The sequence below is a fragment of the Amblyomma maculatum genome, unplaced genomic scaffold (assembly GCF_055883805.1).
Source record: "Amblyomma maculatum isolate TAMU_Amacu unplaced genomic scaffold, ASM5588380v1 scaffold_42, whole genome shotgun sequence".
NCBI classification, from domain to species: Eukaryota; Metazoa; Arthropoda; class Arachnida; order Ixodida; family Ixodidae; genus Amblyomma; species Amblyomma maculatum.
In genome coordinates, this window is record NW_028146767.1 from 206,313 (window position 1) to 278,401 (window position 72,089).

Genomic DNA, 72,089 nt, shown 5'->3' on the forward strand with positions numbered 1-72,089 from the left:
CAGAAAAAGTTCTGCATCGCTGGTCACTGCATTAGACTAACACGCCATCACCTCATCTCAAGCAGCCTCCAACTTGCCTGGTTCGTAACCCTCTTCCTTCAATAATCAACGAAGACGGCAATCGATAACCCTCCCGTTGTATCAGCGTACCCGGGTCTGAAAAAAAGAGCCGGCGGCTGCGTTTCGATGGATGCCATACGTAGAGGCATAGGTGTGTTGAGTGATGCTTGTGAAGTCATATTTACATATTAGGGATCATGCGGCGCTGCAAACTAAAACCCCCGTTCATAAATAAACGTAACTTAGTTTACAGGAAACAAAATGCTCAGTATCTGTCAAACGTCTCGGCGGACATCTGTATCATGCATAAAGGGTATTGGTTGTCGATAATACTCCGCAGCCCTCCTTCATCGCACATCTTTCTCACTTTCCACTTTCACTCTTACCTCCTTCCTTCCCTTAAGCTGTAGGTCAGGTGTCCATCAATAAAATGTGGCAGATACTGTATCTTTCCTTTCCCGTAAGGCAATTTATTTTCGTGTACATAACTCCGAACACCGCAACAATGTGTGTTGTCATTTGCAAATCACTGCAATTGCTCGTGCAGAGCTCTATTCTACTGCTCTGCGTTAATTTTTTGCCGTGCTTTATTTCCCTGTACAATTTTGTTGCGCTCTTCATCACGCAGATATCGGTGCAGACTATGTGGATGCCGAATAATATGCTACTCACCAAGCCTATGCCTTGCGCGTGGTTTCCCACGCACTTCACCCTATGGTTTCTGGTTCGATTCAAGCTGCATCCTCGTTAGAGGCCGAAGAAGCCGCAATTGCCTTGGAAATCCCTCAATCACTGCCACGCTAATCTTTAGGGTTTCAAAAACAGCAATCCGCAATTTCGCACGAGGCAGTATTCACACGCCTGCTTTCAAAATTCTCAATTCTTTCCAAACCCTGACCAGATCAGTTGAACTCCTACGGGTGACTGCTCACGAAGGCAACTCTGGAAAGGAAGCTGCCTGTAAGCGTCAGGTTTTACATGTCTTCAAATTGGAGATTGGTGTCCAGGTGGTCGAGGAGCGGACGTGCCTTTCATGGGCTCCGCCAATTTCGGTTATTTTGGGCAATTCATCGGCTCGGCGTTTTTGAATTTTGTGTCGAATCGACGGAACGCATCAAGAGGACCACAGGAATACCAGTTTGTCCGAGGTGGGACTTTGTTTCCGATTTTTTAGGACTTTGTTCGGTGGACTACGTGCTGAAGCTAGGCCTAACGTGGCCTAGCGTCTCGCGGCGCCCTGGGATCGCGGCGGCCCCGTCGGGGACCCACCCCTAGCCTCGTGAAGCTGACTAAAGCTTAAAAAAATGGAAATTGTCGAAGGAACGCCGGTAGATCCGGAGGAATTTCAAGTGCCTGGCCAATGGTATACCACCAAGAAGAAGAAATATGTGCCGCTCGAGAAGACCGTGCAACAAGTTGAGAAGCAGCGAGCTGCTGAGAAGAATGCTGGAAGAAAAATGGCTGCGAAATCGGTGGAAAAGCAGCATGCTCGCCTACCCGATGGCGCCGAGAAAATCATTTTGAGGCCACGTGGCGGCCTCGTGCGTCTGCTCAAGTTTGGTAACGCAATCTTGGCTGACGCAATAATCGTGGCAGCTGGTATCCACCCAGGCGAGGCCGGGGAGGACGTCATCTCGACGAATATTAAGCAGCACTCGATCCTCGTGGCAACTACAAGCGCCGAAAGGAAGAGACGCTACGCGAGCCTAACCCACCTCGTGTTCGAGGGGGAGAAGATTGAATTGACTGCCTACGTGGCGACGCCGGAAGATTGCGGCAAGGGCGTGGTACATGACGTGCCACTTACTTATACTGACGAGATCATCATGGAGAGGCTGAGAATCCACGGCAACCCGCCAGTTTTGGGTGTGCGGAGACTCGGCAAAAATTCCAGAACTGTACTAATTCTCTTTGAAGAGAGAGAAGTACCACGATGGGTTCGCCTGACTCCGATGGCGCAGCGGTGTGAACTTTACCGCAAAAAATATGAGGTTTGCAATGCCTGCGGAAGACTCGGTCACAGGGAGGACGTCTGTCCGGACCCGAGCAACCTCAAGTGCAGAAGCTGCGGAATGGAGAGGCCACCGCAAGGTCACCAATGCGAGACAAAATGCCAGCTATGCGGCAAGGGCCACCTGCTTGGTGACCGAAAATGTAAGGAAATGTTCAGGACTCCGTACGAGGTGAAGAAGAAGCAATGGGAGCGAAAAGTCAAGGATAAGCCAGCGCACGACGACAACAGAGGGCGACCGAAAGCCAAGCAAGAAGGAGGAGGAGACTTCCGCGTTAGAGAAGACTCCTTCCCAAGGTTGGAATCCACCGCTAACGAGACGCCACCGCAGCAGCGAGGGCGTTCCAGTTCTCGCTCCATGGGACGCTCCAGGTCTGGGTCCAGGAGACGGTCGAGTTCGAGGGACGCGGCCAACCCATGGACCAAGCGGAACGCCAGCGGAGACCAGAAAAATGTAAGCTTCAACAGCGGGGCCTCCCAGGCTAAACCTAGGAAAGATAAGAAAGGCGAGGAAGTCGAAATTCTTAAAAAAGAAATTGAGGAGCTTAAGGGGGTGATTAAAAAGCTAACGCAAAATCAAAATTCGAAACAGCATGCGGAAAAGCAAGGGCCTCCCACTCCCGCGAAGCAGCTGCCACCTGCTCAGCCAGTCGCCCCGCCAAGAGGCGCCACCGGCGAAAGGGGATGAGCAAATGGCGACTGAGGCGTCTCGCCCGCCCCCGGTGAAGCGCAAAATTAATGAAACCGACCCGTTCCAAGCCCTTGTAAATAGGCTTGACGAAAAATTGAATTCATTCATGAGCCAAATGACCCAATTCATGAACCATATTCAGAGCCAGGTACAGGCACTTGCAGGGGAAGTGCAAAGAGTTCGAACTGAACTCGTAGCCGTCAACACGTGGCAGCAGAATGTCGAGCAAACGCTAACCCAGCTGCAAAATGGCCAGGCGCGTAAATGAAAACCAAATTTGGCAGTGGAACTGTCGCGGCTTCCAGCGCAAGAGAGCTCTACTGCAGCAATACCTTCCACTCATAACTGAGACCCCCCTCGCAATCGCCCTTCAGGAAACAGGGAAGGGAGCCAAACTAATGGGATACCAGGTGTTCAACAGCGATAGAGGCGTGAAATCGACGGTGGCGACCTTTGTCAAGCGCAATGTAGCGGTGATAGAACACGATTTGAATTCGAGAGATATCGAGAACGTATTTCTCGAGATATTAACGGGACGAAAGAAGGATCCCAGTCTATTCCTTCTTAACCTTTATAGCTCACCCAAGCAAAAGAAAATTAGATTTAGGGCCCTTATGCGCAAAGCCATCAAGACGGCCGGGAATAATCCCTTGCTGATTGTTGGTGACTTTAACGCCAGACATCAAGAATGGGGCTATGCTTTACAGGACACCAAAGGTAGGCAGCTATGGGAGGACACGCACGAGCTAGGTCTCACCCTCCATACGGATCCCGATCATCCAACGAGGACGGGTAACAGCGTATGTGCGGACACATCCCCAGACCTGACATTTTCAAAAAACTTACAGGGTTTAGACTGGCAAAATTCTGAGCAAAATTTTGGCAGTGACCATTTCATTATTGTTTCGGTCCTCAAAGAGGGTGTCAAGACGCACAGGGCGTGCCAACCGGCCGTTACAGAATGGGTTCAATTTAGAGAAATCAGGGCAACCGCGCAATTAGAACGAATTGAGAACATTGAGGAATGGACGGAGGCACTCAAACGCCACGTTGGTGAGGCGACAAAGACGCTGGTAGGAGACGACGCTCCTGGTATAGCAGATAGCCGACTGCTCCACATGTGGGACGCTAAACAAAGCATGGAACGCAGGCTGAAGAAACAAAAGTGGAACAAGAATCTTAGAAGACGAATCGCGAGGCATAACAAGGAAATTGAAAGCTACGCGATCAAATTGTGCGAACAAAACTGGCTCAGCAGATGCGACGAAATGGAGGGAGGCATGAATCTCTCCAAAACGTGGGGCATGCTCCGGCATCTGCTGGACCCAACAAATTCAAAAACTCAATCGGGAATAAGATTGACAAAAGTCAGGCACACCTTTGAAGGTGACGATGCGGCGTTTATGAATAAGTTAGTAAAAACGTACGTTGCAGACAACCAGCGTTCCCCACTCCCGAGCTACGGTGGCACGCCCAATGAGGCTCTTGACGCCCCCATCACGGAGGCAGAGGTAAGGGCGGAAATTGTAAGACTAAAAACTAAATCAGCCCCGGGCCCCGATGGGATCACCAATAAAATGCTAAGGAATCTAGACGATGACTCTATTAGTCTACTAACGGAATTCATTGGAAAAGTTTGGGAAACGAGCCAGTTGCCAGATCAGTGGAAAACGGCAAACATAATACTAATACCCAAACCGGGAAAACCCCCGCAATTGGAAAATTTGAGACCAATTTCCCTAACCTCATGCGTAGGGAAGTTGCTGGAGCACGTAATACAGACGAGATTAACGTGCTTCATGGAGCAAAACAACCTGTGGCCGCATGAAATGGTCGGTTTCCGACCACACTTGTGCACGCAGGACGTAATGCTCCGACTAAAGCATGATATCATAGACTCGCGATCGAGAGACGCCAAAGTGATCCTGGGCCTAGACCTCACCAAGGCCTTCGACAATGTCACGCACGAGGCTATTCTCGAAGGGCTCGAAGTGCTCGGAGTAGGGGAGAGAACGTACAACTACATAAAAGACTTCTTATCGGGCAGAAAAGCCTGCATGATATTTCAAAATTTAGAATCTCCTACGATAGAGTTAGGAAGCAAAGGCACACCGCAGGGCTCAGTGCTATCGCCTTTTCTATTCAACGTGGCAATGAGAGGCCTCCCGGGTAAACTTAACCAAATCAAGGGGCAAAATTTTAGCATGTATGCGGACGATATTAACCTCTGGATTAACCAGGGGAGCGATGCGAGTACGGAGGAACGCCTGCAAGCAGCGACCGACATCATTGTCGATTACGCGGCTAAAAGTAGACTTTCGTGCTCCCCGCATAAATCTGAGTTGTTCGTTTATAACCCAAAGTACCTCCGCTGCAAGAATAGCGGGGAGTTTCATATTCAGGTGGAGGGCAAACCGGTGCCAAAAGTAGATCAGATCAGGATTTTGGGGATGGTCATTCAATCCCACGGTCACAACGGAGAGGTCCTGAAAAAATTAGAAAGTTACGCGATGCAAACCCTCGGGCTCTTGAGGAGGGTCGCCACTAAAGGAAGAGGCCTCAAGGAGAGAAATTTACTAAAACTAATCCAGGCATACGTAATAAGCAGAATCAGTTACGCCACGCCCTACCTGGACATCAAGGCCGGCGAAAAAGAGAAGTTAGACTGCCTGATTCGAAGATGCGTTAAGAAGGCGCTAGGACTGCCCATGGGTACCTCGAGCGAACGACTGCTCGAACTCGGGGTGCATAACACGTGGGCAGAATTGGCGGAGGCAGTGCGAGTCTCCCAATTAGAGAGACTAAGCACGACCGAGACGGGCAGGGTAATCCTTGCAAAAGTAAGCCTCAACCCAGACAGGGGAGTTCAAAAAAAAGTCACAATTAATAGTGAAATCAGGAATGCCTTGGTAGTCCCGCCCTTCCCTAGGAATATGCATCCAGAATTTAATGTCGAAAGAAGGGCCAAACGAGCTGAAGCTCTAGAGCGACGGTTCAAGAACATGGGAACAAAGGATGTAGTCTATGTTGATGCGGCAAGTGGCAGAACAGGTGCGGCGGTAGCTTCGGTAGTCGATGGCCGAGGGGCACCGGTATCCGCGGCAGCCATCAGAGGCCGCAGCATAGAAACTGCGGAGGAAGTTGCGATAGCGCTAGCTTGCGTAGGAACAGAAGCCAAGTTCATAATTAGCGACAGCAAAACTGCCATTCAAAATTTTGGGAAGGGGAGGATATCGCCGGAGGCGGCCAAAATCCTCACCCAAAGAACAATAAATAGGAAAATTCAGTTAATTTGGACACCCGCTCACGCTGCCGTCCCTGGTAACGAGGCGGCTCACGAGCTAGCCCGAGCTCTCTACTTCCGGGTAGCCGTCGAGCCCCCCGAACACTGGGCATACGACGAGCGTCTGCAAAATTATGGGGAAATCATCGACCATTATAAATTGGGACGTAGACTGGTACCCCCGCCAGATGTTAGGCTAAATAATAGAGAAGCTGTCGCGTGGAGGCGGCTACAAACTAATACGTTCATGAACCCGGTCTGGGCGTTTCACGCGCTACCAGACTTTTGGGACAATGATGTCTGCAAACACTGTGGGGCGAGAGGGACCCTCGACCACATAATTTGGGAGTGCCCACAATCTCCAGGGATAGGGCAAAATATTACAAGTAGAGAAGCCTGGGATACCCTGCTGCGAAGCGCGGACCCTGCGATCCAGCACCGCACCGTCCATCTGGCGGAAGAGGCCGCAAGAAGCCAAGGGCTACCTGCCAGCCTCTAATCCGCGGGCGCACGACTCCCCGTTTCCGATGGAAATAAAAGTTGTACAACCAACCAACCAATCTTCAAATTTTCTGTACCTCTGAAAAGTGCTCGTCGATCCGGCAGGCGACCTGTAGTTCACACAAACACACACTGAGACGTAGGACCACGAACTTGACAACGACAAAACACAACTTTATATAACAATAATAATACAAGTACAGAAATCTTGTTTACAAAAGAGGCAGAGATACGACACACTTTAAAAACAGAGACTGGGGGAACGACTAACTGCAAAATGAGCGCGCAGCTCTTTTTATGACTTCTCAGTAGGGGCCTGCCTGTAACGCTTTCTTCGTCGGCGCGGCGCGCATCTAAATAGCCACCGCAGAAAATTCTAGGCGCTGAGGAGTAGCGGAAAACAGCTTAGCGCTGCCAAAGCTATGCCTCCCTTCAAGAGGGGTATGGAATTTACTCGAACATCGTCAGCACGCGCGGCCTTCCCGCGCGAAGTGAAGAGCAGGGCCGGGTCCGTGCGGGGAATGCATGTGTGACTCAGCCCATAAGGACGAGGGCGAGGAGAATGCGTTCCATCCCAATCTTCTTCTCCTTGTTATTTCTCTTTCTTGGTACGGATGTGCTGTTACTACCTCTCCTAAGTAGACATATTCGCCTACTACTTCCAGTGCTTCGGTACCTAACGCAAACTGCTGTTCCTTCCCGAGTCTGTTGAACATTATTTTAGTCTTGTGCATATTAAATTCAAGCCTACCTTTCTACGTTTCCTTTCAAGGTCATCAATCATTCTTTGCAGTGCATTCCCTGAGTTAGTCAGCAAGGCAATATCATCAGCAAATGGCAGATTACTCAAGTATTCTTCATCTATCCTTATCCCTAACGTGTCCCATTCCAAGTGTATGAATACTATCTCTAAGCAGGTTTTAACAGTATTGGGGAAGTCGTGGATCAATTTTAAGGCGAAAGCCTTTAATGGCTCATCGTTGTCGTCAGCAAAAGTGTCACGCTTTTGCGGCACTCTGATTGGCTTACATCGGGATCACGTTATAGCGTCTCGACCAATCACAGGCCACTGTCCCCGCCGGGGTGGCGCAGTGGTTACGGCTCTCGACTACTGTTCCCAAGGACGCGGGATCGAATCCCGGCCTCGGCGGCCGCTTTTCGATGGAGGCGAAAAGCAAGGCGCCCGTGTGCTGTGCGATGTCCGCGCACGTTAAGGAACCCCAGGCGGTCGAAATTTCCGGAGTCCTCCACTACGGCGTCTCTCATAGCCTGAGTTGCTTTGTGACGTTAAACCCCACAAACCAAACCAAACCAAACAGGCCACTGTCGTTTGGTAGGCGCTTGCAACTCGGACTTCTCCTTTCACATGGGAGGATGATATCTGAATCAGCCTGCCAAGAGCCTTGCATTCACGTTATACTTAGGCCACGCAGACACGCCCATACGGCTTGGTTAGAGCGAGACTTATATTTTGGCTGGTAGATTACGCTATCTAGCCATACCGTATGAGGCGTCCGCGTGGCGCCTTTCATTTGGCTCTTCGTCGAACGCCGCACCACACAGCCTATAGAGGCAGAAGCGGTAAAACCATGAATCGGCGAGGTTTCAAACAAAAAATTTTACCTTATCGCTCTTTAGTGGTCCAAAGTGCCATACAATTTTTTTGTTACTTTCTCCAAGCTGAACTATGGTTGATGGCAGCCACTATATATCTTTCAGTACTTACACGTACGGCTGGTCTACGCCCTGATTTCGCAATGCCTGCATGAGCGCCGAGATTTGTACTGTGTGAAACGTTTTTTCGTAATAAATGATTGGTATGCATAAGGGCTAGTTATATTCCGAGCATTTTCCTTTGACCTGGTGGAGGGTATGGATATGATCGCTAGTAGAGTACCCTTTCCGAAAACCTGCTTGATCTTTTGCTTGATTGCAGTCTAAGGGTGTTCTGATTCTATTAGCGATTACCTTAGTAAATACCTTATACGTAACGGACCGTAAGCTGATTGGCCTGCACTTTTCAAGTCCTTAGCCTCCCGCGTCCCCTTACGTATGAATTAAGATAATATTAGCGTTCCTCCATGGTTCCGGTACCGTCGATGTCACCACCCTACTGCAAAAACCAGCGTCTCCCAGCGTCTTCCATTGCGAAACCAGTAAGAATTTTGCGCTGGGTATTGCATTGGATCTGGTGGGACCGCTGGAGGTCTGGATATTGACTGGAGCAGTAACGGGAAGACACTCGTTGCACTGGTACGATGGGAGAAACACGCTGGGTTTAGCTTTTTGAAACTGGGTGTGTCGCTGGCATCTGCGATGCACTCGGAGAAGCGCTGTATGTTCGCTGCGGCCGCACTGGTCCCAGTAAAGCCGGTGCGGCCCGCGGCGCCAACCGGTTAGCATCCCTTAGAATCCAACATGGTAACAGCCTACTCGCAATCGACTGTCGGGGCGCATATGAAAATATGGTTCAAGTGAGCGGTTTTTGCTGCGAAGTCGTTACGCACCTGTAAGCACACAAAGGCAGTATCTTTTTCTAGAGTTTTCCCTTTTCGATAGGCCGTTTCGGGGGGGGGGGGGGGGAGCATTTTGAGAGAGACCACGATCGCCGTGCCTCTGATATCTCATGACACACTATTTCGTACAACTAAAACTGGAATTGAATAATGTGTGCTACTACGCATGTCAAACTTCGCAGCTGATCTTGAGGGCACTCTAACACAATGATTACTGCCAAAATGTTCAATGCGGGCTCAATCCCAATCTACCAACAGGGCCTACGCATTAGCGAGCGTAGCCTGTACCGCGCCCCAGTATAAACAGCGGAAAAAAAAAGATAAAACTAGGAAGAGAGCAGTTAACCGAGCGATGGGCCCAGGAGAGAAAAAACAACAACATACAGCTCTTGTAACGCATGATATTTTGCGTGTTTCTCAAGCTTTTGAGCTCCTTCTTGATCTGCGTATAAACCAGCCGAGCCCTCGGTCATCGTTTTGCTTCCCGAAATGTTTACATACAAATAATATTTAGTTACCAGCAAAATAGTGTCGTCGCTGCTGCGCTTGCTGGTATTGAAGCTTAGTCGCACTTTTTTCCTTGAATGTTTGTGCTACAGCTCCGTGTTCCCTGAAAATTACGCCCACGATAGCAGAGCACTGCCGAAGAGCCAGGGCTGGCAAATTAGCCAGCATTGCCAAACTCGGCATGTTAAAATGATTCCAGTGGACACAATACTGTACATAGGCATCCAGAAGAATAGTTGCAAGTCGGGAGAGCAGGCAGCAAGCTCCAATAGTCATGAAGTTGTAATTTTTCGAGCGGCAGTAATGGGAGGCCAATTTTACCATTTTTTACCATTTTATTCGTCGTCTCGAACTGAGAAAAAAAAAAACATAAAAAAGGAGAGGGAGCTCGGACAAGCGAAAGCTTTACCAGGCTTAAAACCAATTAAAAATAAATAAACCGGAGCGAAAGCTCGAGATAAAAAAAAAACACGTTTTTAAAAAACAAAAGAAAGTATAACAAAAAATACGGTGTCCACGTCGCAAGGGGGTCCAGGATGGGTAAAGAAGAAAAAAAGAAAAAAAAAACAAAAGGCAGCATCCAGACCTGCAAATCAAACAAAAACAGGAGCAATGGCCTGTACACTTCAAAACATGAAATCCTAACCTTATAAATGCGACCATGACATAACAAGTGAAAATGTTTCAATGGCTCTGTGTTCTCGGCGTGGCCGAGTGGTTAGCGTGGAACGTTACGAGTCAGTTACCAAATTCGAAGTGCGCTAGTGCTGAAGATTTTTTTGTCCTCTAGTTTAGATTTTTTTTACTTTTAGCGTTTTAATGTAGTTAAGGTGCTTTGTTACTTTTTCGCTTTTACTTTTTATCCAAGGCATTTTTTTTCTCCGGGAAACCAGCGCCACCAGTGCGGTGCGTGCTAGTATGCCGCATCTCAGTAAGCCCAATCTCCAGTGTCATACTGAGCCCATAATCAGGTATGTAACTGGGGCGATTAGAACCACCGGCACTGGTTTTTACAATAGGGTACCCAGTCAAAAAATCCTTCAAAGTATTCCGAAGGCACCAACAAGATTCTTGAGGGCGCCAGTAGGTTTTTTGAATGCTCTTGAATGCACCTCTACATGCGCTTGAATGACTCTGAAGGTAAGCCTGATCGCATCGCTGCTGTTCTGAAGGTGCCGTCAGCCTCGCTACGGGCAATCCTGTTTGCATCGGCGCGACTGTGAGAGTTCTGAAGGAATCGGCACGTGCAGCTCTGCTTTTACTGGCGTGAGTCTGAAAGGGCTGAAGGAGTCTGTTGGCAGCCCTGTTCTTATTGGCGTGTCTTTGACGGAATCCTGCAGAAACCTGCTACCAGCTCGGTCTGCCTGTGGGCGCAGCTTTGAGGCTCTAAATGGCTCCGTCAGCCCCACACTTGTGTATCCACTCTGACGCGGAAATAACATGTATACTGCTAGCAAGAAGTCTAATTGCGCGGACTCGTGCATATATCATCTAGTTTGTATAGGAGACATACCCAATGCTGTAGCAGATTAACTGCAGGCTCTCATATTGACTGAATTTGGCCCGAAATCATGTGAAACGCGTCCTGAGTGCGCATATATATGACACGGACGCGCACTAGCATATTTACATATTTACGTGTGAGGTAAACATTGCTGCTCATGTGCGTATAGATTAACAGTGTCTGAAGACATAACTGATTCACGGAAAGGCGCGTACAACGGACGTCAGTATGGGCTTAAATATATATATATCGTAAAGCCGCTTGCTACGCGTGCCGTTTCGGACCGGGAGGAGCAGAAGCTATGCGGCGCCGGACTTCGTGCAAATTGCCAATTTGCACGAAAATAGGAGTAAATTTGCAGTTCAACGCTGCAGCCCAGCGACTTGTGGCAAGAAGTGTATAACCGAAAGGCATGCTGTTTTTCACGCACTCGAACGTCAATCGCCCCTTTCCGGACAGTAAGCGGGAAGATAGCCTCAGCGCAACACACACTTAATTGTACAATGTAAACTTGGGTTTTCCCTATAGTCGTTCCCGATCGAAAGTACCGCGGTTCTGTCCGACATATACCTTCAACCACAGCCGTTATTGTTAATCGTCCATCTCGGAAATGGGCTGCGCTAGTACGCGAATTGAGCGATCGAGCTGTATAGCAGACGTAGACGTCGTTTCCGAAACAGCGCCCTTTGAAGACAATCCGGAAAGGCGAGTGCGCGCATGTACACCTGTACAGCAAGTTAATCACGTACGTGACACTGGGTGACTCCGCGTGCGAAGCCAAACTGTACATATATCATTGAAATTTTACCGCGTGATCGACAACATACACACTGGGATAACTACTGCAGGGCTATAATAATAAAAATGGGGCCCTGGGCGGAATGAACATGCAACACCCTCCCCCATTCCCGTCTGCACTTCTATACTTCAATATAGCCCATTTCATTTTGACTACAGATAACTAAAAAGGAACAAGATGCGATCATAGTGTGAAATTGATGCATTTTGCAGTACACAGAACACAGGGGCAATACCCGGCCTTAACACACTCAGATATAGTCAGACCAGGTGGTTCTTATAAATTGGTAAAAAAAAAGAGTAGCCACTGCAGAGCCGCTATGTGGCTCCAACCTCTTCTTACTCTTGACATGTCCCTCTTCTAAATCTGCAGGATGATGGCCTGTTTGAGAGCTGTAGAGTGATAGTGATGAAGGTTGAAAAGGAAGGTTTTCCTGCTATCTGGTGTTCCAGTTACATATTCGTTTAGGTTGCCCACTGCCACAGGGCAACACATTTTAAAGAAAACCATTAAAAGCCCTTCTCAAGCAAGTGTAGATCACGTCAGAAGAAAGAAACCTCTCATATGGTGGGGAACTAGTTTTTGCAGCTCGACAAGGTATCCCCAAAAGCTAAATAGAATCAGATTATGCCGAGGCCCATCTCCTCACTCTGTTTTTTTCACATATATGAAGGAGGTCAGAATAAATGGGCCCCCTCCTCTTAACCTTGGAGACGAGGCTCTAGGCTGCAGCCTCCTTAGTCTTCATCTCAATCCAGCACTGGACACAACACCAAATCAAAAATAAAAATGACAATCGGCAGACTTTTGTCAAGGGCACTTATTTCAGGCGGAAAAACAGTTTTACAGCTGAATTTCTAGTGTGCTGTTTTCATGCTACAGAGGACAGGAGTCCATCTGGATGTGCAAAATTTCCCAGCTGGAAACAAGAACCAGACACAGCAGCTGGACGTAATTTCTAGTTCAATAATCCAGCTGAAAATAGGGCTGATGTTTACTTGGAATTGTATACATATGATGTTGCTACTTCCTTACTGAATATTCAGAAGAGCAGCGTTTAAGGCACTTTGAATAAAAAAGTAATACATGTCTGTTGAAGGAGGTCCCCAACCACCAATTTTCATGATGCTGGGTTAATCCGTGGTGGATATTTTTGCACTTACTTTCCAGCCTGTGATATGTGCATCACTATATCTAAACAATTCAAAAAAAGTATTAACTATATTGTCACGACAACTAGTCATCACTGACAGGCTGGTAGACCTCCGTTAAGAGGCATTTGCTCCGGCATTTAGTTGTATCACTGTAGGGGTAAAGGCAAGAATTTATTTCACAGCTTTCCTGTAGCATACACAGCATACACTTTATGCTGTGTATGCTACACCCCTGTAGCATACACAGCATAAAGAAATGTCAGTTTGAGGTTGTCACATACAGCAATCTGATTTATTACATATGTTGGACCACAACAACAAAGCAGAAGGTGTAATAAATGGCTGAAATAAACATAAAAAAATAAAAACAAATTATGACAATATGTAATGCATACTATGCATTGCAGGACGCTATCGCATGAATGGAAAACCGCAGACGTGAGCTTCATACCCAAACAGGAGAAGGAAATCATAATCTTTAATCTCCGCCCGATATCCCTCACATCGTGCATGGGCAAACTAATGGAGAAAGCAGTACAGCTCCGCTTCCCTAGCTACTTTGAAGACAACTTACTGCACCACAGTATGTTTGGTTTCCGAAGCCACCTATCAACTCAAGATGTCCCCCCTGCAACTCAAACATGAGGTCGTTGACTCAGCCCGTAAACGAGGCTTTCGCACCATATTGGCACTCGACCTAAAAGGATCATTCCGCAATGTCAGACACTCCAAAATCTTGGACAACCTTCAAAGCATGCACTCTGGAGTCTGCACCTACAACTAAGTGAAGGAATTCCAGGAAAATAGTCAAATATACAAGATCCAAGATACAACCTCATTCATATCCACATGGACACTAAGGACACACCCCAAAAGGCAGTGCTCTCGCCGCTTCTTTTTAACCTGGCCCTTTTGCATGTACCGGACCGACTCAACGCCATAGAAGGCATACACCATGCCCTGCATGCAGATGACATCACCATCTGGCACCAAGAGGTAATGTGGCACAGGTCGAGGATGCCCTCCAGAAAGCCATCAACACTGTGCAAAACTGTGTCACCGACTGCGGAATTACCTGCTGTTCTTTTTCACTTGTTCATTTTTTTTACTTAAGTCAAAACATCTAGTCATGCACCCCCGTGGCAGCAACGAACCGATCCAAATTACGATCCACGATACACCCATTCCTTAAGCAGACACCATTCACATCGTCAGCCTGTACATTAGCAACAAAGGGATCAACGTGACAGTATCGCTAAGCTTCGGACAACATGTGAACAAACCAGCAGAATGATCTCACATATTACAACCAAGAAGAATGGTACACGACATGCTGAACTAATCCAGGCCTTTGTCATCAGCCGCATAACCTACGCGTAACTCCATACCTCAAGCTACGAAAGAACGACCTCAAGTAACTCGACACTATACTTTACATGGCCTACAAGTGGGCGGACTAGGGCTACCTCTCACTGCATCTAGCGACCGGATACTTAAACTTTGCGTGGACAATACCATCAACAAACTCATCTTGTAACGCAAACATTCCGTCTCTCTGGTACCGCCACTGGACTGCAAGTACTTGAACAGCTCAGCACTAGCCTTCTTTGTACCATGCAGTAGAGACAGGACATACCATATGAATGGAGGGAAAAACTCCACACCATGCCCCTACCACACAATATTCATCCCTAATATCACGAGGCACGACGCAAAGCATGAGCTGGGACGATGGATACGAACTACTCTAAGGACAAATGTGAATGCTTGTGAATGCTGCGGATCCCTGCGAAGGCATCACAACACCAGCCGTCATTTGTCTAGGTCATACGGCAGTGGGGCCGACGGCTAGAAATTCAGACGTCACACAAATGGAGCAGATAGTGATTGCATTAGCTGCAAAACATACCAATTCTATATACATCGTCACAGACTCCAAAGCAACCTACAGAAACCACATGTAAGGCCAGGTTGCTCCCATGGCCTGTGAAATTCTATCTCGAGCCAAACACCAGGCCTGAGACAAAGTATTAGTTAATATGGGTGCCTGGTCAACAAGGGGTACAGGGAAACGAGTGTGCACATGCCACAGCCCGAGCACTCGTCTCACGAGATCCCTCATCACTCCACCCACATGACCACATATCAAAATACTGCAACATGTCCACTTAGCGAGCCAAACATGCCCAGCACCTGCTAAAGGACTCGATAAATCAGGAGTGTCACCTAAGGAATTTACAAACGTCCTAAAATAGCCCAGCTAGACTGCACAAAATTAGTCCGGGTACTTTGTCACTTGAATGCACATTTTGCGGCCAGAAAGCAGACCTTTACCATATGGTATGGGCTTGCCAAGAAAACCAAGCCATACCTCGCAAAGAAAACCCAACGTGGGCAGATTAGGAGGTGGCCCTGTATAGCTCTGACCTAGCGACACAAAGAATCTTGCTAGCGAGAGCTTGGGCAGCGGCAGCAGTCAGCGGAGTCCTGGACTGAGGACACGACCAACCTCACACCTCACCACTTAACTTATGTAGCCCAAATAAATGTTTTATACTACTACTACAACTAGTATTATACTAAATGCAGCAAACATTTCAAACACTAAAGAAACAAGAGAAAAGCATAATCATCCTATGAGAATGCAAAAAGGCATGTCATTTAAGTTTCGTCAGAGAATTTCATGTCAGCCTATGGGCACAACAGCATTTTTACATTATTTGAACTCATGAATTGTGCAATGCCAGCACATGTTACAAATTCCCATTTGGTCGAAAATGTCTGCAGCCCACAACTACAATGTCTTTCATATCTTATCCCGGCGTGGTGGTGCAGTAGTTAGGGTGCTCAACTACTGTGCCCAAGGATGCGGGCCCGGCCGAAATGGCCGCTTTTCGATGGAGGTGAAAAAGCAAGGTGCCTGTGTGCTGTGCGATGTCAGGGCATGCTAACGAATCCCAGGTGGTCGAAATTTCCTGAGCCCTCCACTACGTCGTCTCTCATAGCCTGAGTCGCTTTGGGACGTTAAACCCCACAAACCAAACTAAACGTCTCTCATATCTCAAGGTAGAACAAGAGGAAGATGGCTATACAGTACAAAACAGAAATGAACACAGATTGATGGGGAGCTTCAGTTGACAAGCCATGCCATGTTTCGAGTTTCGACAAGGGAACTTGTCAACACCCTGTTGAACCCTTGTTCACTTCTTTCACACCTGATAGCCCAGGTCACTTTGGCACAGCAAACCCCATAAAATAAACAAAATATGCATTACTCCAGTATCAGTCCCTTTCTTTCTGATTAGGCACCTCACACAAGTACGAAACATTATCCACATAAAAAAACACACACTGCACAGCCACATCATCAGAACAATACAGAGAATTATTTTGAGCAGCAGGTGGATGTTGACATTGCACAATATGAGGCACATCAAACACTAGTGGTGTGGCAAGTAATCTTTGAGTGTGTAAATACACAGAGCCTCCGATTACATAAATTCCAAGTATACAACAATAAAACCCATCTATCATTTTGACATAGCATGAGCAGGTCTTCTTTGGTGTCGAATAATCTGAGCTGTGCACAATAATGCTGCCAATTTGAGCACGAAAGTACCTTGACATTTGTGGTATACAGCCAAATTTTAAGTTGAAAATATTTCCAAGGTGTTCAGAAAAAGAAATAGAATGCGGTATACCGAGAGCACATGTCTGCTAGGTCCTTTTACACTGAGCCCCAATATTTTTCTTGGCGCAAGCCAAATTGAGCAGGAAGTTCCAACTGGCTTTCCAAATTTCGATATGCTTGATGTTTGATGCATAATGCATCGTTCAGCCACCTGAATAGGAACAAGCTTGGCTGCTGACACAAGCCGCAGTGCACGGCCAACTCCATCCGCAAAATGAAAAGTTGATGTGCCCCACAGTGGGCCAAACATGCGCATTGCCTTAGGCAGATGTAGCAGCTCGTGAACATTGAACGTCATCGCTGTTTGACTGTACAGCCGAGCCATCTGTTGCACAAACGAGAACAATAATTTTTCAGCTGCACAAATGTCACTTTCACTCACAGTGTCCTTCAGCAACAAAAACACTGCCTTCACAAGGAGTCCAAAATGCACAAGGTAGGCCCGAGGAAGGAGCCCTGATAGGCAAGGGACACTATAAAACAAGAGCCAGTACCGCCACTCAGTTGCCTTCCAATATGCACGCTCCGAGAGGGGTCGTCCGGTTCTAGAATAGGTTATGGGAGGCTTAATGGCATGCAGTCTAGAGTCCAAAAGTCTGACGTGTCGCCCGATGTAGAACTGTGATCCTGTAACTGACAGCCACAGGTCAGCCAGCTGTTTTGTAACGCCCTCCAGTACACAGTGCATATAGTCTGGAGGTAGACCCCATACGAGGTCAAGGCCTTTCAGTTTAAATACTGGGGATGGCCCCTTGAAGCCTTCAAAGATGTCTTCAGACTGTGATGCATTTCGCATTGCTTGAAGCACACCCCTATGCGTGCGTTCACAGGCTAGCTGGCCATTGTAAAGGTACTTGACTGTGCCTGTAAAAATTGAAAACATGCTACATTACCATCTACTACAGTCAGATACAACCCAAGTCTGCACTAACCGCCATGCAGCATTCCTCATGATACAAAGTAGGCCACCATTGAAGATTTTGGGGTTACAAAAGTAAAATTTTAAGCTAAGCATGAGGCCAGATTGCAAGCTAAAATTTTATTGCCTCTGGATGGTTTCGTATGGTCAAATATCAAAAACTGCCGTTCAACAAAGTAACACAAATGCACATTCTATGGCTTCCCCTAAACTAAAAACTTTTAACACAGAACCTGTCACTAAAATTGTTAAAACATCCCAGAGTAGCACAATAAAGATAAAGGTAATAAAAAAAAAACTAGTCAATGACTATGCTTCTCTACAATGTGATATTTGAGTTCAAGTGTTGTGTTCAAACCATAAATGCTATAGACAAATGCTGAGTCATGGCTTTGGCTGCACACAAGGGAACTAGGAGTCGCCACTGCTCTTGCCTACTGATGCAATGCCCCGATTTTTTTCCCATGCTAACATTGTGCCCTACTCCTGTGGTTTCCTCCGCATGCACTGTGACTATTATCCCCTCACCATCAACACAACACAGCAACAGGCCCATGAGAGCTGCACTTTGGAATACTATGCGAGAATTTTGTCCGCTCTGATGGAAGCAGAGTGCCATGCCAGGTACAGCCAGTTGTACTACCAAAACCAAGACATGAAACTGCATGGCTAATGGTCATTTTAAGCAGACTGCTACTTCCTCACAGAAAGGTAGCAATAAATGTTCATCCTTCAGCAGGCACGGCTCCAATCTTTACAAGTGTTCGGAAAATGGCAGCAAAATTAGTGCTGGTTCGTGTGCTTGTCTCTTTCTTGGTCTGTGTCTGTTCTGCGCTGTTAAACCACCATTATGAAGCAACACCAACTAGCCCAGTCTGCAGTTCTTTTACAGCAAAATTACAATTTTCACTCCTGAAATATAGCAGTGCATTTTGACTCTTCAACCGTCGATTTCATCCTCACCATCTGATTATGTTCAAAAAGCATGCAATTAAAATAAACTTCCTTCACTTATATGTACATAACAGTTAGTAGGCAGGCATACATTGGGTTGGTTTATTTGGTATATCAGTGTTTATTGCTGTGTTGCTTTTGCTTACCAATAAGTTTGCAGCTTCATAGTGTCATTATGACACCAAATTGTTGTTATTACTGTGGACCCATTGGAAATGAAACGCCCTTATGAAGTATAATAATGAATGAAACTTACCATCGACACATGTACCTTCCTCAAGGGACCAGCTGCACCCATAATAACAATTAAATTGTTTCATGTTGAGGATGGATGCCCTTGCCGGTGAATCCACACAGCACAGAATCGCATGGACTGAAGACTTTACGATGGTGCCTGTATGGGACCACACAATTGTGCCAATATTTTGCAGTTCCTCAACAAACTTCAGCATAAAAATGTGCATTGGTGGATGTTCCTTTGCGAACCAAAGTCCCGTGAGAGTCACATTTCGCCACCGAAGCTCGAAGGGAAGCTCATTCACCATCACTTGAATGGGCCAGATGGAGCTTTTTGATGACTCAAAAACAGGTGCTCCATCAGTGTTGAAAGTAAGAGTGATGTCACTCCATGTCATGCTGAGTTGACGGCGAATACTCCTGTACAGGTCACCATCAGTAATATCTCTGTATATTCCTGGCTCCCGGATCATCATCATCATCATCATCAGCCTGATTATACCCACTGCAGGGCGAAGGCCTCTCCCATATTTCTCCACTTAACCCGGTTCTGTGCTAGCTGCATCCACTTGACCCCTGCGAACTTCTTAATCTCATCCGCCCACCTAACTTTCTGCCGCCCCCTGCTACGCTTTCCTTCCCTTGGAATCCAGTTTGTTACCCTCAGCGACCATCGGTTATCCTCTCTTCGCCCTACATGTCCTGCCCATGTCCATTTCTTCTTCTTAATTTCCACTAGAATGTCGGTAACTTGAGTTATTTCTCTGACCCACTCTGCACGCTTTCTATCTCTTAATGTTACCCCTACCATTTTTCGTTCCATAGCCCTCTGAATCCATAGCCCTCTTCAGAATTTGTCTACAGTTATCCGGGAGCCCTCCCAGAGGGAGAGAGAGAGAGGGAGGGCTCCCGGATAACTGTAGACAAATTCTGAAGATTTTGAAAAAGAACTGAGCAAGAACGCCTGATCAAATCTGATAACTGTTGCTTGAGGTCGAAAATCACAAAGAAGCTTCCAACTCCTATTAAATTTTTTACAGTAGTTTTGATGTGACAGTTGTCACAAGTGACCTCTCTGCTGCTGGACATTTCATGAGTGCTTCCATGATACTCATGGCAGCGCTGACAGAATAAGTGTAGCCTCAGTGCCTTTTTTTTGTCTTTCCATAACTTTCTCAGCATATACGGGGTAGGTGGCACAACTTCTTTTTCAAAGAGGGATTCAAAAGTATGAGAAGACCTTTTACTTGCGACCAAGTAAGCCCTGCCATGACAATGTAAGACAAAATCAACAGCAGTGCTTGTGCTTTAGTAGTTGGCTGATGCGGCAATGTTTCCTTTGAAAGGTTCCCAATGTAGGTGTCGAAATCATTACAAAAGTCTTGCTGTTCAGCTTCATCTTCAACATTCTCATCATCCTGTTCCATGCTTTCATTGGCCTTGCATGCCGCAGACTCTTCGTCAGAGTTGTAGTGTGCTTGAGACTCATGGTCACTACTGTCAGAGTCGGCAGTGTCATCTGCATACGCAGGCTGCATTTCAGCATCACCTTGTGTTGCCTCTGTACTACTTGGACTTGAGCCTTCAGTGACATGAACCAGCGCCTCCTCTGCATGAACACTTGCGGATTCATCTGTACCTGCATGCTGGTTGTCCTGCAAATGAAAATAAACATAATGCAGCTTGCCGTTTTCTCCGTAAGCATTGCAATTTCCATTCTTTGCAGCGAATTACAGCAACCACACATTTCATGGATTTTATTGCCCAGAAAAATAAACTGCAACCTGGTTCTAAAATTGGGACATTTGTAAGGGTGGCGGCCTCACTGTGCCCGCTTATATATTAAATCGGCGCCTCTGCAGTAATTGCGATGCCAATTGTGTTTAAATTGTAACTCCAAGGAAAAAAAAAATCTTGCTGAGATCTTACATCATTAACAGGATAAAGCACACCTACCTGAACAACAGCTGAAGTCTTTTTGGCTCTTTTGCTTGCATTGGCGACAGTCTGTCTAGGGACTTCAACACTTGTTCCCGGTTCGAGATAGCGCCTGTAACGCTGTCGCCGCTTTCCTGTCATCGCAAAATAAAGCACGTTCACCGCGTACAGAGCGCCAACCTTTCGCGCACTTTTACCGTAGACACGGTTCCACTGAGAATGAAAAGGCTATCCTCAGCAGCTAGAAATATCGCAAGAGGACAAAAGGATCGATGCGGTGTTTGGCTAACGGAAGGATAAAAGAAGCCAACGGAAGTATGAAGGAAGTTAGGTTGGTTCGGTGTCTTCGGCTGAGACACATGAAACACTTCCTCTGCGCTGGAGCATAGGAAGTGGCGTCAGACACGATGACGCGCGCACACCAGTGGAACGTGCGCTGCGTGCGCCGAGTGTCTCAGCATGACCAGCGCGCGGCTCACTTACAGCCCGCGGGATGAAACAGGCCATCGGGATAATAAGGCCGACCGCACGCATTTTTTTTTTATTCGTAGAGTCTTGCTATTGATCATTGCAGGAGGGAAGCACGTATTGCTGTGTTAACAGCGTCGTCTGCTAGCGCGCGCTGCACAACGGGAATGCACCACACCGGCCCCGCCCAGCTCTGCCTCTAACGGAGCTAACGGCACTATGATGGGCGTGTTCGCTTCTCTGAGTCCTCTGCCCGCTCTTCGTCGCTCGCTGCTCGCTCTGCCCGTCTTTGTTTGTTTCTTCGCTTGTACTGCTTTCGGTGTTTCTACACGCTTTAAGGCCATCATCAAGATCGACATGTATTGTTTAGTCGAATACCGGTGTGACTTAACGGTAGCTGTTGTTCAGCATACTGATATCGAGCACTTTTCTCCGAACAATGTGGCCGATTTTGATGCGGCAAATACCTATCAGGCCTACCTACTGGCATGGTAACGACACCACCCAAGGAGGCTATTACGACGCGAGAATTCTGCATCTGACCGGTAAGTGTTATACGTAAACATTATTTACCGCGCGCGCGCATTATGACTTGTACAATTTAGGTTGCCATAGTGAGCTCTGGTGAAGTGACGTGCACAGCCGATGTGATGCACGACTCACGGTGCATTTCATCGCATGTGAAGTAACCTGGGTGTTGCGCGCGAGTGGATAGATCCCTTATTTTCTTTTATACAAACTGTGCAGTTCGTCTCGTAATTGTGCATATGTGCCGTCGAGAGATTTCCATTGGGGCACACTTGATACTGTCGCGTGTACACACATAGCTGAGATTGGGAAGTGATCGAGCTAGCTGCAGCGGAATAGCTCATATATGAACCTGATCAAAACTGCATGCGTACGCATGTATTGCCTATATGAACTTCAGTAAACAATCTGGCGTTAAAGAAAGACTAATTAGCCAGCAATACCAAACCGCGGGTGGACTTCGAATTCTGTAACACAGTGCAAATTCTGCAATCTTCTATTTGCAAAATGTGTACTCGTGCATGTAGGGCAACATATCTATAAAGCTATATATACCACGGCTCATGTCATATCATTCTTGACAATGCTGTTGCCTGTGAATTCCATGTATTAGTTTTTTCCAGCACATGTGTAACTTGAAGCATATGGTCGGCACCATATAGGGCAATTCACTTAATTATACTCATGACCACTTGCTCTCATGCCCATTCACATTTACAGTAACCACTACAGTGATATCAACTCATTCGAACTTACACTCAACTACATGTGGACTCATGAGTCAGTGCACATACCAACCTGTGACATGAATACATACATTATCTGAGCTAGACCATTGGCTTTGGCATTTTAGTGCCGACTGTGGGATGAAGAGTTCTTGAACACACAGAAAACTACCGATTGTAACCTTTGCTTAGTAACTGCTGACGTCATATCCGTACGCTTAAACACTTCTAGATAAGTGTATTTTTGTGTTTCGCAGGCACACATACACTGCCTCTATTGCCTTCAGGTTTTCAGGTATTTTAAATTCATATAATTTGGATTTGGCAATAGAGCCTTGAGGGCTTGTTACTTTTGCGTTTGAGGTGGAAATTCATGTCAGCAAGTGTGAAAGCTATTCCCCATTGAAACACTCCAAATTGATTGTAGATCCTGAATGGCCATTCCAATGTTTAGGGGAGTTCCCCAAGTTAAACATTTGCGGTAAGAGAGTACTTATTCATTAGTATTGACACAAGTGCAGCCATTACAGCTACAAGGGAAAAGTATACAGCTTTCACAGAAACATTCTAAAATATTAGAAGGGAAGTGCAATCTGGTTCAGCGTTTGAACTTGCACTACCTGACTGGGGCAGTCACTCTACTTACTGAGCTAAGCAGAATGGATAGCATATGGTAGGGCAAGAGCAAATTGACCAATTTGCCACGAGTTGACCAATTTGATCGTCCTTACCTTGTGCTAGCTGTCCTGGTAAACTCGAATAGTAGTGATGGCCCAGTTAAGCATGGTCACAAGTTCAACCCTTGAACCAGGAGAGATTTTGCAATTTTTGTATGGAAGCTGGAAAGGTGTCCTTTGTACTAGTCATGTGGCTGCACATTGTTGGATATTAATGAGTAATTACTTCATTATTACTTCATTATGAACGATGCCTTGCTAGCTACACTGCTTGCCATGAAGCTTTCATACATAAGGTGGCACTACACACAAGCTCTGTTGGGGGCACTTCGTGGCCCTACTCCGTGCACCACAATTGCAGACCACTGCACACCGTGCTGGCCTATTCGAGGTCAAGTTGACTGTGGCAGCCCCAAGTTGTGCCTCTTGCCATAGCTGTTTTGAAAGAAATTCCAGTAGCTGATCGCCCTGCTTTGGTTACCTAAACCACCTTTCTGCTATTGCAGAAACGGAAGAGGAAATGGCGAACCATGCAGAGAAACGCCGCAGAAGGGCAGTACTACCCAGCAGTATGAAGAGGACGAGCAGAGAAAAGGAAAATGTTGGTAACTGCACCTTGTTTACTGCAAATTGTTTCATATCCTAATGCTAGATTGCAAAACAGCAGCACTCTTCTTACCATGCCAGTGTCCTGTCTATGTTGCTGGAGACCAAATGGTGGCAGTAAGGGGGATGGGATGGATGCAGATGCAAAGGTATGATGTGAGCTCTAAGCACAGATGTCAGATCTGCTTCTTAAATGGGGAAAAATGACATATCTCTACTATTAAAGTGATTCTTTTTCACAAGATGTGGCACTTTCTAAGAAGTGTGAAAACATCAGCCTGCTGTATAAAAAATTGGTTTAAAGTATGAGCATTTTGGCCTTATAAGCTGTCATTGTACAAGATGTCCTCCTTTTATTTTGTAATAGGTATCTATCATCTGCCACAAAGGGCAATTATTTATCGGTCGACATTAATCCTCCCAACATATGTGACATCATCATGCTTTTATCTAAACTGAAGACACGAGTTTGTGAGCTCTTATATTTGATCAACCCGATTGCTAGAGATGCAGGTGCAACACTGGCAAGCACAGTTTGGAATTGTTTTTCTTTTTTTGTCAATTCTTTGGCATGTCAGTGCATGCAAAACCAAAGGTGTTGAGCAAGGTGTTGATAGAGGTAGATTATAGGCTTGACCAGCCTTTTATAACGAGAGTGTTGAGTATAGTTAGCCTTTAACTGTGAAAGCTATCATTATGTCATGGTTAGATTATGAGATTGTTGTAGTTTATTAAAAGATGACAGTTGATACTTAGGGGCATAATGCAGGTCTTCCCTTGTGTTTATTCGTTTTGCATTCACAGGTGTTCATATTCAAATTTTACTGCACATTCAGGCCCCCTTATTAAATCGGACTTTATTTGTTGATCTTTAAAATGCTGAAAGGTCAACTCTGGGGATTTTTTCAAAGTTGTGGGTTAGGTACAGTATATTTCCCAGAAAGGAAGAGGAAGGGGAAGGGGGGGGGGGGGGGGCTTGCAATTTTATGCAGAGTGGTGCCACAGTTATGTGAGAGCGCTTCATTCAAAATTGAGTCAAAGCTACTAACCCTGCAAAACTGTCTAGCCAGGCTAGAGCTCTCACGCAGCCTTTTTCTTTGTTTTGTGGGCATGGGTACCTCGGACCCAGACAATTTCTTCACGGACCCCCATTTCAGAAATACTGAGGAAAAGAATTGTTTCTAGTTGGGCTGATTACTACTGTTTCATTGCACTGGTTTTTGCAGTGCACAAAGATGGGGCCAATATTTAGGTAGACAAATATAGCAAGTCCTATGTTGTCTCTGGCACAGGATGCAATTTTCTAGATACCATAATTTTTTAATGGCAAGAACAGCTGCCTGAAACTGCTTGTTGCCAGTGGCCGTGCTCCAGCTAATGCAGTGCTGATATTAGACATTATTGGAAAAACACTTTTTTTCACAATTATTGGCTATAATAGTAGTTAAAATGACACTTTGTTCATAAACTGCATAACCCTAAGTGATATGAGCCCTTTCCAAAAATCAATGAAAAGGAAGGGAGCACTAGATGCCGTACCATGGTAGATGCAGTGTCGCACTCGCTGCTTAGGTTGTTCTATGAGGCATATGTAAGCTGTATTTAGCTCAAGGTATGCATGCATGACAAATGGAATGAGATCATGACTTGTTCACAACAGATACTTATGGCTCATGGTGGTTTCAGTTTTTTTTTCAAGAAGCCAACTCAGGAATATGTGAATACATTCCAATGGAATTTCTAAGCTGCATGTGGGCACTCCTGATCAATTATGATTGCAGGTAGCACAGTCAACTAAAAAGCTCCGCAAGGAGGTGCAGCGGAAGCATGAGATGGAGCTTGTGGATTCAATGGAGGACGACATACAAGAGGAAACCTCCAAGTGCAGATGTGCAGCCTTAGAAGAAGAGGTGCGCACACTGCACAAAGAGCTAGGAATAATTAAGCAACGGCTCGCAGAGAAGGATGCTGCTGCTAATGGACCTAGCAGCTGCACAGCTGAGTGTGAAGGATTAAAAACCAAAGTAAAAGAACTTCGCCAACTCAACATTGAGCTGCAGAAGAGCCTAATACAGAAAATTTTTTCATCTGGTGAGTGTATAATCTGGTTGCATGCAAGCATGGACAAGTCAGCTGGCAAGCAGATAATGGGATGCTTTAAGAGTACTGGGAGAAAACGTATTAGTATTAATAATGCTGACAACATAAGTTGGAGTTCTGGAGTTAACTTCCCATTAAAGCACATTGTGAAGGAAAATGGGACTGCAGTGGCATGTTCAAACTCGAGGCAGGATCGATAGATAATGGGAGAGGTCTTTGTCTTTTTATGAAAAGAACAAAGTTGAATATTATAATGTGGTGCTAAATGTTGCCTTTGAGATGCATAGCATCTAACATGACCTTTTACGTCAAAATTTCAGAAAGCAGGGTGATATATGCAGCATCGATGGATGTGCATGTTAGTGCAGCACCTCCTGAACGGGCTCAGAAAAAGAAAGGCAAGTGAACTTTACGAACACATCTGGAATCCTGTTTGTTTTGCTTATCTGGTATAGTACAGTGGCTGGGTAGCAGTAGTGCTTAAAACGGCACCTTTATTGTCTTAATTTAATTGATGAAATGGCCTGTACAGATTTGCAGGATTACACAATGGAATGGATAGAAGTGTAGCGCTTGTGTCGTGTGTTGTGTTTTATCTTCCCCCTTGGGCAACTCAACTAGAATTGCGCAAGTCTCCAAATATGATCAACGTACTGGCCCCTGTGTTAGCGTTGTTGGCCTGTACAGGCACTCACAAATTTGTTCAGAGCACCACACAGGTGGCCACCGGCAGACAAATACAGCCACAATCTGTGTATGCGTGGCCTCCTTAACAAGTGAGCCTCAAGCCTCATTCCCTAGCAGACCTAGACTACCATTTCTCGGTGTTACACAGGGAAGTGAGGGGTAATGAAGCTTGCGTAACTAACACTGAATGAGTCTTGGGGCATGATTGCTGAACTTGCACAGCATCGTTACTGAGAAGGCTGCATACTTGCCACAGTCCGCGAGCCAAAATGTGACTCGCTGTAAACGCAGTGCAGCATGAGTTATGTCATCTCATACCCCTCACTTCTGCAATGCCGAGAAGGCCCCTAGCATTTCCCAAGTAGGAGCAGCACAGCTGTAATCTAGGTTTGACTGTTGATTGCATTACCATGTTTCGCCACCAAGCGGCTACCTGGGTAGCGCTCCAAATTATTCTGTGTGTATCTCAATGTCAGTGTGGATACCTTGCCTCTTAGGGGTCCTATCCAAATGTAATTTATGATGCATGAAAGTGAATGTAAATGTGTCACTTTTACAGCAATGCTCCCAGCACCACCAGCTACTCCTGCAGCCAGGCATGATGACCTGCGGGATCTAGGTGAGGAAAGTGCATGGTTAAGTTTATCAATACTGCTTTAGCAAATGGTCTTGCTTATAGCATGATTTTTTTCTAATAAGCTTGAAATATATATATTTTTTTCAGTAAAGGCCAATTACATAGCAAATTTCTTAAGAGTTCAGATGCTTTGTGTAAGACTATTGCAAAATTTTGTGCAATGCAGGTAGCCTAGGAAGTTCAACAAGGCCTGTAGCTCATTAGAAAGAATAGACTCTTTTGATAAATTCTTGCTTTTCATATTAACAGCTATGTTTGCCTCATTAACTTCATGCCTTTCGTTCCAAAAAGATTTATTAAATTAGTATGTGGTAGATATTATTAACGATGCGTCCTTAATGGTGCGCACACTCCCAGACACCCTTAGAGTGAGTGGAGGTAGCTGTCCCGGTCGTAAAGGAGATGCCCTCGACTTGCGTGGCAAGGTCAGCCGGAATTTAAGTACCTTGTAGTGACAGAAGGGGGTGGCCGTTTGGTGCCCAGCTTTCGCTGGTTCAAGCCAGAGTAAGGGTCAGAGTCAGAAGTAACAAAACGTTATATACTGCAAGAGGCAATACAGAGGATTACACATGAACACTAAAAATGCACAGACGATAGGTTCGCAGAAAACAACGCTAAGCATGCAGCTAAAGAGGTATTAATAACACAAAGGCTTTACAATACAGAATACACGAGAGAGTCAAATAAACAAACACCAAATTGTTCACCGGGCGCTGTTGCAGTCCGACGCCTTGAGAGTCACGATGTGGCCGTCATGCAAGACGAGTGCCTCTCCATTGCAGGTCTGGGCTCGCCAGCAGCGGGTGATTCCCGGAAGTTGAGGAGAAGCACTTGCGAACACGTCATAATACTAGTTCACACACTGACTGATTGACTCAAGCGACGTGACCTCCATTAATAGGGCGCGCCGCGTCTGTCTGTTCCAGCATGCCGAGGCTTGCACGCACACACTTAACTTTGCTTGTTGAAGCGTTCACTTTTCCTCCCGTCGAGCCCCGTGTCGTCATTGACTATGCGTCGTCAGAAAATCTAGATAGGATGAGCACATTCTGGCCGGTTGAGTCACCGTCATCGCCGAGTGATGAGAAAGAGGGTGACACCGATGCGTACAAGGCTACGCGCTCTCCTCGCGTTGGGAGGAAGCCGTTTCTTGAAAGACGTCGAACCTTTAATGCGGTGTCACGCTGCCTTAATAAAAAGGCGCGCCGATTTCGTGACATACATATAGACACCATTTGCTTTTTACAGATCTCATATGAATGTTTGATCTGAAGGTTTAAACATATCAATGTTGCAGAACGGACTGCGATACCTGCCACCTTGACCAAGACTGCAGCCACTCACAATGTCCCACATCATTCAGGTAAGCAGTTTCTAGTCATGCCAGTTTCTAGTAATAGTGCTGCTTTCACTCAAAATACATTGCTTAAACGCTGGAAAAAGGAAAACAGTTGCGGAGGTGTAATGTGGATAAACCTAGCATGACATGTAAAAACACTAGTTAGTCATAATTTATCTTGGTAGATGGTAGATGTTAATTATTTGCTGTCTTGCCATTATCCACGAGAGCACGCTAGGGAGGAAGAATGTCATATATGTTGCCCAAGTTACCAGGCGCGACGCAGGTATAAAGCATTGCTTTAACCATGCCGTAAGAGCATGTCTGTGTGGCCTAGGGACAGAATGTGTAAACCTATTGTTGAATTTATAGCCGTAAAAGATGTGTAGACACAGTGCAGAAAACGCATGTCCTAGTTTAAGGATTTATGTTTAAATGTACACGTTTGTGTGTGAATGTGTAATCAGGGTATCAATTTTACAGCACAGCCTCCAGTAGTGCCTACAGTGATGCCAGCAATACTTCCAGCAGTGCCATCACTGCAGGCAGTGATGCCAGCAGTGCATCCAGAAGTGCCGTCACTGCCTGCAGTAATGACATCAGTGCATCCGGTATTGCCATGCACTGATGCAGTGGCCAGCAACAATGGCCAAGACATGTTTGGTGAGCAATCTTGTTATGCAGTGTTTGATCGCTATTGCCGGGCTAATTAAGGGCTTGTTACTAATATCCTGGCTTGGACAAGCAAACATTGTAAGCAGGAAACTCTGGTCCAAGCAATATGTGCATTGTCATTACTGTTACATGCATTCACCACGCATTAGTCAAGCCCTCTTAGGCGTTCACTTTCTCTATTACAGTCTGGCAGGCTCAATCTCAGGAAGCTCATTTTAAAGAGGCCTCTGGCAAGGTTGACAGAAATACTGGGAGCATGACTGATTTTAAATGTTTATTTTATAGTATTGCGTCCTACAGACACTGCTGTGGAGCGAGTTGGTTTGGTAAGGGAGAGAGGAACGTGCCCAGAACCAGAGAGAGGTTGGCCGAAGTCCCAGTGGTACAGTGTTCAGGGTGCGTTGCTGGAGAGCGTGCATCTGGGGTAGTCCCAGAGCAGGTGTTCTAAGTCAGCCCTGGTGTAGCAAGGGGTGGTGGTGATGTGGAGTCAGCGGCATCACCATTTTGATATTGCAAAATGTAATGGTCTGCTTAAGTGAGAAGTCAGGTGAAAGGGGTTGCTGTGGCTGCAAGGTGCCAGAGCAGCGAGTGCAATTTATTTTGCGCTGAAATATAAGGTCGGCTTCTCGAGGAGCTTGGCAGCATATTGTTTGTCTATAAGCAGGAGCTAGCTCTTGGCTAGCATGAAGAGTAGATATGCACGTGCTAGTCGATAGACCTTCCTTGTTGCCTGGCAGATTAGAATCTGCGGAGACCCAGGAAATCATAGTCTTAGAAAGTGGCGTGAGTGCTGTAGTGTACATTGGAACTGGTTCGGTTTGTTACTTGCAAGTCTGTATAGATGATAATGCTTGAATGTACCATTATCATGCATCAGGGCTGAATTGAGATACCACTTGCAGTTTGGCTTGCATACTCTGGAACAGAAAGTTGGTGGTGTGATGTTGGTAGTCCTGTGCACGAATAGTTTGGTTGAACCAGGCTGTGTATATGTGTTGAGTTGCATCTACAGCTAGCATGGCAGCATCCATATAGATAATACATTCTTGTGGCAAGATTTCTTGGGGAAAGAAAGCATGGCACTTAGTATGTGCAGATTTTCCACTGCCATGATGGTTTGGCTTGAGATAGGGAAGTCTACTATTTGTAATGACTGTGCACTCCTGTTGAAGAGTGCGTCTTAGTAGTGGCAGCAGGCCATAAAAATCATAGCCGATCTGGCGTGTCCACATACCAGCCTGTGCTGTCCGAAGTCTAGTTTTTTTTGAGCTGGCGAGTTTCATACTGATTTTGGAGTGCCAGATAAGTCTCCATGTTGGAAAATACCCTTGATTGCGAACAAGATGTGTTTCAAATTTTGAAAGTCCTGTAGAAAAGAAAGGCCTTCTTCAATTTCTTTCCAGCTTTCAGAAATGATACTTCAGAACGCCCTTTTGTTTCTTGCCTATATCTTTATTAACAGAATTGCTGCTATGGCCAGAGCGGCAGGTAGAAAGCTTATGCCCAACTGAAGTGACCATTCAGTCTGTGAATAGTTCTTCAATTCTTCAGTTTATTCGTGCAGTGACAAGTTCTTAATATTATTTGTGCCAGATCTATCAAGTGTGCATGGCAGATTCAGGAAGTCATGGCAAAGCCCAGATGAAGGTAATTAAACATTGCTGAGTCTTTTTAGGGGCAGATATGATTACAAACCTGTTAGTGCAAAAACAAATGGTGTTCTTTTCTATTCACCGACTTTTTGGTTGCTTAAAATTTGGACTCTGTCTTTCCAACCAGCTGCCTATCTGTAGGAGCAATACTGCTAACAGGGTCATATCCATTATTTTATGCCCTGAAATACAAAAGTAACACAACATGCAAAAGCTCATGATTGAACACGTTCCAAGAAATTAAAGATAGGCCACTTTTGTGAACGTTCACAATTTACAACTTGTGTATTGCTTGCAAATGAACATGCACCCATAAACTTGAGCTAGGCTTGCCAGGCAGTCAAAATTTAGTGTGGATATTACCAAAAGGACCTATAATCATATTACGAAGTTGCTAGTTTTGAGTTTTATATTTTTCGAGATGCGGTAATAGCCCACTAATTCAAACTTCGCGGGACTAGGAAAAAAGTTTGGATTATCCGATGTTCAAATTATCAAATGGCCTCAAAAAGACAGACAAGAACCATTTGCATTATGGTAAATTTACCATATTTATCTGCATAACGAACCCACTCGCATAATGAATTCTCCCATCCCCAATTTATGCCTAAGAATTTGAAAAAAAAAGGCGTTAGTCGTTAGCGCATCCCTCCGTTTAGCGCTATCATGGTCCACAACGCATTTATTTCTTGGCAGTGTTAAGATTGGGCCCAGCAGTAACATCATATTGTATTTACCTTTTGATGTTAGCACTAGTGGCAAAGGGGGGGGGGGAGGATTGGCAGAGTGCAAGTGCTTGTCCAGTTGTGCAAGCCTCGTTTTCAGAACAGTACATTCGTGTTACCATGCTGAGCTGGATTGGGGCTGGCACCGTCTGCTGACAATCAATCATTTAAATGCGCGAAACCAGCAAACACCTCTTGAAGTGAACGATGCTCAAAGCCAGCGTTATGTGTTTCCGTTGACGACTGTTGGGTGGAAGGAAGAACGACTCTCGCAAAGAAAAAAAAAAAGTTCTCTCACGTAATCTGTGGTGCCCCTAGCCATTCATGGGCATTAGCTGGGACCGCGCTGACAGTATTTGTCTGTATTTTCAAATTAACAGGGCTCGAATTAAGTATTTAATCGCAAGTTTCAATTATCCGTAGCAGAACCGACTCGCTTTTGAATGAACAGGCTTTTTTGTACACAGATGTCTATAGTTCTTGGCCGGACCAAGTAGTTTAGTTCAAATTATTCGAAAATTTGAATTAACAAGTTTTCACTGTATTCTCCTTCATAATTTGAAAAGTTTTCAAAATCTGCTGTGCTTCATTGTTTTTTTTATAGCTGTTACCGCATTGGGAGTATGTGGAGTACCAATATATATATAGCTGGAAAACTGGGTGCAAATAATTCCATTTTGCAAGGCTTCAAAGTGAAGGTTGTGCAAACTGTTGAAAACTGACCTATCCACCAAATTTGTTTTGAAATTGTTTTTGAAAACTACTTTTTTTAATGAGCTACCTTGGACATGTTCTTCAGGGTACATTTCCATGACAGTATATTTTTTTGTTGAAATTAAGTGTTGGACAAGCATGGTCGATCTAAAGGGCAGACCATAAAAGTTCCCATTAGAGAGTACAATAATCATTGGCCAACTTATTTGTTAAATGTGAATGTGAATGGCCTGTGTGTCAAGCAACAGTAGTCAATTTGCCTTGTCATTTACTTTACTGCTGAGGTTTACTAAAATTCTTTTATCTTGCACAAAAATCCTCAGGTGATGAGGACATCGAAGCTGAAGACGGCAGCTGCGAGTTCGACAGGGCTGGTGAGCAAGACAGCATTATAGGTTCTACCCGAGACGATGGGAAGGTAATTGCCTTCTATCTACTGTTCTGTTTTCTGTCTGGCCTACACGCGTGAACCTAATCTAGATCTAGACTGCCCTTTCACTCTGTGGGAGCTCGAAGTGGCCCTGATTGCTAATGCTATCTGTTCCGCTCTCGGTGAGGACAGCATTACATACGCTATATTCGGCAACCACCTTGACCACACCTGAAGATTTTTGTTCCTATTTCAGTGAAACCCGAGACACCGGCACCCTGTCATGCATCAATACTACGATTCTTAACCAGGCAAACCTCCTTCCCTTTAAAACCTCCATATCTCACTGGCATGCTTTGGTAAGACTCTTGAGCAGATGGCTTAGATTCGCATTTCTCATTTTCTCAAGATGACTTTTTTTCTCATTTGCTCATCAGCTTCTCAGGACATGTCCCTGCTTTTCCAGAACACCTTTCTTTTACCTTCCCATACTCAAGTAGATGCTGTGATCACTGATAACCGTAGATATCTGCAAGACCTTCAAGGAGGTTTGGCATATCCTTTTTTTTTCTTTTTTTTTTCAGAACTTTACTGCTTGTGGCTCCAGCTTGTACTGTACCTCATTTTCTTCCTCTCTGAGTGGCTCACTTGCAAGTAAATACCCATTTGTCCTACCTCTATGAACTCTCTTGGGGCACTCCATGAAGAGCGTTCCCTCCCTTACTCTGTTCTGTCTGGCTATGCCCTCTTGCCTCCCAGCTAGCCCAATTTCCCGGCCTTCACATCTTTTACCAAAAAAATCACTTTGCTGTTTGTCTGTCTCTGGAGTTCACATGTGCAGCATACCTTATAACCTACCCTAAACCTCATGAAATCACTTCCAAACACTGCACCTTTTTCCTCTCTTTCCTGTTTTAGAAATCTGAGTTTATCTTTCTCAACCACCGTTCATGCCAGTGCACTCACAACCCCCGATTGTCGACCACCTTTGCTACTGCCATTCTGATTTTCAGCAAATTGCTTAACTACCTTTTTCATACAGCCAAGAAATTGCAATCCTTGCATCGTAATGTTAGCACCTACCACTCGGCAACCAAGTGCTTCTCAGCCAGGCATTCTTAGAGACTCTTTGTCGACCAGTAGTAGTTGTGGTTTGCTATGTGATTAATCCTGTTGTTTTGGTAGGCTCGACAGGCAGCTTACAAGTTCGAGACTATCCAGTAACTGTGTTGTCTTCGGTTTGCTTCAGAGATTGCTAGGGCTATTGCCACCTCTTCCGCTGTGCGGATGCATTTGGTTCGTATAGTTAGTCCGTATATGAGTTTGCCTCGTGAATCAGTTACCATGGCTGTGGTTGCCTCTTCGCCTCTGTACCTCACCAATGAAGTGTTTATCAATCAAAACTGCTGTAGTTCCAGGAGTAGATTGCGTGATTGGGATTGTTTCAGAGCTAAACTGGCCTCTAAAAAGCATGCACTTGAAGCCAGTGCACCACGGTGTATAGAGAACATGGAAAAGAGCAAGAGCAAGTATACTACTTCGATATTTTACCGGCGCTGCGTAAGGGGACGAGGAACAAGAAGAGACGACAAGACAAGTGCTCGCCCCGAGCACTTGTCTTGTCTCTTCTTGTTCCTCGTCCCCTGTCGCAGCACCGATAAACTATCGAAGAGGAACCAACTAGCTCAAATTTCTGTGTTACTAAAAAAAAAAAAGTATACTACTATTGCACCTTTCTGAATATTGTCATGATTTAAGATACTGCTTACTGCAAAGCAAAATGTATGTATGCATGTATTTGTGCTTTCTCTACAGTTCCTCAACATTTGGACTTGAAATGTGAGTTCTATTAGTGCACCGATGTAAAATTCTGGGAATTCGCTGCAGGTGTATGCAGGCGCAAATGCATGGATTGACCGGAGTGCGTGGGACGTACTTCTCAAATTGCCGACTGACTCAATGTTCTGTCGTGCTGCGGCTCACCTCTACTGGACGCCAGACCAAATGAGGAGCCGCGGCGTCACTGGGGTACTGTCAAACAAGTCGAGGTCACTTGGCAAGACAGAAGTGAAGCCTGCCCTTTCACCAGAAAAGGTCTCGGCACTAAAAGGTGAGTTTTTCTATTTGCTTTCAGTAATGTCTAAAGGATAAAAAGGCGTCTGCAATTGAAGCAAAGCTTGAGATTGGGGCTGCAACAATGCTGATGCATGTAACTGTTTGGTGTCATATGGTTAGACTCTATGCAGTCAAGCATTGAACAACTGACTCATGCAGACTTTTTAAAGCAACAGTACTGTTGTGCAGAAAATCCAGCGCTGTCATTGTGAATAAAAAATCGGAGCACACCTCTTGCAGGTGGCATGGCTGGGCACTGATTTATCGATAAATTGTGTAGCATTACAAGACCACATGGCATGGCTGAGTTGGCATAGGGAGCCAACTCATGTAGCTCCTTTAAGATGGGAATCAAACTCCTAGGCTACACAGGCACATTTGCAAGGCTTGGTTCAGATAGAGCTTTGTTTCTCAGTACCAGCTTTGTTTCTCAATACATTATCTTTTAGCTTGCTGCTGTATGTTGAGTTTTTCTGGAATAGCAGAGGTACAGATTAATGAATTAGTGATTTGATGAGTTGGAAAGCACATAAGCAAATGAGGATATGCAAGGGAAGCCAAGACAGGAAGCATGAAGGCTGTCATGTCATGCCCTAAAAGGCAGAGATGAATGTCCTGAATTTTACTCAGTGCATCTCTTAAGGAAACAAAGTGGATAGGTACACCCGTACATAGAAAAGATTGGTGGATTTGCTGCATAACTAGGATGTAAGTTCAGTGCTCCGCATAAGACAGCTGGGTGCTCTGTATTTTGTGGGTTTGCTGCGGTATGTATTTTCAGAGTATATTCAGAAGTAAAGCTCTTGAAAGGCACCTTTTTATTCCAAGTTGATAAAGGGCATGTTGCACTTGCATAAATCGTGAAATTCAGCAGGAGCTAATGTAAACGGTTACGATCTCGTCGTTTCTTGCATTATAGGTTGGCGATAACATCAGGTTTGCACAAAGCGTGTGAGCACATGTCTTGTGGATATTTGGGTGCAGTATGTTTCCTGCCAGTGGCACCAGTATATCCTTTCTGTGTTAGCCTGGGATGTGCGATATGTATATAAAGACTGCGCATGCGTTTTGATGGTTATGGGGTACACCTTTTAATTTGTCCAGCATATGTTATGAAATATTTTGACAGCTACTAATTATTGAGAATCTTCCTTTGGGTTATGTTTTTTGTTTGCTCGATTTGCCAGCTACCTAGTTGAGGGTATAAGCCTTACCGGAGGGCGGCGGCCCTCTTGTGGGTATAAATAGCATTTTGCGGGCACAGACTCTCCGGCTATGTGACCTTTTTTTCAAAAGAAGGCATTCAGTAGCACCTTTTGACCCTGTGCTGCATTGCATGAAAGACGGGTTCAGGTCGTGTGTGGACTAAGCTGGTCACTGAATCACGCTTCATTTGAAGGTAATGCTGAGCCTCCCTCACCTGTGCTGTTCTGTATTCTTGAATTAAGAATAGCATTCTCAGCGTACCTCTTTGGTGTCATTTTAATGCTTGAAAAAATAAGCAAAACAAGCTTGAGCTGATTTTCATGTGTACTGGATATGAGCCTCAGTGCCCATTTTGATATCATTTGCACAGGTAATGCGAAAACATGGATTATTTCTCACCTTTACATGACAGATAAAGTTTGCCTTTATCACTCTTCCAACTAGTTGCTCACAAAGTTATGTTCTAATGTGCCATGTCTTTTGTTCTTCTGTGCAGCACTTTTCCACGTCTACATGGGCGACGTGGAAGGCGAGGACAAAAGCAAGAGGCTGAAGTAGGTGCGGAAGCACCTCTCACAGAAGCTGGGTGACATGAAGCGGAAGGGGACCCACATGTAATAGCTCCCAGCGGCTGCAACTGCCAATGGGCGCTGTAATAATTTTTTTTATCGTGCAAGTATGGCTTTCGATCGCTAATAGAATAGTTAATCGCTAATAGAATTAGGACAACCTTAGACTGCAATCAAGCAAAGGATCAAGCAGGGTTTCGGAAACGGTACTCTATTACCGCCACCAGTGACGAAGGACGAGGTCAAGAAAGCACTAGAAACTATGAAAAGGGGGAAATCAGCTGGAGAGGATCAGATACCTACAGATTTGCTGAAGGAAGGGGGGGATATCGTGCTAGAAAAACTGGCCACCCTGTATACGCAGTGCCTGGTGTCATCGACGGTACCGGAAGCATGGAAGAATGCAAACATTATCCTCATTCACAAGAAAGGGGACTCTAAGGACCTTAAAAATTACAGACCAATCAGCTTACTGTCTGTTACGTATAAGGTATTTACTAAGGTAATCGCCAATAGAATCAGGACAACCTTAGACTGCAATCAAGCAAAGGATCAAGCAGGGTTTCGGAAACGGTACTCTACTATCGATCATATCCATACCATCAATCAGGTGATAGAAAAATGCTCGGAATATAACCAGCCCTTATACATAGCATTCATTGATTACGAAAAAGCATTTGACTCAGTTGAAACCTCGGCGGTGATGCAGGCATTGCGAAATCAGGGGGTAGACGAGCCGTACGTGAAAGTGCTGGAAGATATATATAGTGGCTGCACAGCAACCATAGTTCTACATAAAGAAAGCAATAAAATTCCCATAAAGAAAGGTGTTAGGCAAGGAGACACAATCTCCCCAGTACTATTCACAGCTTGTTTAGAGGAAGTATTTAGAGACTTGGAATGGGAGCAGTTAGGGATAAGGGTAGATGGAGAATACCTCAGTAATCTGCGATTTGCTGATGACATTGCCTTGCTAAGCAACTCGGGGGATGAACTGCAAATAATGATTGATGACCTAGACAGAAAAAGTAGAATGGTAGGCTTGAAAATCAATATGCAGAAGACTAAGGTAATGTTCAACAGCCTCGGGAAGGAACAGCAGTTTACATTAGGTAGCGAAATACTGGAAATAGTAGGCGAATATGTCTACTTAGGACAGGTAGTAACCGCAGATCCAGACCATGAAAAGGAAATATCAAGAAGAATAAGATTGGGATGGAGCGCATTTGGCAAGCACTCGCAGATTATGACTAGCAGCTTACCGGTATCGCTCAAGAGGAAAGTGTACAACAGTTGCATCTTGCCTGTACTCACCTATGGGGCTGAAACGTGGAGGCTAACCAAGAGAGTTCTACTTAAGTTGAGGACAACCCAGAGGGCTATGGAACGAAAAATGGTAGGGGTAACATTAAGAGATAGAAAGCGTGCAGAGTGGGTCAGAGAAATAACTCAAGTTAATGACATTCTAGTGGAAATTAAGAAGAAGAAATGGACATGGGCAGGACATGTAGTGCGAAGAGAGGATAACCGATGGTCGCTGAGGGTAACAAACTGGATTCCAAGGGAAGGAAAGCGTAGCAGGGGGAGGCAGAAAGTTAGGTGGGCGGATGAGATTAAGAAGTTCGCAGGGGTCAAGTGGATGCAGCTAGCACAGAACCGGGTTAAGTGGAGAAATATGGGAGAGGCCTTCGCCCTGCAGTGGGTATAATCAGGCTGATGATGATGATGATGATGATGACTCTATTACCGATCATATCCATACCATCAATCAGGTGATAGAAAAATGCTCGGAATATAACCAGCCCTTATACATAGCATTCATTGATTACCAAAAAGCATTTGACTCAGTTGAAACCTCCGCGGTGATGCAGGCATTGCGAAATCAGGGGGTAGACGAGCCGTACGTGAAAGTGCTCGAAGATATATATAGTGGCTGCACAGAAACCATAGTTCTGCATAAAGAAAGTAACAAAATTCCTATAAAGAATGGTGTTAGGCAAGGAGACACAATCTCCCCAGTACTATTCACAGCTTGCTTAGAGGAAGTATTCAGAGACTTGGAATGGGAGCAGTTAGGGATAAGGGTAGATGGAGAATACCTCAGTAATCTGCGATTTGCTGATGACATTGCCTTGCTAAGCAACTCGGGGGATGAGCTGCAAATAATGATTGATGACCTAGACAGGAAAAGTAGAAAGGAAGGCTTGAAAATCAATATGCAGAAGACTATGGTAATGTTAAACAGCCTCGGGAAGGAACAGCAGTTTACATTAGATAGCGAAATACTGGAAGTAGTAGGCGAATATGTCTACTTAGGACAGGTAGTAACCGCAGATCCGGACCATGAAAAGGAAATAACAAGAAGAATAAGATTGGGATGGAGCGCATTTGGCAAGCACTTGCAGATTATGACTAGCAGCTTACCGGTATCGCTCAAGAGGGAAGTATACAACAGTTGCATTTTGCCTGTACTCACCTATGGGGCTGAAACGTGGAGGCTAACCAAGAGAGTTCTACTTAAGTTGAGGACAACCCAGAGGGCTATGGAACGAAAAATGATAAGGGTAACATTAAGAGATAGAAAGCGTACAGAGTGGGTCAGAGAAATAACTCAAGTTACCGACATTCTAGTAGAAATTAAGAAGAAGAAATGGACATGGGCAGGACATGTAGTGCGAAGAGAGGATAATCGATGGTCGCTGAGGGTAACAAACTGGATTCCAAGGGAAGGAAAGCGTAGCATGGGGCGGCAGAAAGTTAGGTGGGCGGATGAGATTAAGAAGTTCGCAGGGGTCAAGTGGATGCAGCTAGCACAGAACCGGGTTAAGTGGAGAAATATGGGAGAAGCCTTCACCCTGCAGTGGGTATAATCAGGCTGATGATGATGATGGCTTTCAACATAATGATCTAAATATATTGATGCAGGCCTGTAGCCCCAAAGAATGCCAACAACTCTCGGTGGTGTGGCCCATGTGTCCATACTCTTGTGCCAGGCAGTCTGGTAGGGTAAGCATGTCTTCTAAGGTGTACCTTGCGGGCCACACGAAGACCAGGACAAGTTGTTAGGAAGTGGTCTAGTGTGGCCTTCGTAGCAGGGGCTGGTCAGAGAGGGCAGTTCAGGGGAGCAGTCTGGATGGTCCAGGAAGATTTGACAGCAGGCGCTAATGCAGGACCCATGTGGATTCTTCTCAGTGCCACCTCCTCATGGCGAGTTAAACCGCCGGGAAGGTTTGATCCACACGATGAAGTTAAAGCACGCGTGGAGCGGCAAAGAAATTCTTTCGCAGGCACTACGGCATCTCCTGCGGACAACTTTAGCATAGGCAGATGACATGACCCTCTGGGAACAGGACGCATCATCAGTTTCTGTGAGACGGTGCGTAGTGTGGGGAGCCCACACCACACGTACAGGACAAGGAAATGTTTGCACAATATTGCAGATATCGATGATGTCAAAAGTATTAGCTATACTCTGTAAGGCTCGGACTGCCTGGGTGTATTCTCTATATAAGATCAAAATGGTCAGCGGTGCAGCATGTAGGCTTTCTGCTAATGCAGACAAACCGTCACGAATGGTAACAACCTCTGTTATTAGAGAAGGAAGGTGCATATGCTCCTGTTCTATATGAACATATCTGGCATATTTCAGGAAGCATTGGACAATTATGATGGTATTATGTAAAATCTCATAGTCAGTGCTTGCATTTACATAAGCTTAAAATTCCCCTGTAGTGTCTGTGCAATGATCGGGCTCTGCTTCTTCCACCGAATGTTGAACTTTGTGCTTTACTGTAATAAAATGTTTATTTGCATAAAGTCTGTGTATCGTGGAGCATTTCTACCCCTCTTGACCAGGTGACAACGTGGGCTCATGGGATAGCATGCTTTTCTGTATAGTACACTGCTCAGGTGCTCATAATGTATTTCAAAGTAGGCCTAGCAATACCCGAACAGTGACGGGATCAACAAGCCATCGCTACTAGACCGTCACCAACAGACTATTGCCTTCAGGCCATCGCCTTCAGGTTGTCGCTTTCAGGCCGCTGCCTTCAGGCCGCCGCCTTCAGGCCGCCGCCTTCAGGCCGCCGCCTTCAGGCCATCACCATCAGGCCGTCACCAACATGCCCAAATTAGGGGTTCCTTCAGACCATTAGCTGTTGGAATTTTTGACAGGGTAGGCACTACGTATCCAGAGTGGCCGGTTCTCCTAACACTATATTGCCACCTGGTGTTCCCGAGATTCTAAGGTGGCGCCTGGGAGAAAAAGACGCTGAAGACTACTCGCGCGCTCTGTGCGGAACGCTGGCTGCTGGTACAGCTTCTCCCTGTCTTTTTAGGCACGTCTAGCCCGATTGTCGGTGAGATATTTTGGTGAAGGTGCTGGGTCTCGATCCCAGTAAATTCCCGGCACACCTCAGCGCGCCCAGGACTCAACTGTGCCAGTCGACACCCCTGTGCACTATGCTAGCCGGAGGAATCAAGGGCTGCCCCCTGAGCACGGGCCGTTGGAGTTCAGCACCGCAACCGCCCCTCGACTTGCCATGCAAGCTTCAGTTTACTACACATTGCAGAACCCACGACAGCCTCAGCCCTTCCACGGCAGTCAAACCGAAGACGTTGAAGACTAGCTCGCCCAGTTTCAACGGGTCGCCTTATTCAATAAGTTGGACGACGCCGCCAAGCTTAAAACGTCTTAATCGGCCTGGAAGTTGGCTCTCGTACGTGGTACGAGAACCGAGAAGCCGCCCTAGCATCATGGCACGAGTTCTGCCGTCGAATCCTTGAGACCTATACCAGCGCGGATCGGTGAGACCGTGCAAAAAGGGCCTTAAAGTCTCGTATGCAGATGCCGAATGCGACTGTAAGCACATATGTGGAGGACATGACCCGGCTTTTCAGACGATCAGACCCGGCCTTGCCCGAAAACAAAAAGGTGCGCCACCTCATGAATAGCGTTAATGCACAACTATTTGAGGGTCTCGTGCGTAATCCACCGATCACAGTTGCTGGGTTTCTTGCGGAAGCTGTCACAATCGAGCGGATGCTCCAGCAGCGGTCTACCACCTACGACAGACCGGTACTCACCGCTTCGGTTGTGGAGCCACTTTTGGCCTTCGGGGCCACCCAGAATCTTCAGGACATCATCCGCTCTGTTTTACGCGAAGAGCTCCAGGCGCTTTTCGGTGCTCCCCAGCCGATGGGCGGCTCTATAGCTGGCATTGTCCGCCAAGAGCTTCAATCATTGAGGCCTTCTGTACCATCTGCTGATCCGCTACCTCTTCCCGCGGAGTACCATCGTCCAACGTATGCAGATATGTTGCGACGCCCTGCGCCTACTACGACGCCATTACTGCCGCCCGATCAAGACTCACTCTATTCTACACAAACTGAGTCGTAAATCGACAATCGACGACTACCTCAGCGGAAGGTGGACCTGTAGCGCGCCCCAAATCGCCAGCACCTGTGCTTTCATTGTGGGGAACCAGGTCATCAGTATCGCCAGTGCCCCCATCGAGTCCTGGGACTGCACGGATTTCCCATGAACATGCGTCACCCTCCACTCGGCCAACGACCTCGTGAGATTGAAGACTACTTATTCCAGCAGCCCATGGCCCCAACTTCCCGGCGACAGTCACGCTCTCCGTCTCCACGTCGACCATCGTCGCAGCCCAGCTCTTCCTGGATGGTGCAGAAACGGTCACCTAGTCCACGTCGGGAAAACTAAAGGCAACGACCTCCTGGGGTGAGGCTGCGTGCAGTCGACGCGAGAAAACCCCCCGACAACCCGACCTGTGAGCGAAGGCGACCTGACGGCCCCGACGACAGTCCGTACACATGAAAACAGATTCTCGCTGTATATACCTGTGGTCCTCGATGGCTATAAGGTTAGCGCACTGATAGACACTGGCGCTAATATTTCGATTTTAAGTGGGAATCTGGCGGCGCATCTTAAAAAGGTAATGACGTCTTAGTCTGGCATTCAGGTTAGCACCGCTGGCGGACATGTCGTGACTCCGAGTGGTCGGTGCACGGTGAGAGTCCAAATTCGCAACTCCACGTTTGTTGTCAGCTGCCTCATGATACCTGACTGCTTCCGCGACTGTATCCTTGGTGTAGATTTTCTCCGGGAGTATGGAACCATTATCGATCTGTGGAAGTATACGGGAACATTTTCGACCGAGAAAGCTGCTGATACTGATACCAGCCCATGATATAACCAGCCCTTATACATAGTATTCATTGATTACGAAAAAGCATTTGACTCGGTGGTGATGCAGGCATTGCGAAATCAGGGGGTAGACGAACCGTACGTGAACGTGCTGGACGATATATATAGTGGCTGCACAGCAACCATAGTTCTGCATAAAGAAAGTAACAAAATTCCCATAAAGAAAGGTGTTAGGCAAGGAGACACAATCTCCCCAGTACTATTCACAGCTTGTTCAGAGGAAGTATTCAGAAACTTGGATTGAGATCAGTTAGGGATAAGGGTAGGTGGAGAATACCTCAGTAATCTGCGATTTGCTGATGACATTGCCTTTCTAAGCAACTCGGGGGATAAACTGCAAATAATGATTGATGACCAAGACAGGAAAAGTAGAAAGGTAGGCTTGAAAATGAATATGCAGAAGACTAAGGTAATGTTCAACAGCCTCGGGAAGGAACAGCAGTTTACATGAGGTAGCGAAATATTGCAAGTAGTAGGCGAATATGTCTACTTAGGACAGGTAGTAACCGCAGATCCGGACCATGAAAAGGAAATAACATGAAGAATAAGATTGGGATGGAGCGCATTTGGCAAGCACTCGCAGATTATGACTAGCAGCTTGCCGGTATCGCTAAAGAGCAAAGTATATAAGAGTTGCATCTTGCCTGTAGTCACCTAGGGTGGTGAAACGTGGAGCTAACCAAGAGAGTTCTACTTAAGTTGAGGACAACCCAGAGGGCTATGGAACGAAAAATGGTAGGGGTAACATTAAGTGATAGAAAGCGTGCAATTTGGGTCAGAGAAATAACTAAAGTTACCGACATTCTAGTGGAAATTAAGAAGAAGAAATGGACATGGGCAGGACATGTAGTGCGAAGAGAGGAGAACCGATGGTCGCTGAGGGTAACAAACTGGATTCCAAGGGAAGGAAAGCGTAGCAGGGGGCGGCAGAAAGTTAGGTGGGCGGATGAGATTAAGAAGTTCGCAGGGGTCAAGTGGATGCATCTAGCACAGAACCGGGTTAAGTGGAGAAGTATGGGAGAGGCCTTCGCCCTGTTGTGCAAGCCTCGTTTTCAGAACAGTACATTCGTGTTACCATGCTGAGCTGGATTGGGGCTGGCACCGTCTGCTGACAATCAATCATTTAAATGCGCGAAACCAGCAAACACCTCTTGAAGTGAACGATGCTCAAAGCCAGCGTTATGTGTTTCCGTTGACGACTGTTGGGTGGAAGGAAGAACGACTCTCGCAAAGAAAAAAAAAGTTCTCTCACGTAATCTGTGGTGCCCCTAGCCATTCATGGGCATTAGCTGGGACCGCGCTGACAGTATTTGTCTGTATTTTCAAATTAACAGGGCTCGAATTAAGTATTTAATCGCAAGTTTCAATTATCCTTAGCAGAACCGACTCGCTTTTGAATGAACAGGCTTTTTTGTACACAGATGTCTATAGTTCTTGGCCGGACCAAGTAGTTTAGTTCAAATTATTCGAAAATTTGAATTAACAAGTTTTCACTGTATTCTCCTTCATAATTTGAAAAGTTTTCAAAATCTGCTGTGCTTCATTGTTTTTTTTATAGCTGTTACCGCATTGGGAGTATGTGGAGTACCAATATATATATAGCTGGAAAACTGGGTGCAAATAATTCCATTTTGCAAGGCTTCAAAGTGAAGGTTGTGCAAACTGTTGAAAACTGACCTATCCACCAAATTTGTTTTGAAATTGTTTTTGAAAAATACTTTTTTTAATGAGCTACCTTGTACATGTTCTTCAGGGTACATTTCCATGACAGTATATTTTTTTGTTGAAATTAAGTGTTGGACAAGCATGGTCGATCTAATGGGCAGACCATAAAAGTTCCCATTAGAGAGTACAATAATCATTGGCCAACTTATTTGTTAAATGTTAATGTGAATGGCCTGTGTGTCAAGCAACAGTAGTCAATTTGCCTTGTCATTTACTTTACTGCTGAGGTTTACTAAAATTCTTTTATCTTGCACAAAAATCCTCAGGTGATGAGGACATCGAAGCTGAAGACGGCAGCTGCGAGTTCGACAGGGCTGGTGAGCAAGACAGCATTATAGGTTCTACCCGAGACGATGGGAAGGTAATTGCCTTCTATCTACTGTTCTGTTTTCTGTCTGGCCTACACGCGTGAACCTAATCTAGATCTAGACTGCCCTTTCACTCTGTGGGAGCTCGAAGTGGCCCTGATTGCTAATGCTATCTGTTCCGCTCTCGGTGAGGACAGCATTACATACGCTATATTCGGCAACCACCTTGACCACACCTGAAGATTTTTGTTCCTATTTCAGTGAAACCCGAGACACCGGCACCCTGTCATGCATCAATACTACGATTCTTAACCAGGCAAACCTCCTTCCCTTTAAAACCTCCATATCTCACTGGCATGCTTTGGTAAGACTCTTGAGCAGATGGCTTAGATTCGCATTTCTCATTTTCTCAAGATGACTTTTTTTCTCATTTGCTCATCAGCTTCTCAGGACATGTCCCTGCTTTTGCAGAACACCTTTCTTTTATCTTCCCATACTCAAGTAGATGCTGTGATCACTGATAACCGTAGATATCTGCAAGACCTTCAAGGAGGTTTGGCATATCCTTTTTTTTTCTTTTTTTTTCTGAACTTTACTGCTTGTGGCTCCAGCATGTACTGTACCTCATTTTCTTCCTCTCTGAGTGGCTCACTTGCAAGTAAATACCCATTTGTCCTACCTCTATGAACTCTCTTGGGGCACTCCATGAAGAGCGTTCCCTCCCTTACTCTGTTCTGTCTGGCTATGCCCTCTTGCCTCCCAGCTAGCCCAATTTCCCGGCCTTCACATCTTTTACCAAAAAAATCACTTTGCTGTTTGTTTGTCTCTGGAGTTCACATGTGCAGCATACCTTATAACCTACCCTAAACCTCATGAAATCACTTCCAAACACTGCACCTTTTTCCTCTCTTTCCTGTTTCAGAAATCTGAGTTTATCTTTCTCAACCACCGTTCATGCCAGTGCACTCACAACCCCCGATTGTCGACCACCTTTGCTACTGCCATTCTGATTTTCAGCAAATTGCTTAACTACCTTTTTCATACAGCCAAGAAATTGCAATCCTTGCATCGTAATGTTAGCACCTACCACTCGGCAACCAAGTGCTTCTCAGCCAGGCATTCTTAGAGACTCTTTGTCGAACAGTAGTAGTTGTGGTTTGCTATGTGATTAATCCTGTTGTTTTGGTAGGCTCGACAGGCAGCTTACAAGTTCGAGACTATCCAGTAACTGTGTTGTCTTCGGTTTGCTTCAGAGATTGCTAGGGCTATTGCCACCTCTTCCGCTGTGCGGATGCATTTGGTTCGTATAGTTAGTCCGTATATGAGTTTGCCTCGTGAATCAGTTACCATGGCTGTGGTTGCCTCTTCGCCTCTGTACCTCACCAATGAAGTGTTTATCAATCAAAACTGCTGTAGTTCCAGGAGTAGATTGCGTGATTGGGATTGTTTCAGAGCTAAACTGGCCTCTAAAAAGCATGCACTTGAAGCCAGTGCACCACGGTGTATAGAGAACATGGAAAAGAGCAAGAGCAAGTATACTACTTCGATATTTTACCGGCGCTGCGACAGGGGACGAGGAACAAGAAGAGACGACAAGACAAGTGCTCGCCCCGAGCACTTGTCTTGTCTCTTCTTGTTCCTCTTCCCCTGTCGCAGCACCGATAAACTATCGAAGAGGAACCAACTAGCTCAAATTTCTGTGTTACTAAAAAAAAAAAAAGTATACTACTATTGCACCTTTCTGAATATTGTCATGATTTAAGATACTGCTTACTGCAAAGCAAAATGTATGTATGCATGTATTCGTGCTTTCTCTACAGTTCCTCAACATTTGGACTTGAAATGTGAGTTCTATTAGTGCACCGATGTAAAATTCTGGGAATTCGCTGCAGGTGTATGCAGGCGCAAATGCATGGATTGACCGGAGTGCGTGGGACGTACTTCTCAAATCGCCGACTGACTCAATGTTCTGTCGTGCTGCGGCTCACCTCTACTGGATGCCAGACCAAATGAGGAGCCGCGGTGTCACTGGGGTACTGTCAAACAAGTCGAGGTCACTTGGCAAGACAGAAGTGAAGCCTGCCCTTTCACCAGAAAAGGTCTCGGCACTAAAAGGTGAGTTTTTCTATTTGCTTTCAGTAATGTCTAAAGGATAAAAAGGCGTCTGCAATTGAAGCAAAGCTTGAGATTGGGGCTGCAACAATGCTGATGCATGTAACTGTTTGGTGTCATATGGTTAGACTCTATGCAGTCAAGCATTGAACAACTGACTCATGCAGACCTTTTAAAGCAACAGTACTGTTGTGCAGAAAATCCAGCGCTGTCATTGTGAATAAAAAATCGGAGCACACCTCTTGCAGGTGGCATGGCTGGGCACTGATTTATCGATAGATTGTGTAGCATTACAAGACCACATGGCATGGCTGAGTTGGCATAGGGAGCCAACTCATGTAGCTCCTTTAAGATGGGAATCAAACTCCTAGGCTACACAGGCACATTTGCAAGGCTTGGTTCAGATAGAGCTTTGTTTCTCAGTACCAGCTTTGTTTCTCAATACATTATCTTTTAGCTTGCTGCTGTATGTTGAGTTTTTCTGGAATAGCAGAGGTACAGATTAATGAATTAGTGATTTGATGAGTTGGAAAGCACATATGCAAATGAGGATATGCAAGGGAAGCCAAGACAGGAAGCATGAAGGCTGTCATGTCATGCCCTAAAAGGCAGAGATGAATGTCCTGAATTTTACTCAGTGCATCTCTTAAGGAAACAAAGTGGATAGGTACACCCGTACATAGAAAAGATTGGTGGATTTGCTGCATAACTAGGATGTAAGTTCAGTGCTCCGCATAAGACAGCTGGGTGCTCTGTATTTTGTGGGTTTGCTGCGGTATGTATTTTCAGAGTATATTCAGAAGTAAAGCTCTTGAAAGGCAGCTTTTTATTCCAAGTTGATAAAGGGCTTGTTGCACTTGCATAAATCGTGAAATTCAGCAGGAGCTAATGTAAACGGTTACGATCTCGTCGTTTCTTGCATTATAGGTTGGCGATAACATCAGGTTTGCACAAAGCGTGTGAGCACATGTCTTGTGGATATTTGGGTGCAGTATGTTTCCTGCCAGTGGCACCAGTATATCCTTTCTGTGTTAGCCTGGGATGTGCGATATGTATATAAAGACTGCGCATGCGTTTTGATGGTTATGGGGTACACCTTTTAATTTGTCCAGCATATGTTATGAAATATTTTGACAGCTACTAATTATTGAGAATCTTCCTTTGGGTTATGTTTGCTCGATTTGCCAGCTACCTAGTTGAGGGTATAAGCCTTACCGGAGGGCGGCGGCCCTCTTGTGGGTATAAATAGCATTTTGCGGGCACAGACTCTCCGGCTATGTGACCTTTTTTCAAAAGAAGGCATTCAGTAGCACCTTTTGACCCTGTGCTGCATTGCATGAAACACGGGTTCAGGTCGTGTGTGGACTAAGCTGGTCACTGAATCACGCTTCATTTGAAGGTAATGCTGAGCATCCCTCACCTGTGCTGTTCTGTATTCTTGAATTAAGAATAGCATTCTCAGCGTACCTCTTTGGTGTCATTTTAATGCTTGAAAAAATAAGCAAAACAAGCTTGAGCTGATTTTCATGTGTACTGGATATGAGCCTCAGTGCCCATTTTGATATCATTTGCACAGGTAATGCGAAAACATGGATTATTTCTCACCTTTACATGACAGATAAAGTTTGCCTTTATCACTCTTCCAACTAGTTGCTCACAAAGTTATGTTCTAATGTGCCATGTCTTTTGTTCTTCTGTGCAGCACTTTTCCACGTCTACATGGGCGACGTGGAAGGCGAGGACAAAAGCAAGAGGCTGAAGCAGGTGCGGAAGCACCTCTCACAGAAGCTGGGTGACATGAAGCGGAAGGGGACCCACATGTAATAGCTCCCAGCGGCTGCAACTGCCAATGGGCGCTGTAATAATTTTTTTTATCGTGCAAGTATGGCTTTCGATCGCTAATAGAATAGTTAATCGCTAATAGAATTAGGACAACCTTAGACTGCAATCAAGCAAAGGATCAAGCAGGGTTTCGGAAACGGTACTCTACTATCGATCATATCCATACCATCAATCAGGTGATAGAAAAATGCTCGGAATATAACCAGCCCTTATACATAGCATTCATTGATTACCAAAAAGCATTTGACTCAGTTGAAACCTCCGCGGTGATGCAGGCATTGCGAAATCAGGGGGTAGACGAGCCGTACGTGAAAGTGCTCGAAGATATATATAGTGGCTGCGCAGAAACCATAGTTCTGCATAAAGAAAGTAACAAAATTCCCATAAAGAAAGGTGTTAGGCAAGGAGACACAATCTCCGCAGTACTATTCACAGCTTGTTTAGAGGAAGTATTCAGAGACTTGGAATGGGAGCAGTTAGGGATAAGGGTAGATGGAGAATACCTCAGTAATCTGCGATTTGCTGATGACATTGCCTTGCTAAGCAACTCGGGGGATGAACTGCAAATAATGATTGATGACCTAGACAGGAAAAGTAGAAAGGTAGGCTTGAAAATCAATATGCAGAAGGCTAAGGTAATGTTAAACAGCCTCGGGAAGGAACAGCAGTTTACATTAGATAGCGAAATACTGGAAGTAGTAGGCGAATATGTCTACTTAGGACAGGTAGTAACCGCAGATCCGGACCATGAAAAGGAAATAACAAGAAGAATAAGATTGGGATGGAGCGCATTTGGCAAGCACTTGCAGATTATGACTAGCAGCTTACCGGTATCGCTCAAGAGGAAAGTATACAACAGTTGCATTTTGCCTGTACTCACCTATGGGGCTGAAACGTGGAGGCTAACCAAGAGAGTTCTACTTAAGTTGAGGACAACCCAGAGGGCTATGGAACGAAAAATGATAAGGGTAACATTAAGAGACAGAAAGCGTACAGAGTGGGTCAGAGAAATAACTCAAGTTACCGACATTCTAGTAGAAATTAAGAAGAAGAAATGGACATGGGCAGGACATGTAGTGCGAAGAGAGGATAATCGATGGTCGCTGAGGGTAACAAACTGGATTCCAAGGGAAGGAAAGCGTAGCATGGGGCGGCAGAAAGTTAGGTGGGCGGATGAGATTAAGAAGTTGGCAGGGGTCAAGTGGATGCAGCTAGCACAGAACCGGGTTAAGTGGAGAAATATGGGAGAAGCCTTCACCCTGCAGTGGGTATAATCAGGCTGATGATGATGATGGCTTTCAACATAATGATCTAAATATATTGATGCAGGCCTGTAGCCCCAAAGAATGCCAACAACTCTCGGTGGTGTGGCCCATGTGTCAATACTCTTGTGCCAGGCAGTCTGGTAGGGTAAGCATGTCTTCTAAGGTGTACCTTGCGGGCCACACGAAGACCAGGACAAGTTGTTAGGAAGTGGTCTAGTGTGGCCTTCGTAGCAAGGGCTGGTCAGAGAGGGCAGTTCAGGGGAGCAGTCTGGATGGTCCAGGAAGATTTGACAGCAGGCGCTAATGCAGGACCCATGTGGATTCTTCTCAGTGCCACCTCCTCATGGCGAGTTAAACCGCCGGGAAGGTTTGATCCACACGATGAAGTTAAAGCACGCGTGGAGCGGCAAAGAAATTCTTTCGCAGGCACTACGGCATCTCCTGCGGACAACTTTAGCATAGGCAGATGACATGACCCTCTGGGAACAGGACGCATCATCAGTTTCTGTGAGACGGTGCGTAGTGTGGGGAGCCCACACCACACGTACAGGACAAGGAAATGTTTGCACAATATTGCAGATATCGATGATGTCAAAAGTATTAGCTATACTCTGTAAGGCTCGGACTGCCTGGGTGTATTCTCTATATAAGATCAAAATGGTCAGCGGTGCAGCATGTAGGCTTTCTGCTAATGCAGACAAACCGTCACGAATGGTAACAACCTCTGTTATTAGAGAAGGAAGGTGCATATGCTCCTGTTCTATATGAACATATCTGGCATATTTCAGGAAGCATTGGACAATTATGATGGTATTATGTAAAATCTCATAGTCAGTGCTTGCATTTACATAAGCTTAAAATTCCCCTGTAGTGTCTGTGCAATGATCGGGCTCTGCTTCTTCCACCGAATGTTGAACTCTGTGCTTTACTGTAATAAAATGTTTATTTGCATAAAGTCTGTGTATCGTGGAGCATTTCTACCCCTCTTGACCAGGTGACAACGTGGGCTCATGGGATAGCATGCTTTTCTGTATAGTACACTGCTCAGGTGCTCATAATGTATTTCAAAGTAGGCCTAGCAATACCCGAACAGTGACGGGATCAACAAGCCATCGCTACTAGACCGTCACCAACAGACTATTGCCTTCAGGCCATCGCCTTCAGGTTGTCGCTTTCAGGCCGCTGACTTCAGGCCGCCGCCTTCAGACCGCCGCCTTCAGGCCGCCGCCTTCAGGCCGCTGCCGTCAGGCCGCCGCCTTCAGGCCATCACCATCAGGCCGTCACCAACATGCCCAAATTAGGGGTTCCTTCAGACCATTAGCTGTTGGAATTTTTGACAGGGTAGGCACTACGTATCCAGAGTGGCCGGTTCTCCTAACACTATATTGCCACCTGGTGTTCCCGAGATTCTAAGGTGGCGCCTGGGAGAAAAAGACGCTGAAGACTACTCGCGCGCTCTGTGCGGAACGCTGGCTGCTGGTACAGCTTCTCCCTGTCTTTTTAGGCACGTCTAGCCCGATTGTCGGTGAGATATTTTGGTGAAGGTGCTGGGTCTCGATCCCAGTACATTCCCGGCACACCTCAGCGCGCCCAGGACTCAACTGTGCCAGTCGACACCCCTGTGCACTATGCTAGCCGGAGGAATCAAGGGCAGCCCCCTTAGCACGGGCCGTTGGAGTTCAGCACCGCAACCGCCCCTCGACTTGCCATGCAAGCTTCAGTTTACTAAACATTGCAGAACCCACGACAGCCTCAGCCCTTCCACGGCAGTCAAACCGAAGACGTTGAAGACTAGCTCGCCCAGTTTCAACGGGTCGCCTTATTCAATAAGTTGGACGACGCCGCCAAGCTTAAAACGTCTTATTCGGCCTGGAAGTTGGCTCTCGTACGTGGTACGAGAACCGAGAAGCCGCCCTAGCATCATGGCACGAGTTCTGCCGTCGAATCCTTGAGACCTATACCAGCGCGGATCGGTGAGACCGTGCAAAAAGGGCCTCACAGTCTCGTATGCAGATGCCGAATGCGACTGTAAGCACATATGTGGAGGACATGACCCGGCTTTTCAGACGATCAGACCCGGCCTTGCCCGAAAACAAAAAGGTGCGCCACCTCATGAATAGCGTTAATGCACAACTATTTGCTGGTCTCGTGCGTAATCCACCGATCACAGTTGCTGGGTTTCTTGCGGAAGCTGTCACAATCGAGCGGATGCTCCAGCAGCGGTCTACCACCTACGACAGACCGGTACTCACCGCTTCGGTTGTGGAGCCACTTTTGGCCTTCGGGGCCACCCAGAATCTTCAGGACATCATCCGCTCTGTTTTACGCGAAGAGCTCCAGGCGCTTTTCGGTGCTCCCCAGCCGATGGGCGGCTCTATAGCTGGCATTGTCCGCGAAGAGCTTCAATCATTGAGGCCTTCTGTACCATCTGCTGATCCGCTACCTGTTCCCGCGGAGTACCATCGTCCAACGTATGCAGATATGTTGCGACGCCCTGCGCCTACTACGACGCCATTACTGCCGCCCGATCAAGACTCACTCTATTCTACACAAACTGAGTCGTAAATCGACAATCGACGACTACCTCAGCGGAAGGTGGACCTGTAGCGCGCCCCAAATCGCCAGCACCTGTGCTTTCATCGCGGGGAACCAGGTCATCAGTATCGCCAGTGCCCCCATCGAGTCCTGGGACTGCACGGATTTCCCATGAACATGCGTCACCCTCCACTCGGCCAACGACCTCGTGAGATTGAAGACTACTTATTCCAGCAGCCCATGGCCCCAACTTCCCGGCGACAGTCACGCTCTCCGTCTCCACGTCAACCATCGTCGCAGCCCAGCTCTTCCTGGATGGTGCAGAAACGGTCACCTAGTCCACGTCGGGAAAACTAAAGGCAACGACCTCCTGGGGTGAGGCTGCGTGCAGTCGACGCGAGAAAACCCCCCGACAACCCGACCTGTGAGCGAAGGCGACCTGACGGCCCCGACGACAGTCCGTACACATGAAAACAGATTCTCGCTGTATATACCTGTGGTCCTCGATGGCTATAAGGTTAGCGCACTGATAGACACTGGCGCTAATATTTCGATTTTAAGTGGGAATCTGGCGGCGCATCTTAAAAAGGTAATGACGTCTTAGTCTGGCATTCAGGTTAGCACCGCTGGCGGACATGTCGTGACTCCGAGTGGTCGGTGCACGGTGAGAGTCCAAATTCGCAACTCCACGTTTGTTGTCAGCTGCCTCATGATACCTGACTGCTTCCGCGACTGTATCCTTGGTGTAGATTTTCTCCGGGAGTATGGAACCATTATCGATCTGTGGAAGTATACGGGAACATTTTCGACCGAGAAAGCTGCTGATACTGATACCAGCCCGTAATATAACCAGCCCTTATACATAGTATTCATTGATTACGAAAAAGCATTTGACTCGGTGGTGATGCAGGCATTGCGAAATCAGGGGGTAGACGAACCGTACGTGAACGTGCTGGACGATATATATAGTGGCTGCACAGCAACCATAGTTCTGCATAAAGAAAGTAACAAAATTCCCATAAAGAAAGGTGTTGGGCAAGGAGACACAATCTCCCCAGTACTATTCACAGCTTGTTCAGAGGAAGTATTCAGAAACTTGGATTGAGATCAGTTAGGGATAAGGGTAGGTGGAGAATACCTCAGTAATCTGCGATTTGCTGATGACATTGCCTTTCTAAGCAACTCGGGGGATAAACTGCAAATAATGATTGATGACCTAGACAGGAAAAGTAGAAAGGTAGGCTTGAAAATGAATATGCAGAAGACTAAGGTAATGTTCAACAGCCTCGGGAAGGAACAGCACTTTACATGAGGTAGCGAAATATTGCGAGTAGTAGGCGAATATGTCTACTTAGGACAGGTAGTAACCGCAGATCCGGACCATGAAAAGGAAATAACATGAAGAATAAGATTGGGTTGGAGCGCATTTGGCAAGCACTCGCAGATTATGACTAGCAGCTTGCCGGTATCGCTAAAGAGCAAAGTATATAAGAGTTGCATCTTGCCTGTAGTCACCTAGGGTGGTGAAACGTGGAGCTAACCAAGAGAGTTCTACTTAAGTTGAGGACAACCCAGAGGGCTATGGAACGAAAAATGGTAGGGGTAACATTAAGTGATAGAAAGCGTGCAATTTGGGTCAGAGAAATAACTAAAGTTACCGACATTCTAGTGGAAATTAAGAAGAAGAAATGGACATGGGCAGGACATGTAGTGCGAAGAGAGGAGAACCGATGGTCGCTGAGGGTAACAAACTGGATTCCAAGGGAAGGAAAGCGTAGCAGGGGGCGGCAGAAAGTTAGGTGGGCGGATGAGATTAAGAAGTTCGCTGGGGTCAAGTGGATGCATCTAGCACAGAACCGGGTTAAGTGGAGAAGTATGGGAGAGGCCTTCGCCCTGCAGTGGGTGTAATCAGGCTGATGATGATGATGATGATGACTAACACGGAGAATCGCCAGCACCGTCGCGCCACCCTTCTAATTGCCGCTAAAAGCGTTTCTATTCTGCCACGTTCCAGCGTTTTTGTGACTGTTACCTGCGACGAACTACCTTAACGGACGGCGGTAGCTGTAGGCAATCCGTCCCTTTTACACACCCACGGCTTCACCTCGGCGCGGAGTCTCATCCACCTTCGTAACGGCCGATCTGAGCTCCTGGTGATTAACTTCGCGAACGAACCCCGTCATATTTTCTGCGCTACTGCAATCGAATTCGCCGACTGCTTAGCGGACATCTCTAAATGTTTTACGTTCGGTGCAGTTGAAAATGTGTGCCCATCCCTTGACCGTCTTGATATTTTTACAGATCTCTCGGAAACGCAGCAACGCGAACTACGTTCTCCCCTGCTAGAATACAGCGCTTGTTTCGCGACCTTATCGAAAATTCAGCAAACGCCTCTTGTGAAGCAGCGCATAATTACGCCCGACGATGCCCGGCCTATACGCCAGCAGCTATACCGCATCTCAACGATGGAACGTGAAGCGATTCAGACAAAGGTACAGGAGATGCTTTGTGATGGTGTCATCCAACCCTCCAACAGCCCATGGTCGTCTCCTACAGTGTGGTAAAGAAAAAGGATGGCACCCTTTGCTTCTGTGTTGATTATAGAAAATTGAACAATATAACAAAAAAGACGTTTACCCGCTACCTCGTATCGACGACTCGCTTCACAGACTACGTTGCGCCCACAGACGAGCGAGCGGGACCGCGAAAAAACGGCTTTTTTCATCCCAGATGGTCTGTACAAGTTTAAAATGCTGCCTATCGGCCTATGTTCAACGCCGGCTACTTTTCAGCGCGTTATGGACACGGTCCTCGCTGGCCTCAAATGGCAAGTTTGTTTATTTTACCTCGATGATGTCGTCGTGTTCTCTGAAACCTTTTCCGAACACCTTTCAACGCCTGCGCACAGTGTTAGACACCTTTCGGTCAGCTGACTTCACACTCAAGCTGGAGAAATATCAGTTTGGCTACGAAGTGTTGAAGTTCCTCGGTCATCTCGTGAGCGCCGCGGGCCTGAGGCCAGACGCCGACAAGACTTCTGCTGTCGCCACATTTGCCGTTCCTGCAACCAAGAGAAGTTTGAAACGCTTCCTCTGTCTCTGCGCGTACTACCGCCGCTTAATCGCTGATTTTTCCAAGGTTGTCGCCCCCCTGACTCGCCTCACGTGCGATGACACACAGTTCCTGTGGGGCGCCGAGCAACAAGAGGCTTTTTCGGAGCTGCGCAGACGACTGCAAACGAGCCCTATTCTGGCCCACTTTCATGAAGACGCTGACCCCGAAGGCCACACCGACGCTAGCAACATCGGCCTCGGCGCTGTACTCGTTCAACCCCAAGCAGGTTTCGAAAAGGTCATCGCGTATGGTAGCCGCACGCTTTCCCGCGCCGTGACAAACTATTCCACTACGGAAAGGGAATGCCTTGCGGTTGTGTGGGCAACCATGAAATTTAGGCCTTATCTCTACGGCCGCCCATTTAAAGTGGTCACCGACCATCATTCTTGGTGCTGGCTGGCCAACCTCCGCTACCCATCGGATCGCCTAGCGCGATGGAGCCGCTGCCTCCAAGAATTTGAGTACATCATTGTGTATAAATCTGGCCAGAAGCACGAAGATGCTGACACACTGTCGTGCGCGCCCGTCGGTTTAGTCGGTGAGAGCACGGACGAAGAGAGCGGTTTTCTTGGACTGGTGAGTGCTTCAGACATAATGCACCGACAGCGAGCTGACCCGGACCTTCGACCAGGCATTGATCACCTGGAAGGTCGAGCTGATGATATCCCTAGTCAATTTGCTTGGAACCTGTCTGCTTTCTGTCTCCGCAATGGCGTTCCATTCAAGCAAAACTCCAGCACTATTGACCGAGCGTACCTCCTCGTAGTGCGGACCGATCTCCGTGCCAATATCCTTTTTGGTTGTCATGATGAGCCCACCTCTGGCCACTTGGGCTTTGCACGCACACTCGCCCACGAGTTCGTCATTTGCCTAAACTTGTTGGCGCCGTTCATCGCTACGTCAGAGGCTGTCGTCAGTGCCAACGTCGAAAGGCGCCGCCTCTCAAGCCAGCGGGTTTGCTCCAACCTATTGCGCCACCCCAGACGCCGTTTGATCAAATCGGCTTCGACCTTCTCGGCCCATTTCCGCTGACATCGGTTGGCAACAAATGCATTATTGTCGCGACCAACTATCTCACACGGCATGCGGCAACCAAGCCGGTGCAGCGCTGCACGTCATCTGAGATCACCCTGTTTTTTATGCAGCAAATCGTGTTGCGCCATGGCGCACAATCCCAAGTCATCACCGATCGAGGCACGGCCTTTATGGAACAACTTATGCACTACGTTTTTGAGCTGCCTATCGTCCACAGACGAACGGCCTCACGGAGAGGCTCAATAAAAGAATCGCAAACATGATTGCAATGTACATAGACTCCCAGCACAAGACCTGGGTCGAGGTTCTCCCATACGTCACATATGCCTACAACACTGCCATCCAAGAGATGACGCGTTTTACGCCATTTCGCCTGCTCTATGGACGTGGCGTTCAGACGATGTTGGATGCCATGCTTTCGTGCTGCGATGATGATCATGTTGTCGCGCCAGACGCCGAACAGTTCGCTCAGCGCGCCGTGGAAGCACGTCAACTTGCCCGCATTCAAATTCAGCAACAGCAGGGAAAGGATACGCGTCACTACAACCTCCGTCCTCGGCACGTCACATACCAACCTGGAGACCAAGTTTTGGTGTGGACACCGGTGCGCCGGCCCGGCTCGTCTGAAAAACCTAACGCGCGTGTCACGGAAGTGACATACGAAGTTCTTCCAGCGGGTACTGTGCAGCCCTCGCGTCGGCAACCACGCTCCGAAGTGGCGCACGTTGTCCGCATGAAGCCGTATTTCACGCGGTAATGCGCAATGTACTATGCGTTTGTTTTGTTGCCGTGTAGGACACGTTACTCCGCTTCGGTTTTTTATTTGTTTTCTGCGCTGATCCTTTTGTTTTCTCTGTTATCGCCCATCGCTCGCACTCAGCCCCTGGTTTTGTTGTTTAGGAGGGGGCGTAATGCCACGTGGTGTTCAAGAGATTCTTTGGTAGCGCCTGGGTGAAAAATACGCAGAAGACTACTCACGCGCTCTGTGCGGAAGGCTGGCTGCTGGTACAGCTTCTCCCTGCCTTTTTAGGCACGTCTAGCCCGGTTGTCCAGGACAACATTCACCTCGTCTTTCAAGAAATCTACAGTTACCTGATCCCCTCCAGCTTTTTCCCCCTTTTCACAGTTTCTAACGCTTCCTAACTTGGTCATTCGTCACTCGCGAAAGTTTAGCAGCTTACCGGTATTGTTGAAAAGGAAAGTATGCAACAGTTGCATCTTACCTGTTGTCACCTATGGGGCTGAAACGTGGAGGCTAACGAAGGGGTGCTACTTAGGTTGAGGACAACGCAGAGGGTTATCGAACGAAACATGACAGGGTTAACGTTAAGAGATAGGAAGTGTGCAGAGTGGGTCAGAGAATGAACTCACGTTACTGATATTCTAGTGGAAATTAAGATGAATGAATGGGCCTGGGCACGACATATAGTGCGAAGAGGGTATAACCGATGGTCGCTTAGGGTAACAAACTGGATTCCAAGGCAAGGAAATCGTAGCAAGGGGCGGCAGAAAGTTAGGTGGGCGGATGAGGTTAAGAATTTCGCAGTGATCAAGTGGATGCAGTTATCACAGGACCGGGTTGATTGGAGGAATATGGAAGAGGCCGTCGCTCTGCAGTGGGCATAGTCAGGGGGGTGATGATGCTGATGATGAGACATAAAGCGATGTGAGAATGCGGTGTCCAGCTCTGACCTGGCTGCATAAAAGGAGGTGGCGGGCTGGAGTCTAAGTGTCGGTGAGAGCCACAAGCTCCCAGTCACCCTACGCGATATAGAGCCTTTCCATCAATATAGACAATAATAAGGGTCAAGACTCAATAAACGTTTTCACCACCCCCACCTGTTTTGGCCCGGGCTAGTTGCTTTGCTCTTCTTTTGTGTCCCTTTGCACGCCCAAAGTCACCGATCGTGTTTCTGCGTATGCCGATGCATTTCTGTTGTAGTTCAAAATTGTCCCGAATTTATATACTCAGTATCAATTTTGTGAAGGCAAGCGGTACTGTTCTGATCTAATAATTCGCTCATTATCCACCTAATGGGCAACACTAATGTTCAACACTTGAATCCTTTGTTCCACCCTGTGGAGTCCCACAGGGTGGATTACTAAGCCCAACACTCTTCAATCTTACTCTTGTCGGGCTTGTTGACTTAATAACAAAGTCGGCGCTACTTTCCATATATGCGGACAACATCTGCATCTGGGCATCAGGAGTTACGCGCCCACAGGTTAGAGCGAGGCTTCAAAGGCGGCAAGTATAGTTTCGCCCTACCTCAATCCACCAGCAATGTCTGCAGATACCAACTGAAAAGTGTTCCCTAATTGCATTTACACGCAAGAACATGTCACCTTACATCATACGCATTGATAGTAAAGCAATACCCTGCGAAAGCAGCCATCGCTTTCTGGGAGTGATCATCGACAGATATCTTTCGTGGATTCCCCATATTTAATTCATGAAAAAGAGGCTGACAGCAATTGCTCACATACGTGCCTTTATTGGGGGAAAGTCATGGGGAGCGTCCATGTGGTCGATGCTCCAGCTGTACCATGATTTATTTATGGGATTTCTTCGGTATAGCTTACCTACACTTGCAAATGTCAGGAAAACCAACTTAGTAATTCTACAGAGCGTTCAAGCTCAAGCTCTGCGAACCTGCCTGGGATTGCCAAAATGTGCCTCTACGGTTACTACCATTTTTATTGCTCACGAGCATCCCATATCTACCTACCTAACTAGTTGACGCCCTGAGGGTACATTTCCGACACATCACCCGCGTTCCCTGTCATCATTTGACCTGTCTTCCTATTACCAGGCCGCGTACATTGTTTACAGAGACCGTTGATGCGCGTCGCGCTATTCTGCCATCCCAGTTTACACCCGCATCTAGACCGTCCTCTTCACTATTGAGCCTGCATCAACCACACGTGCTTCTTTCAATACCCGGCATCAGGAAGGGGTTCGAGCTATCGCCGACAGAACTTAACCAAATCACTCTTGAATACTTCCATGAGTACCATGCAAATCGTATGCACGTCTACACCAACGGTTCAGTGAATGCCTTGAGTTCTTCAGGTTCTATGGTCATACCCGAAATTACTACAGAAATAAAAGTTAGGACAATTCACCGTACTTCTTCTACAGCCGCAGAACTAACCGCTCTACGTGTCACTATTAGGCATATTAGTCAGCAAAGCCCTCAATGATGGTCTATTTTCACCGATTCAAAAGCAGCTCTCCTAGACTTAAAAGCGGCTCTTTGCCGTGGAGCCTATGAGCAACTCGTCGCGGAAATACGACAACTGCATCACTATGCCATAAATGGAGAACATGACATCATCTACCAATGGCTTCCAGGACCCAGCGGCATAGCGGGCAATCTACGAGCGGACGAGGTCGCACGAACAGCCCAAAAATGTTGATTGATGTTGATTCCATTTTCCAGGGAAGACGCAGCGGGCAGGCTTCGCGCACTTGCGCGGGAACACACGCTCTCCTGGTGGAATTCTGACCAGTTTGCGAACTTCCGCCTAAAATCCTTGGACCCTGACCTGAAGCTTCGGCTTCCACCTGGCCTAACCCGATGTGAAGAAGCTTTGCTGTGCCGCCTGTGGGTTGGTGTAGCATTTACAAACTATTATTCTTTTGCGATAGGTATGTAAAATAGCCCTGCATGTACAAACTGCGGGTGCGACGAGACTATAGGCCACATTATTTGTGAGTGCCCCATATACAGCGAGAAAGACAGTCTCTATGCCGTGTGCTGGAGCGTCTAGATGGACGCCCACCAACTGAAATTATGATCCTAGGTCCCTGGCCACGGCGATCGTCTGCGGTGAAGGCCTCCTAGGCACTGCTCCGCTTTGTGAAAAGCACAGGACTGATCGAAAGGCTATGATTTTTTAAGTTCGTGATATGACTCTGAAGCAATGTGATATGACATGTCTGTGATGTGACTGAACTGTCATCACCCATCCCTCTCTCACCCGCAACTTTTATACCCACCAACCCCTCTCCCCCAGTGCAGGGTAGTAAACCAGTTCCTTTACTGGCTAACCTCCCTGCCTTTCTTCCTCATCTTCCCCCTCCTTTGTTGCGCCTTCTGCTGCCATTCGTGGTGCGCGAACAGAACGCGTTGTTCCAAAATTGAAAAAACAAAAACTAAACAATGGTGGATGAAAATATTCCATGGCCAGTTATGGGAGAAATTGCAGCTGGCCTTCACTGTAACTATGCAGCAACACCAACGTCCACCTCATCACCTCAGCAACAAACTTTAAGATCTCAAAATCATGGCCGCCGTCTTCTTCCAAGACTTTTTTGAGTTCTCTAGTTTTTTGCGCGTCCGGAATCCATTCTTGAGTCTGTTACATAACTACTGATTTGTCATTGGCTTAGGCTGGTCTTCGACGAAATTTTCGATAAAATTCACCAGATGCCTTCGCAACCTAGTTTTAGGTACGCTGAACTCCAGAAGCTGAGAATCGCTCAGGCAATGTTACCCGTCTGCCGGTCGTTGTGTATTTCTTGCCAGTTATTTTAACTTGTATATTAGGTCTCTTGCAGAGCGAAAAAAAAACCTGAATAAAAATAGAGCTTGTCCGGGCCAAAAATTCTTTGCCGGGCAGAAGGCCACGTTTAGACTAATGAAATAATGCATCATTTGTAGTCAGGTCACCGAAATTCTCGCCAACAATGACATCAAGCCATGTGCAAAGGCGAGTGAATCGCCTTAAAAGGTTAATACTTAGCGTGTAGGAATTTTTAATAATAACGTAAGATAATTAAAAACGACGTTTACCAGCATTCAAGGAATGACGATTCTCTATAGTGACTGGGCTGCCACCATATACACTTTCCTTCGCTAAATCTCAGTGTGCATATTTGAAAACAAAAAATGGTCGAAATACAGCTGCCAAGACAAATTTAATACTGCCTGACGCCATATATGTGTCAAGCTTAATGTGATCTCATTTACTGTTAGTATCCGACCGGCAGCGTCCTCGTGCATGAACAGCGGTCCAGATGGTTTACAGTGACACTGAACTGTATGTCTGGTCTGTTTGGATGGTGTTGTGTTTTCGAATCCATTTGAACAGCACATGTAGAGGTTGTGCACGCTGCTACGGAAATTTATTGAGGCGAAAGCCTTTAATGGCTCACACTGTCGTGGACAAAATGTGTCCCACTTTTGTGGCGGCTCTGATTGGCTGAGGCGGGATGACTTCATAAAGATCTCGACTGATCACAGAGAACCACCACGGTATGCGCGAATGCGTCCCTTATATGGTCATATGGCAATCAACAATTAATAAATATTGACTAAATTATTTAGGTAATGACTAATTATCAATTATAACGCTAATAGTAAAATACTAAAAATGACTAATTAGGTAACAATAATATAATGTGTAAGTAGAAATAGTGCTATAAGTAATGACTAATTAATCGATCAATAAATAACTGATTCCGTAATAACTAATGACTAATTATAAATTACCAATGAATAATATTCATGATTAATTAATTGCTGATAAAGTTACTACTGAAAATTAGTTGGTTGGTTGGTTGGTTCATAGGAAGGTAAAGGCACAGTATCTGTCACACTTGCTCTGTGGACACCCGAACCGCGTCTTAAGGGAAGGGATTAAGGTGGCAGTGAAAGTGGATAGAGAGAAAGGGGGGCCGTAGTGGAGGGCTACGGAGTAATTTCGACCACCTGGGGATCTTTAACGTGCGCTGACATCGCACAGCACACGGACGCCACTTCGTTTCGCCTCCATCGAAACGCAGCCGCCGAGGCCGGGATTCGATCCCGGGTACTCCGGCACAGTAGTCGGGAGTCTTACCACTGCACCACCCCGGCGGGGCTACTGAAAATTAACGATCTAAAATTAGATGTTTCTAGGCGTTGTGTAGACAATACTTGGAACATACTCGAAACTTGTAACCACTTGACAGCTCAATGCGCTATTAGAATGTGAAACAGTAGTCGCTCACTTTACTCCTAGCAGCATTCATCGCTACATGCGTAACAGCTGCGTAGCAGAATGCGGCACAGAGGCTTTCGCCTTTTACTGCTTTAGTCGCTAGAGTCCCTCGTACATTTTTAGTCTTGAACGCATGAACAAACGAGAAAGTTTGTAACTAAGGAATGAGAACATGCCTCCACGGTCACAATGTCAGCGGAAAAGCGTTGCTGCAAAACTTCCCTTTTTTTGTCTGCCGCTTTTTGGGACTGACAGAAAAGCTGGTCGGCGTTTTTTTTTTCCATAGTTTATAAGGCAAAAGCGCTAATAATTCCTGACAGATTGTCGATGCTCCGACTTTATTAAATGGACGCAACTCCAATCGTGCAGACAACCGCACAAAACACCAAATTCGACTGGTTAAACAGCCGTGGGAAACGCGAACCAGATCTCTGCCTATTTAGTGGACACGAAGCAGTGAATGTCCCCATGGACGTCAGTGAAGCTATCTTTGATCGGTTACCAGTGAACCGACAACAGGGTGTCGCGTTGATAATCTGGTGAAGGAGTCATGACAGCTAACAGTTCAGCATGAACTGATTATTGCAAAATACTTCACACACATGGATTATAATTACGCTAAATTTGAGCTCATTCGGTGCAGTAGACGTTTTTAAAACCAATTTCTTTAATAATTCCAAGTCTTCACAATATATTTATAGCTTACATCTAGCCCTCATGTTAGTTACATGTGTTCATCGGCGTTCTAAAAAATGAATTTTGAAGCACAAGCTCAAAGGAGCACCCTGTCACGTTAAGCTATTAGCTTACCCCTCTCTTATTCGGACCGAACTTGAGTATGCGGCTTTTGTTTATTGGGGACCCGTACACCAAAAAAAGATATAGCAAAAGTAGAAACGTACAAGGACGGGTTGGGCGATTAATTTACAATTCAAGATAACTGATCCACATCTGCTTCAATGACCTCCAACGAAGTTCAGCCTCTTCATATAGGACGGAAAACTGCTCGACTAATGTTTTTTTTTATTCACTCCTCCAGAGAAAGTTTGGAATTTTTCTTCACCTTATCTTACACCATCAACCCCACAAAAAACCCGTCACCAAAATACCCATGCCCAAGCACAATATTTCGTGAAAACAAACTGATTTAAGCGGTCATACTTTCCGCGTAAAATAAACGAGTGCAATGTACTGTATGAAGAGATTGTCACAAGTGAGAGTTTTGGAAGAACTCTTAGCAATGAAATATACCTACAATATCATGCAATGTATGTCCTTTGAATTGATTCGCTTCTTTGTGTTATGTGTCAAATCTTTTGTCTCATCATCATCATCAGCCTGACTATACCCACTGCAGGGCGGAGGCCTCTCCCGCATTTCTGCATTTAACCCGGTTCTGCGCTAGCTGCATCCACTTGACCCCTGCGAACTTCTTAACCTCATCCGCCCACCTAACTTTCTGCCGCCCGCTGCCATGCTTCCCTTCCCTTGCAATCCAGTTTGTTACCCTAAGCGACCATCCGTTATCCTCTCTTCGCACTACATGTCCTTCCCATGCCCATTTCGTCTTCTCAGTTTCCACTAGAATGCAGGTAACGTGCGTTATTTCTCTGACTAACTCTGCATGCTTCCTAACTCTTAATGTTGCCCCTACCATTTTTCGTTCCATAGCCCTTTGGGTTGTCCTCAACTTAAGTAGAACTCTCTTGGTTAGCCTCCACGTTTTAGTCCCATAGTTGAGTATAGGCAAGATGCAACTGTTATATACTTTCCTCTTCAGCCATACCGGCAAGCTGCTAGTCATAATCTGTGAGTGCTTGCCAAATGCTCTCCATCCCAACCTTAGTCTTCTTGTTATTTCCTTTTCATGGTCCGGATCTGCGGTTACTACCTGTCCTAAGTAGAGATATTCGCCTACTACTTCCAGTACTTCGCTACCTAATGTAAACTGCTGTTCCTTCCCGAGGCTGTTGAACATTACCTTAGTCTTCTGCATATTGATTTTCAAGCCTACCTATCTACTTTTCCTGTCTATGTCACCAATCATTATTTGCAGTTCATCCCCCGAGTTGCTTAGCAAAGCAATGTTACCAGCAAATCGCAGATTACTCTGGTATTCTCCATTTACCCTTATCCCTAACTGCTCCCATTCCAAGTTTCTGAATACTTCCTCTAAGCAAGCTGTGAATAGTACTGGGGAGATTGTGTCTCCTTGCCTAACACCATTCTTTATAGGTATTTTGTTACTTTCTTTATGCAGAACTATGGTTGCTGTGCAGCCACTATATATATATCTTCCAGCACTTTCACGTACGGCTCGTCTACCCCCTGATTTCGCAATGCCTGCATCACCGCCGAGGTTTCAACTGAGTCAAATGCTTTTTCGTAATCAATGAATTCTATGTATAAGGGCTGGTTATATTCCGAGCGTTTTTCTATCACCTGATTGATGGTATAGATACTGTTACGTGGTGGCATGAGAAGCGATGAAACACGGCGAAGCAACAGAGACAGAACGACGTGATGACATGACGATGAAATATGCTTTAATGGCCAGCGGGCCTGGCGCGAGCGCTCCGCCCCGCGCCACTGCCCGCTTCGTCGTATTCGTAGCATTATCCGGGACCACCGAGCGACCGTCCCGTTCGACTGCTAGAAATCCAATACATGACGTGACGATGAACACACACACAGGATTGGGACATGAAACGCTGGACACCACTATGAATGCCTAAATGGGAGGAATGTTTGCACAGGAGCATCAAATCCAATCTTCACTGTTTGCCGAAGGCCAAGCCTCATGGACACGCCGAATGGCTTGGGCGGGGGTGCTGTCTTCGCTCGAGTGGTCGTGAGGTCGCTTCGTCTTGGGGTCGGTAGAGTCGGTAGGGTCTGCTTTGGGCTCTTTCCTGGTCGTCGTGTGTGGCGGCCAGGGCAGGGAACGAGGCTGGGGACAGCGGCTGGTCGGGTCTGAGCAAAAAGGGCTGGGGTAGAGCTGGGCGGCGATCTCCACGAGCTTTCGGCAGATGGTCCCGGCGTACGGTTGGCTTCCACGGTGCGCAAGGCGAGGATGGGAATGAACCGCACCTCCACCAAATGTTACGTGGTGGCATGACAAGCGATGAAACACGGCGACACAACAGAGACAGGACAACGTGATGATATGACGATGGAATATGCTTTAATGGCCAGCGGGCCTGGCACGAGCGCTCCGCCCCGCGCCTGTGCCCGCTTCGTCGTCTTCGTAGCAATATGACCGACAGTAGAGTACCGTTTCCGAAAACTTGCTTGATCCTTTCCTTGATTGCAGTCTAAGGTTGTCCTGATTCTATAGCGATTCCCTTAGTAAATACCTTATACGTAACAGACAGTAAGCTGATTGGTCTGTAATTTTTAAGGCTCTTAGATTTCCCTTTGTTATCAATGAGGATAATGCTTGCATTCTTCCATGGTTCTGGTACCGCCGATGACACCAGGCACTGCGTATACAGGGTGGCCAGTTTTTCTAACACGATGTCCCCCCTGTCCTTCAGCAAATCTGTAGTTATCTGATCCTCTCCAGCCGATTTCCCCCTTTTCATAGTTTTTAATGTTTTCTTGACCTCGTCATTTGTCACTGGTGGAACGTCTGACTGTTTTTCTTTACTACCAATCTCGTTACGGTCCTGACTTCTTTGGCTACTGTAGAGATCTGTATAGAGTGCTCGGTTACTTTGACTATCTTGTCCATATTTGTGATGACGTTGCCCGCCTTGTCCCTTATCGCATACATCTGGTTTTTTCCTATGCCCAATTTCTTCTTTACCGCTTTAAAGGCCCACTATCCACCCTCCGGTCGAAAATATATTCTTCCCCGGTGAGTGTGAGACTTCGCCCCTAGAACGCAAGGCCGCAAAATGTTTTTAAAAAGAGTAACTAACAACGCAGTTACAGCCACCGCAGTCACCCGATTCTGTCATGCTTCTCTCCTTCCGTTTCCTCTCAAAGGTTTTTCACTCTCCTGCCCGAGGTCGTCTAGCCTCCGCAAGACTAATTCCCCTTCCTCCTCCGCGTTTGTCGGAAGGTGGGGCGTGGCACTCCGCGAGCGCGAAAAAATAAACGGCCGAGGGAGCGCGCGCCGCTGGATTCAGTCTGGTCGTGGCGGCGAGGGAAGAGCGCGCAGCGAGCGGTAGACACCCATCCTTCTCCCGTCAGTCAGCGAGACGGACCAATGGACGTCGTTCGCGGTACGTACGTCATTACTGTGGCCCCTCGGGCAAGCGCAGGAAACGGGTAAGCTGGCTTCCCAAAGGAGAGCATGAGAGAGCTTTGGATTGTTTTTTTCGATGCTTTGCGGCACGCGTGTCACTGTAGCATTTTGCACAGACTATATCCGGTACCTTATCGAAACACTGGGCTCCTTTGTTTAAAAGGCCTTCCCTGGACAGTGGCCCTTTAAGGCTTCCCCCGTTCTTTACAGCCTGTTCAATTTTCTCCATGTTATACCTCCTTCTATTGGCTGCCTTGCGCTTATTGATTAGCTTTGATCTTTTTTCTATGTACGTACTGACTTAATGGCGTTTGAAAATAAGCCTTGTTATCTGCCCACCCTGTTAGGACCGCATGAAGTCTGCAGTATTATGTAAATAAGTAAAGCAATAAATTCGAAAGCAGTTTTCTGGTCTGGACACCATTGGCTCTGACGTCAAAATGATATATCATCTCCACGTCGTCTGAAATTCGCGTCGACTGCACTTGAATGCACGCTGTGGACGATTGTGGCTTAGAGGTATTCTTCGGTAAGAAGGTTTTATTTGTACCTTCTCTTTTTATTCTACAGAAGGCTTCACATAACATGCGACCTTAGCGATCATCGGACTTGCTTTACGTTTACTTCTAGAGGTACTCGCGGAGGCCGCAATTGATGAGATTGTGTTGTATTATTTAGAATGCTATCAGAAGCATATTGCATACAAAGGAAACCAGCGAATATAGACACAGGACAAGATCAAAGAAGGCACACTACCACAACGCTGGACTTACAACTGATTTACTCCGATAAACAATTGCTCATTTTAAAATAACTTCCTGCCTGCGCACACACCCTACAGACAATACACTTCGCGCACCACATACTCAGGGGTGGATTACTGATGCATTTCTGCTAACTTTTTTTTGATCAGGAATGCTTCTAGTAGCTCACGCTCACGTTCAAATTTCCCCCGCCCGATAATGCTGGTGGTGTGAAAATGTGGAGAACAGTTGCAGTCCTTGGCAGGTAAGGCTAAATTGCTTCCTGTGGCAGTGCACAAAGTTGCACGTTGTTGCTCAGGCGCTCATTCAATCATGCTCCGGTTTGGCCTATGTAGACTTATCCACATGATAATGGGATTGAATACACCATGCCTACTGCGCATGTAGTGAACATAGTTGGTGTTTTGTTTTGCAAACACCAGTTTCGTGCTGGTCGGCAGAGATTTGAGCGTACAAACCGCACAGTTTGCAGAGAACAGAAAATGCCATAGTGACACCGAAAATCCGAGCCACTGTTTTTAGACCATGAGAAGTATTGTGGAAGTAAGGGATGCCTTTCAACTTTCCTGTTTCCACTTCTACTGGGCTGGCAGCCTTTGAAGATAACTTCAGGTTTTCCCCAGGGATTCCCCCACCGCCAGCAAAACCGAAGGAGGAAACCCAGAACATTGTAGCCGTTCAGCCTGCTCTGTCAGACTTTGCTTCATCACATGAGGGCAACTCTTCTTTAAGGCATTCAAAAAAAAAAGTTTGCAATGCTGCGCTTTACTAACTTAAAATGGGCCAAATCATACGGCAAAAGTGCCTCCTTAGATCTGGGCGCATATTTCCAGAACACGCGTTAATTGGGTAAAAAAGTCAATTCTAAATCAGGAAAACTAATGGTTTTGTCAGAAGGAATCTCGTTTGTAAAAACCAAGTTATTAGAACAGGAGCTAAAATCTTTTAAATTCTCGTTTGCACACGCGTAAACTGGTCAGTTTCTGGTAAGTTTAAAATTACAAAAAAATCGTTAGCATAGCTAAAAACCCCTACAACACGTTTGTCGTTTAGAGAGCCTTGCAGCATAGAGTTAAATTTACTAAAAATATGTTGCACAGCACGGGCGCAACAACGGAGCCAATACAATTTCCTCGTTTTTCCAAACATAATTATCTTCCTGCTGTGCAATCGTAGAATCCAAGTACAATTTTAAAATTTCTAGGAAGGATTCCCGAGTGATGCCACACCTATTCTGGAAGAAAATTGTTCCATATCTTTCAATTAATTCGCACACAGCAATAAAACGTTCATCATGGGGCACAGAATAAAACAAGTCAACAATGTCCACCGAAAAGCTGCATTAGCACTGGGAAAACCGCGATTCAGACACTCCACCAGGCTCATTGAACCCTGCACAACAGAAAGGATCCACAGGCACCAGGCCCTGAAAGGAATGCTGCAGGTAGTTTGATATCGCCTTTTGCCACAAACCTACTTCCGTGACGATCGCCTTAAAAGGGATACCAGGCATATAGTTCTTTGCTGTGAGTAACGCAAGCAGGTCGTCTTGTCGGCATTTACAAACTTAATTCTCAACACTGCCCAAATTCAGCTTGTTGAGAAGCCTTAAGGCCAACGCCTTGGTCTTACGTGGTCTTACTTCTGCCTAGTTGAAGTTCTTCTCTATAGCTTTGGCCGCTTTAGTCTTAAAAAGGAAAGACGGAAGCACCACGAACCCACCTTCCTTGTCAGCTTGAAGGAGACTGAGGCCTTCTTGTTGGAAGTGGGTGACAAAGGGGTCACTGCTTGGTTAATGTCGCCCGTCCAGGTTCTCATGAGGCAGTCAACTCCCTCAGCACCGCAGTGAGCTTTCTATTCAAAGGTGCCTTGTCAGCCACTTTGTGGACCGTTGACAGAAGATCGTGTTAACGGGACCGTAGCTCAAGGGAGAACTTATATCGCAGCTTCAGGATGTCTCATCGAATTCTGAAGGAAGAGAGGCTCCGCCCAGGTACGTCACAGCTGTATCAGTGGCTTTCTGTATCCTTTTTTTTGGCCAGATATCGCCGAAAGTCAGTCCAGTAGGCCTCAGTGAGTAGTGCAGCAAGAGAAGCAACTTATCCGTACGTTATGAGAGTTTGCTCGATTTATCAACCAATCGCTCCCTCCTAAAAAAGTACATGTCCAACGTATCACTGCGCAGTGTGCGCCGCGAAAGGGGGATTAAATACCGTTGTGTTCCTGATTGCTAAGCTATTGCCCGTCGTTATTTCCGTCCAAAAACAATGAAGATAATCCAAACAAGCATGCATTGACACGACAGTGTGCTTCGCGACAATATAGAAAACATTACAACGAAGCGGAACCCCTTCATATGATTGTGTCAGTCAAAGGTATTTTCGGCAGGCAAATCATTTTTCCAAAACTATGTTATATGTCCTCGGACAGTGCATGAATGCATGCGCCGCCGTCGCTGCTTAAGTCCCGTCATCAGAAAACTTCACGCAATTCGAATGCTTTTCACTGCCCGCACGAAACAAGTACCTCCCAGCCATCTCTGTCTAGCATTCCCGGAAGCCGCTGCAGGACGGCGGGGAATTAATCTAGCACTCCCGGAAGCCGCTGCAAGGCGGCGAAGAATTCTCGAGCCTAATCTCGAGTTTCTTTAGTGCTTGCCCAGCATATCACTCGTGAGAGCTGATATCTAAATATAGGTCTTTAGGCACATATTGTGTGAGCCATAAAATGCCGCAGAAATGCGCTGATTCGCAGATTACGACTGTACCCAGAGCGTGATTGTTTATATAACTTTTGTGTATGACTGGGTGTATGCTGCTCATTCACAGGGAACAAAATGCAAGATAAACTATCAGTACCATTACTATCCACTTCTTTTCAAACCAGTTGCACCTTTAATTGTTTACAAACTACAAAAGCGCTGCAAGAAGCGCCGTGGATGCTACGGCCCCTGTCTGCGCATGGTACCCACAAGCGGCACCGAAGCCTGCCGGTTGCGCTCACCAAAATCAATTTGGCCTCGATTTCGTAAAAAATTCTAAAATAATTGACGACAAGAAATAAGAAAAAAGCTCTGGGGGTTCCAAGAAAATCGCACGTCCGCTTGTCAGTATTCACATACAGGGATTATCGCACGGTGTTAAAAAGATAGCAGATAGCGCAATGTCCCTGCAGTGTTCACGGTACGCAAAAAAATTATGCACGTTGTGCTCCGAAGCAAATACACTTTGTAAGGCTCCCACACTACGTTGCACCATCAAACAATAGATAAAACACGTCGAATGTGATACCGCCGTGGTTTGTTCCACTCCCCTCTCCTACGGAATGAAGTATGTCGGCTAAAGGGGCCGTTGCGTAAAAAAAGGCTAAGTGAGCATGCCAACAACTTCAACTCCATCACGCATCCAGGAAAACTGGCGACGCATTGTCAGCACTGCAATACCAGCCTGAATTCGAAAGAACAACAATAGTCTCGCATTATAACAGCAAAAGAGAAAAAGAATTGCAAAAGCGTTTTAAATGAAATACGCCGGTGTCGATATGTGTAGCAGCAAAGTATCGTTGTCGTTTTCTGGGAAAGAAGTTGACCTGCGTAGGCTACCCGATGAGTGTGTCCAGCAGTATGCCTTTGATTTCTACCATGATGTATTTCCTCAGGTTACCTCGTTTGTTTTTGGTGCTCTGATGACGATTACGTTTTCATGTATAAAATGACTTCCGTTTCTTCCAATAAAAACCTGCTGTAAGCTCGCGCTTTTTGTAATTGAGTTTCTTGTTGTTATAAGTGCTTGCATGGTGAATTACTATATACCCACCTAGTAACGCACTTTTTTAATTTGTTGCTCTATTACCTCAATCATACCCATCACACTGCTGTCGTAAGCTACCATATCTCTGATAACACCAGCCGAAAGAGATATGAAGCCGCACTTTGAACATAACTATGGCCTGGGAGTGTGCCAGCGTGCCTGAATAGAAAGAGAGAGTAAACTTTAATTGGTTAACGGAATTGTGGGTGGTTTCCTCAGTCCAGGGTACCATTGGCTTTAGCTGCCTCCCGGGCCCTGGTGAGAAGGCTGCGCTGCTCAGAGAGACCCGTGTGGGCCAGCTTTGCCTCCCACTCCGCTTGGCTGATTGCTTGAGCTTTATATCTCTCTAATTGCTGTTTGCAGTTCCATATCATGTGAAGGATGTCCGACACTTCATGGCATGCAGTGCATGTGTTATTTTTGAATTTTTCGGGTCAGATTTTGTGGTTCTTGGCTAGGTTTGGGAATGTCGTATGTTCCTCCAGGTTACTGTCTCCTGTCTGCTGTGGTCTTTGTGTGGTTCTGCGTATCGTTTTCTTCCCGATTTGAAGTACTG

The 72,089-nt window shown here is 46.3% G+C and overlaps 2 protein-coding genes and 1 pseudogene across 2 annotated transcripts; 2 read left to right on the forward strand and 1 right to left on the reverse strand.

Moving 5' to 3' along the window:
* Positions 1-12,593: 12,593 nt before the first annotated feature.
* Positions 12,594-21,272, reverse strand: LOC146170804 (uncharacterized). The gene is made up of 5 exons (XM_084586773.1): positions 21,249-21,272; positions 20,203-20,482; positions 18,847-19,332; positions 16,812-17,581; positions 12,594-12,632 (listed from the first exon to the last, which is right to left on the reverse strand). The coding sequence occupies exons 1-5, from the start codon at positions 21,270-21,272 to the stop codon at positions 12,594-12,596; spliced, it is 1,599 nt and encodes a 532-aa protein (XP_084442899.1).
* Positions 21,273-21,672: 400 nt separating this feature from the next.
* On the forward strand, positions 21,673-36,607 carry LOC146170805 (uncharacterized; annotated as a pseudogene).
* Positions 36,608-39,722: 3,115 nt separating this feature from the next.
* On the forward strand, positions 39,723-48,756 carry LOC146170806 (uncharacterized). The gene is made up of 4 exons (XM_084586774.1): positions 39,723-39,765; positions 44,740-44,873; positions 46,713-46,935; positions 48,635-48,756. The coding sequence occupies exons 1-4, from the start codon at positions 39,723-39,725 to the stop codon at positions 48,754-48,756; spliced, it is 522 nt and encodes a 173-aa protein (XP_084442900.1).
* Positions 48,757-72,089: the final 23,333 nt, after the last annotated feature.

Bases quoted from the DNA above. Each gene is read 5' to 3' on its own strand.
- LOC146170806 (XM_084586774.1), top strand. From the start codon at position 39,723: ATGCAGGACCCATGTGGATTCTTCTCAGTGCCACCTCCTCATG. The intron at 44,874-46,712 runs GTAATTGCCTTC...AATTCGCTGCAG, and splicing joins CTACCCGAGACGATGGGAAG to GTGTATGCAGGCGCAAATGC. The intron at 46,936-48,634 runs GTGAGTTTTTCT...TCTTCTGTGCAG, and splicing joins AAAGGTCTCGGCACTAAAAG to CACTTTTCCACGTCTACATG.
- LOC146170804 (XM_084586773.1), bottom strand. From the start codon at position 21,272: ATGGCCTGTTTCATCCCGCGGGCT. The intron at 19,333-20,202 runs GTAATGATTTCG...TTCGCCCTGCAG, and splicing joins AGCTGAACAGCAAGACTTTT to TGGGTATAATCAGGCTGATG. The intron at 12,633-16,811 runs GTTGGAACTTCC...TGTTGTGTCCAG, and splicing joins TATCGAAATTTGGAAAGCCA to TGCTGGATTGAGATGAAGAC.